This window comes from Cavia porcellus, unplaced genomic scaffold (assembly GCF_034190915.1).
Source record: "Cavia porcellus strain 051 isolate PalLab524CR breed Dunkin Hartley unplaced genomic scaffold, mCavPor4.1 scaffold_28, whole genome shotgun sequence".
NCBI classification, from domain to species: domain Eukaryota; kingdom Metazoa; phylum Chordata; class Mammalia; order Rodentia; family Caviidae; genus Cavia; species Cavia porcellus.
In genome coordinates this window covers 24695319-24767407 of record NW_026947511.1, presented here as the reverse complement: position 1 = coordinate 24767407, position 72089 = coordinate 24695319, and positions in this window count along the sequence as shown.

Here is a 72089-nt window from a genome sequence, read left to right as displayed (position 1 = left end):
AAATAATAGCAGAAATTAATTAAAAAGTAAATATTCAAATGAGAAAATAAAGTACATTTTTAACTTTTTAAAAAGGTTAATAAAACTAAGAACACATTGGCAAGACTGAAACAGAGAAAAATATTATTAATATTAGAAATAGATAAGAAAAGTCATTGCTTCATTTCAGTTCCAGTATAAAATAAAAAAATAGAATATCTGAACAAATTAATTCCAATAACCACTAAATAAAATTGAATAAGATTTTTTAAATATCTGAAAAGTCAAAAATAGGGAAAAAAAAAAATATATATATATATATATATATATATATATATATATATATATAATCTTACCTTAATATAAAATCAAATTTTTCTAAAAGGTTCTTAATAAATTGTCCTGTAACTACTAGACATGTACATGGAAAAAAATCTAGGCATAGAAATTTTAGAAAATTCAACCAAAATTATTGTAAAATGCAAAATATATAAAAGCAGATGACAGAGAAGGAAACATAGATTACCTCAGACACGATGACTTTTTAGATCCATCAAAAGTTTAACCCATAAAAGAAATAAAACACAATATTTCCTTGACATTAAATCTTCAACTGTAAGAAAAACAACATCAAGAGTACAAAAAGGCAATCTCATGGAAAAACAATATTTTCAAAAGATACTTCCTATAAAAAATTTTTTAGAAAGTATAGAAATCATAAAACCATAGTAAGAAGATAATCTGATTAAAAAATGGATCATGCACTTTGGCAGTATCTCGTTTGTTATACAGATGGTTAAAGAAATATGTGAAAAAATTCTCACATCTTATTTCATCACGGAAATGCAAATTAAAACACATATCAGTATACAACTATTAAAATACCAAAAACACGTCACTGAAAACACATAATGCTGGAGACATTTGGGTGCAGTGGGAATCCTCTTTGCTGATGGAAATGCAAAATAGTACAACCACACTGGAAAAAACGTGGCAACTTTTTATAAGTATACTCTTTCCTGATAACCCACAATTGATGTTCCTTGGTATCTCAACAAAGAAGTTGAAAGTTTCATCTATGAAAAACCTGCTTATGTCTTCTTACAGTAGTTTTATTTATCATTGGCATAATATGGAACCAAACCAGATATCTTTCAGCAGGTGCATGAATGCATGAACTTAAATGACTCGAAAATGGAGCATGAGTCAATCCGAAAATAAAGTGAATTATCAAACCACAGAAAGATACGGAGGATGTTAAGTTTGTGTTATTAAGTAAAAGAAGCAAATCTAAAAGGAAAGTTGTAGTTCCAAGTATGTGATATTCTGGAAAATTCAAAACCATGGTGATAGTAAATGATCACTGTTTGCTAGAGGTTGAAAGTCCCGGAGAAAGGGAGCATTAGACAGAATACAGAGGATACTTAGAACAATTAAAATATTCTATATGTAACTATAATGATTGATTCATTTAAGTATACATTTATCACAACCACTAGAAGATATAGCCCCATTGATCTACCTTAATGTGGTATATAGATGCAGCAATTATAATATGCTAATGTGTGTTCATTGACATTAATAAATATATAACTGTGGAAAACTATTGAGGAAATGCATTGAGGCAGAGGATATAAGTCTATTTTCTTCTCAATTTTACTGTTTGTCTAAAGTTTCTCTTTAAAATGAAATAAAGACAAAAGTTGAATGAAGCAATGAAATACCTCAATGACATAACGGAATCATAAACATACCTAGTGAAGGAAATCAGTCATAAAACACCATACATCACATGTTTTAGATTTTATGAAATGTACAGAATTTTCAAACATACACAGATAAAAAGTGGGTTAAACTTGCCTGGGGCTTGATAGGGGCATCAAGATAGAGAAAGAGTAATTGCTAACCATTAAGAGTTTTTTTTTTTTCCCTTGTCCTAAAATTGATTGTGGTGATGGATTTTATAAATCAAACAATATAACAGAAATCAATGAATTGTATAAACTGTATGGCTTTTTAATTATATCTCTGAAAGGCTCTTGTTAAAATGTTTTATAACCTGAAACATTCTAAATATGAAATGTATGTGTGATTAACATTTTCTTCCATCCCACATGTTTCCTTGGGAAATTGAGTTCTCTGAATTCTAAATTAGAATTCCTTGTATTCCAAATTTACAGTATTGCTGTACTGGCCTCAATCCTCAACCCTTCCATAATGTTCCTTTGGGTAATTCATGTAATTCTGGCTAACCTTGCAGTGATTCTAGTTGGGCTTCCTGTTTGTTTTCTGATTTGGTTGTTGCAATGCTCAAAGGTGGAATCAGTGGGAATCCATGTGGTATTTCTGGTAAACGTCATCCAGGATCTCTCTAGAAACAACTTATCCAGATGTCAAAATGTGGCCTTTCCTCTACATAGTTCAAATATTTTGGACTTTCCTTTACAGGGTTCAGACATTGTGGCTCTGTATAATGACTTCAGCAGTGAGAACAACAGTTTGCTCTCTTAGCCCTAGGGTAATTCTTCAAAAACCTCAGTGGAAATAACATAATGTTTTCATTATCAGGATTGTTTATTCAGCATAGATTATCATTATCACTACTATGTATTAAACACGTCTAAAGCCTGAGACAGAAGGATCACAAGTTCAGCCTGAGAAATTCAATGAGTTAGAGAATCTGTACTTATAAAAATGAAAATAAAAAGGACTCTATATGTGGCTTAATGTGCGGGTCCTGATTAAATCCCTAGTACCAGAAAGAAAAAGAAAGAAAGAAAGAAAGAAAGAAAGAAAGAAAGAAAGAAAGAAAGAAAGAAAGAAAGAAAGAAAGAAAGAAAAAGAAAGAAACAAAGAAAGAAAGAGAGGAAGAAAGAGAAAGAAAGAAAGAAAGAAAGAAAGAAAGAAAGAAAGAAAGAAGTAAAAGAGAGAGAGAGAGAGAAAGAAAGAAAGAAAGAGAGAAAGAAAGAAAGAAAGAAAGAAAGAAAGAAAGAAAGAAAGAAAGAAATCTTCATTTACTCATAGGCTGTTGTGGTTTCCAGACAATTGTAAGTTAAGCATACTGTTTCTGCGTAGTATTCTAAAAGTCAAGGAAACTTGAATTATTTGTAATAATTCCATGCATATGGTGATAAAGGGTCTAGAGAAGAAGTTATTGAACTTAGCCTAACTGACCACAGAGCTTCACTTAAAGACCTCTCTGAGAAGAGGAGACACATCAGCTTTGGTGTATCTCTAAACATATAAACTGAAAAGTGGTCTATTAAATCCTACTTATTCTTTTCTATTAAATTTCATTTTTGGCTCTTAAATTCCTTATCTGCCTTATGTGACTTTCCTAAAAAAAATAGCTGTTGGTTTCAACCTTATGTGCAAATTTTTAATTGTTTTGTCTCTGGTCCCAAGATAGGTTGCCCTGCTTGTGTATGATGAAAAGGTCTCCATATATTGCTATCTCCCAACACATAAGGCACTTAAGGTTGATAAAACCTAGAAAAATTTGGGTTAAAAAATGAAAGTATCTGCCTATTTATTAGATGGAGAATTAACTTACACTGAAATAAATTAAAGTTAGTATGTGACTTCATCTTTTTTGTGTAGATGTAATATAACTTAAAATAAGACCCACTTTGGTCAGAAGCAATTTCAGAACTTCGTGACTGATATTCCCTTGGAATATTTTCATATTTCAGGAATGTCACTTCAGATAAACTTAGTTGGCTACAATATTGACACTGCTGAAATCTAATGAATTCTTCATTAAATCAAATTGTATTTGAAATCAGGACACACCTCAGTGTAGCTATATTTTAGATGTATGATGTCTGGACATGTTACCTAGACCTTTAAGCATAATATTCCTAATTTATGAAGATAAAATAGTAAGTACTTCATCAGGTTTACATCAATCAAGTTTCAGTCAAGAAAACAGAAGCCAACTTATATGTTACCAATAAAAAGGTACTGAAATAAAGGATTTAAAAAATCATAGAAAATCTGAAGAATACAAATCAAGCAAATTACTATAATCAATATCAACAGCACAAAAGTGAAGGATATAAAGAGCTCAGCTCAGGGCAAATTCAAGATCTCATATATAGAGTATAAAACAGTTGATCGAATCAAATTTGAGAGTAGAAAACTGATTACCAAACTCCCGGAAGGTAGGGCAGAGGTTAATTAATAAGTACTAAACTAGAGTCAAATAAGAGAAAGAAGTTCTGGGGTTCCATCTAATCATCAGATAGCAGGGTGACTGTAGGCAATGGAATACACTGTGCATTTCAAAAAAAAGCTAGGAGAAAGGATTCTGAATGTTTCCAATAGAAAAAATAATGAGCACTTAAGGAGATAGATATATGGAACCTGATTCAACCATTTTCCAATGCATACATGTATCAAAACATCATCTACTATCTCATAAATTTGTGCAGCTGTTGTCTGTCAACTTTAAAAATTAAAAAGGGAAGCTCCTACAGATGCTCTTAGCTACAGATGCGATGCAGGTTCTTCTTGTTCATCAAGAAGCTGCTTGAGTCTTCCATTTGTGCATGAGCAGTACTCTCTGGAGTATTAACAGTCTTCCCTCTCCTGCTTCTATGTTTCAGGATTTCTAATTTCATCCTTTAGGTAAGCACTATAAGTGGAAGTATATTCAGTAAAGCATACTAGTTCTTGAAGCAGTGGAAAATTTAGAGATGGTGATGATGATGTCCAGTTTTAAATAAGATTGAAATGAAACATGTTTCAAATACAGTGTCACAGACAGTGTATGTTTAATAAACTATGGTTTAGTACTGAGAGGCAAAGTTCTAATGCATTTTATTTTCGCAAAGCAACCTAACCTATAATTATATTTTGTATACTAGAAAGACTTTGAATATTTATCAATAATTTTATGCATCTCTGTATTATGCATCTCTGTATGCAAATTTTGGTGTTATATTAAATAGGTAATTTAGTAATAAAAATTGTAAGTTATAATTTAGTAGTGTCATATGTGTGTGTGTGTGTGTATATATATATATATATTAAAAAAGACATTCTTTAAACATATTGTAGGCACCATTCTTAGATCATAAAATGATCTTTCAACTATTCTGTGCTTTAGCATAAAACTGTATATTAATGGTTACATTTGTGATGTTTGAGAAAAGTTGAAGATACAGCTTTAAATTTGCTGCTCCCGAATTCCTTCAATATTCTTAACAGCCCATTTATTCTACTGTATCATGAGAGTTCCATTAAACCAATACATTAAATTATTTCAGTGAAATGTTTAAACACTTAAAATAAAGGCTGACTTCAACTTTTTTAAATGAATTACAGATAATATTGAAAACTCAGAATCAAGCTGATAGTAGAGTATTTCATAGCACAAATGCTTTAATAAGACTATAATTAGTAAGATATTTGTAATCTTGAATTCAGAGAATCTCTGAAACCCTACATTAAACTCATGGATTATATATTGAGCTCAACTTGTGGGGTGACATACTGAAAGTTGTAAAATCAAATTATATGTTAAGTTAATTTTTGAATAGATTAATATTAACAACTGAAATTATGTAACTGCGCAAATGGTAACTCATTGCAGAGATGCTTGTAAGTTCTGTGCTATCATGAGCATGATGTTATAGTGATGAGGAAACAACCAAAGAAAATTTACTTTATAACTTTAGTACATGAATCCATCAATGATGGAACTAAGCAGTGGACATAAGCAGTCTGATTCTAGAATCAGCCATTCTGAAAAGCATGTTTCTACCATAAAAGGTAATGGAGGCACAAACTCACATAATTCATGTGAATGTAAGGTCATATTTTTAACTTGTTGCCCAATAAGGTTACCACGGTTAGAGAGATATGTATGAAAAGTATTATAGTTTGTTAGTGTCCTAGAAAAATCTTTGCCATCCTACATATACTAGTTTATTTTCCATTTTTCTAACAATTACATGACTGTTGGTACTTTTAAACAAGAAAGGTAAGACTTCTGTTTAGCTCACAGTATTAGAACCTGAAAATTCAGCCAACATTCTGACAGCATGGGTGAATCCCTCCACAACTGCACAGTATCATCGTGGACAGCATCACGAGAAGAACATCAGGGAGAAACAAGGCAAGAAGCCAGGGAGCACGGAGAGGTCGGCCTTAATCTAATGGCAAACCCTCACAAGAACTAACTAGGGTTCCATGAGAACTATTATTCCTTTCCCAGCATTCTGTACCCAATGATCCAATCACCTCCCATAGGACACTATCTATCTTTTAAAGGTCCCCCTACATTCCATAACAGCTAAAGACCAAATTTCTAGCACATGAACCTTAAGGATAACATAGTTCAGCCTTATCTAAATCACTTCACTTACTTTTCTTTGGTAGAATTTAGTATAAACTTTCAGGTATGCTGGTGCTCACCTGTATTCCTAGTACTTGGGAAGTTGTGGCAGCAAGATCATTTGAGTTTGAGACAAGTCTAGGCTACAAAGTGAGTTAAAGACATGTCTGAACTGCATAGTGAAACCGTGTCTCAAAAACACAAAATAAAAATTAATATAAACTTGTCTTACATTGGGTGAGTAGTAAAACAAGGAAAAGTTCAAAATATGAAAGTTGAAAAAAGAAAAAAAAATAGTGAAAATGTCACTTATAGTTAGAGACCCTAATTATTAATGTTTCCAAAAAGGGAGTAAATGATGACTTTAAACTGTTGGTTTACAAATAAGTTGTGGCACTGTACAGCCAGTAGTTAGGTTGCAATGAAATCACTGAGGAACCAGGAGCAAGCTATTGGGCCTTTGAGATCCTCATAACTAGCAAGCTGTGAGCTTACCAGTTTTTCAGCTACCATTTGAAGTATGTTTAATGTAGTTTCCTAGAAATCCAGAGAAAATGCATTGTTGGGCACCTAGGAATGTTACATTTGTGGTCACCATGATGGTGTATTATGGTGGTAGTTCAAATGCTTGTAGCAAACACACTAGAGAAGATGAGCAGCTAGATTGCTAAGTCTGGTGAACTGACTTTGTCATCTGTCATTCCACTCTGCATAATGCCATTATTAAGTAATAAAAGATGATGTGGGCCCATGAGAATTATCAAGCTCTTATGTAACTTTTAGAATACAGGATCTAAAACTTTCAAGAATTCATTGTTTAAATGCCAATGTGTAAGAGAATTTGAAGATCCACTTAAAATGTGATTCATTTTAAAAGTTTATTAATGGAATTGCAATGAAGCTTTAATTATATCTAGACTGCTAATTCATCTCAAAGATTAGTTACTTTATAGATATTAAATCATACCACTTTAGAACTAAGAAAGGCTTTGAGGGAACATCTGGTTCAGTTCTTATTGTTGCATATGAATACTTTATGATACTATAACTTCATGTTTTTATTTACTTTGAAGGTACCTGTGCTCCAAGAACTAAAGAATCAGAGATTCTAAAAAGCAAACAAAAAATAATTCAGAAAACGCATTTTAGCAAAATTTCCTAATTTATGTATGCATATAGTACACTTTGAAAAACACATTCATCACACGTACTTCTCATTTTCCATATAAATGAAGTTTTGAAAATTTAAGAACTATCCTATGACCTTGTAGCTAATTGGAAGAAAAGATATTTTTTTTTTACTTTCCTAAATAGACAGTTAGTTTCCTTTTCATCTATCTGATGTCCTCCTAATAGCATAAAATAATTTTCTTAGAAATACTAAATATGACCTGTAGGTAAAGAGGTCATTCTATTATATATCAAAAACAAATTTACTGAGATAATTATGAAATAATTCCAACTATTCATACCTTATTAAGAAATATGTTATTTCTTTGTTGTGAATGAGTAATTCCCTAATAAATGAACAAAGAGCTCCTTACTTCTGAATTCACAGGAAAAGAGAAGGGAACTTTTCCAGATCAATTGTTTTAATCATCACAATTAACGAGCTCTCTGTAAACTTACTTGTTAGAAGTGTTTTCCTGTTAATTCATGGCTGGACTATATAATACTAAATAGTAAAAAGAAGTGTGCTGGATTAGAAATGGGAATATATGAATACTCATTCTTGCTATGCTGCTTTCTGCTAACTCTGATTTTATGGATATGCTGTGGGAGAGTAACTAGAATTTTTGATGCTGCAAATTCATTTTTCTTTCAATTTTCCACCATCTTTCATGTCCTGTCTAGCTCACAGCAGTCTCCAGTCACTCATCAGTGATTAAGAAGAGGAATTCTCAGAAGACATTGACCTCCATTTTGTATAAATTGACAGAAATACTGCTCTGTGAAAAAGGAAAGTCCTCTGTTCTAGTGTTCTGGGATGGCAAAACAGCTTCAATGAGTGAATTTTTTCTCATATTCATAAGTTTAAAGTTTCAAATTTATTTTTATATACTTTTTGGGGAAGAATTTATTTACATATTTTGATAAAAAACTTGACTTATTTTCAAAAAGTAAATAGAACTACAGATAATTAGAAAGAACTACAGATAATTAAGCAAGAACACTTTTAAATCAGTTTTAGAGTCTGGATATAATCTGAAGAAAATCTGTTTTCAAGTAAAGAAAATAATTTTAATACAATCGCAACAATGAAATATTTAGAAAAATATAACTGTATATATATATATATATATATATATATATATATATATATGGCAACTACTACAGAGAATATTTAGAGAATTAATTTAAAGATTTATTTTAGAAATTTTAGAAATAATTATTTTAAAAGGTAAAATGTGTCATAGTAACAATTGGAGTCTAAGGAAAACTCATTTTCTGGTGTGTTGTTGAACCCTGGGAGATAGTAATGTAGTTAAGAAGGTTGATGTATTGGTCTGATAACTGGCCAGAAGAAGAGGAGCATTTGATTTCTCTGGACTCTTTCTGTACAACTATGTATGCCAGCAGAAAGATTTCTTCCTTCACCCTGGTAATAACAGAAACTTTGTGTAACTTCCTAAGAAAACCTGAGGCATGTGGCTAACTCTGCAAGTCAAATACACAACAATTTTCCAGTAATACCAAGTCACAACATCACATCACGGCTGCTTTCAATAATATCTGTGAGGAGCTAGTTGGTGTACATGGAGGAGGTGCGTACATAATTATTCTGTAGACAGGTTACAATTTACATTTCATTTTATAGAACTGGTATCCAGCGTTAGAGTGCTCGGAAGCACTGCTCCTCTGTTTTTTTAAATGATGTAAAAATCCTAAGACTGAGAAGAAGCAACATGGAATTAGTTCCATGATAGCTGTGTAAAACCAAGAACACTGAAAATATATGACAAATCTCATTTGTAACTAAGTAATCTCTATTTTATATTTTACAATTTGATAACTTCCAAACAAGCTATCATATTACATAGTTTGCATATATCTCTTTTCTGTTTATTCAAGCATATCTGAATGAAAAGGTAAATTTTATCTTTCTTTAGAATGGCCAAAAAACATTATGTGAATTTCTTGAGCTTCCCTGTTCCTTCTGTTTTGTCTACTCAGTTTTGTAGATATAAATTTATAATAAAATGTATTTATTTAATGTGTACCGACCAACGTAGAGGTTGATTTTTTTTTCTGAATTGAAATCCATCTAAGTAGTCAAGAAAATAATACAGTAGTAATAGACACTATTACTTTTATATCTTAAAGTTCCCTTACTCCCAAAGCAAGAAGGTGTATGTAGAGCCGCAGGTGAAAATATATAGAAATTTGCAAGCCACTATGATTGCACTGTCTTCCTTAGGAATGATATGATGTGTATAAACCTATGTTCCATGATTCCATGAGAAAGGTAATTATTATGTAATGCAAACATGCACTAATAACAAAATATATGGAGTAAAATAAGATTTGTGGCAGTTTGGGCAGAGTATCAAATGGGATTGTCTTTGAGATCCACCCCAGAAATTGGTGAAGCACAATTCTGTGTGTGTCTGGGTGAGTCATAACCTTGAATCTATGTTTGAATCCTGGCTCTTTCATCATTAGCACTGTTTGCCTGGTAGACTTCCCAATGCTATGGGCTAAGTGGATTTCTCCATCATGACCTTAAGTCTTTTGAATTTTGCCTTGAATCTAGCAGCCCTGGACTGAAAAACCTAGCCTAAAAACTGAGCTAAATTAAATTTCCCTCGTTAAATTGTGGATACTCTGTCCCAGCAACAAGTATCTGACCAATATAAAAAACTACTGAATCTCTTCACACTAAGGATTCATTTAATAAGCAGGCTGAACGAAATATGATGCTAGTCCTAGTTTAATACCTGCTTTGTTTTGGAAGAGATAAGGTATTGGGAATGCATGAAGGATAACAAATGCTGACACTTTGTGGAAATATTAATGTTCAACCTATAGATTTTCAAAGAGAAAGTATTCATTTGTATCTTTGTAAAAAGAATGGTTAAATAAAATTCAAATTAAGAAATGAACTGTTTTAGCATCTTTTTTCCTAATCTTTTTCTCATTTTTTTAAAAGTACTGTACATGCGGGCTGTATTTTCTATTTCTTTTATATGTTGGATAATGTTTCACAGAGTAGACTCAAGGTTTTAAATATTTATATGTGTTTTATACAAAAAAGCTATCAAACGTAAGATTTTTTCCTCCAGTTATGAGATGAAAACATTTAAACATCTCAATGTCTTGTGCTGTTGTGACTTTGTTAGAATTAGCTGAAGCTAAGAGCCCCATAGATTGAATCATTAGATCTTTTGAAAATCAGTATCATGTGCCAAATTTCAGCAGAATAAACATTTCCATGTTCATGATTCCAGAAATGCTTCAAAAAGATGTGCTATTCAAGAAAATATTTAAATTTATTTTGATAAATATATATTTATATCCCCCAAAGTATAACTGATTAGATGATTATAATACTTCTTTTTCTGTTGTTTTCATCAATGTGACATCTACACTAGGGCATCAAGATTCAGCATTTAGAGATATTAATTATAATTAATATTAAGGTCTAATATTTTGCATTTCTCATGTACACACATGCACTGTCCTTGCATATAAAATTTATTATGCAAGTGTTGTGAACAATTCTATTTGATATTTGCAAATGATATTGATTTACTTCTCACATTATACATAAAGGTACAAAATTTAAAAATTTAAGTGAGATCATACAAAAATCATGAAAATATTTCAAGTAATTATTCTAATTCCAATTTTAGTTTTATTTTTCCTTTTTCCACAAGCTCTAAATAAATTTTATAAATGAAATTAAATTACATAGTACAGTATGTAGCTATACAAAGTTTCTTAATTGATTCCATTGAGTATTTGCCTCATTAAAAACTTGTATTTAGCTTGTGTTGTTTTATGCAAGTTTAATAAATATAAATATTCAGACAATATTTAACATATACATATATAGTACAATTTAAATCACTTTAAATTACAATTTCTTTTTCAAGGCCAATATTTTATTAGTTTTTATACTTGCACAAGTCATGTAAGTTTTAAAGAAAATTAATTATGGCATTCAATAAGACTAACATTATTTAGAACTTACTATTGGGCTATGAATTTAGACCTGAAAATGAATACTGTAACAATAAATGATGCCATTAGCTTTATGAAAAATAAAATAGAAATAAAAAAGACAAATGAAATTCTGACTAAAGGCTGTGATATACTGAGCCTCCATTGGCTTTTAACAGTTCACTATAGAAATTTTTCAAATGTTTTTCTTGTATTGAGGTTTGATACTTACATTTCATAGTCTATGCACATAAGACATTCCTAGAATTCAGAAAATCAAAAATATTTTCTTCAGAAAATAATAATACAATTTATTAAATTAACAATTATTTTTCACATTTAAGTACTGAAAAATGTTACTTATACATTGAATTAATTGTTTTTTTTTAATTTTGTTTAAAGAAAGACTAAACAAACAGAAAACAGAAATACTACATACTTTCAAAGAAAAAATAAACAGTAAGAAATCATTAGTTGAAGATTACATATTGTCCTCTCACAAATAGTTGTTCAAGATACAAAAGTCAAACATACAAAGTGGGAATTCAAATGAGACTGCAAACAGTTCTGTTCAACTTTCCAACAAAAACTTAGTAATATGGTTATCTATCCTACACATTTAAATATACATGCAGCTATCCATATCTTCATTTATCTTGAGATTAAACAAACCAAAACAGGATAAAAATCACTCTGAGCGAAGAATAATAGTATTGCTGGATTTCACATCATGACATTAGAGGATCAGCACTGGATACTGTAGAATCTTTTTTTCTGCAAAGTATTTGTTCATCATGCATTGTAAGATCAGTTCTCATATATTGTTTAAGGTTCTACCATGCATGAGTCTTAACACATATTTCTATCCTTTCTATATTAGAGGAAAAAAAAACAAGCAAGATAAACTAAAACATAGTCCTATAAACACATGAAATGAAAAAGACATATAAAACCATTGTACAAGGAGTTCTACCACGGTTACTGTGTTGTCTCTTGTTATGTTTAATAGTATTGTGTATATTATCAAATGTATAATTGAATATGGCAGTACATAACATTATTAATAAAAACAAAATTTTGTAGGTAGTGTAAAACTTCAAAAACAGGTAATAATCAAAACACAATTGGTACCATAGTGAATCTTGTCATCTTCAGTGTAGTTGCCTATACTCTCAGACTTAATATTATCAATCATAACAGTTTTGAAAAAAATCTGTCGATACCAAACAGCAATCAAACCAACCAGATTTAATGAAGATCAGTCATGATAAAACAGTAAAGTTATACAGGGCTCCAGATTAAGTTAATAGGAAATTAAAGATGATTACTGTACTATATCCTGTTATTTTTGGGATAGCTGTCTGTGCCCTCAGATCTAGCGCAAGTAGACAAACTGGGACAGAATACAATCTATCTAAGCAGAATGCTGTGAGTGATGCGGGTTTTAAATCCTGATATGCTATTAACAATATCCTCTGCTGTCTTTTTAAGACTATCCCTCCCCTTTAACTCCCACAGGGTGCACAGTGCATTTTTGGGTCTCACCAACACCCTCAGTTTTTAAAATAGGGGATACAACTTGGCATTTACCTAAGTGGTTCTGAACCTTCTCCCTCCTGGACTTGATCTCAGGTTGTATTCCTTTACCTATTAAAGCCTGTCTTTCCAACCTATCCACAAATACTGATTGAGTTGCCCCTATTACTCTCTGGTTCCTTGTCATGTAGAGCATTGTTTTCTCATATTTGATTTTCAGTCCATAAACTCTCTTTCAGGTTAATTATATTTCCTATAAAGAGAATCTCAGTAGACTCTACCTCCTGATTACTCTGCCTCTCTCTCTCTCTCTCTCTCTCTCTCTCTCTCTCTCTCTCTCTCTCTCTCTTCTCTCTCTCTCTCTCTCTCTCTCCCCTCTTTTTTTTTTTTTAGTATATCAAGGTCATCTATATTGGAGATTATAGCCAACTTCCTCTGCCTCGTTTCTGCTCTTTTCCTGCCATTAGTTTCTGCTTTTCTTCTTCGTTCCACTTTCTGCTCCATTCATTGAGGCCTCTCTGCCACTGTTCCTGGGATCCTGATACTTTTCTCTCACTCTAGAACATTCTTCAGTATTCTCTGTAGAGTTGCATTGGTGGTCACAAATTCCCCCAGATCTCCCTTGTCATGGGAGGATCTTGTTTCTCCATTAATTTCTAAAGACAGTTTTTCAGGGTACATCAATATGGGCTACAGGTTATTTTATTTCCGGGCTTGGAATACTTTGCTCCAAGCTCTTCTTGATTTGATGGTCTGTGTTAAGAAGTCTGCTGTGATTTTAATGGATCTTCCTTTATAGGTAATCTGTTTTATTCTCTGAAAGCTTTTAATATTCTGTTCTTATATTGAATTTCTGGGATCTTGTTTATTATATGCCTGGGTGTAACTCTGTTTTAGTTGTAAGTGGCTGGAATTCTCTATACCTCATACATCTGAATATCATTTCCTTTTCAAAAACTATGCTTAGGAAGTTTTCCTTAATTATTTCTATGAATAACCTTTGTAGTTCCTTTGTTTGTACCCCTGCTTCTTCATTCACATTCTTTATTCTTAAGTTATAGTTCTCCTTGTCATCTTCTAGCCTTTGTATTGTTACTGCCCGTTTCCTTGTTATGTTTAAATTTTTTTCCTTTCATTATCACACATTACAAACATGTCTTCCAGTTTGTACAATCTCTCCTTAATTTATTTCAAGCAGTTTTGCCAGCTTTCAATGGAGTTTTTAATTTCTTGGTAATCTCTTTGAACCTTCTTCATGTATTCTATGTTTTCTTTATATTCTTCATCAAACATTTCTCTCCTTTTTTTGTACTCCTCCATTCTTCCATCTGTGTCTTCTTGAGAGATTCATAGATTTCTTTTATTAATCTAAATATATCTTGCTTTAGTTGGTTAAATATGTCACTTTTGAACTATCTATGAGGTCCTGAAGATATTGCTTTATACCTACTGGTGCTGTGTCTGATATTGCATGTTTGCTGTCCTCAATCTCCGTTGTATTTACCTTTCCTGGATCAGTGTTCTCAGGGTTGGGGGCTGGGGACTTTTTCTTGTTGCTTCCTCTTCTCATATTTTTGTTTCTTCCATACAGGCATATAGAGGAGGTCCCAGTCCCTTTTCTGGTTGGTTATGGTTCTTCTGAAACATGCTGGCTAGGTGATCCTGCTCACCCCAGTGTGCCATTGAGATGCAAACAGGGGCTGCATATGATGGCCCGACCCCTCTGTGTCAGTCAACTTGCTGAGGCCTTTTCTGCATTAGTGTGTAGGGAATTGGTTTGGGACAACTTATTGGGTCTCACCCAGGGACATGACATAGGCCAAGCATACCCCACCAATATTGTCTGGGAAGGGAACAAATGACTGAAGTCACTGCTGTTCCTTGTTCTTGCCAGTCTTACTTGATTCCAAAATGTCATCCCATTGGAAGGATTTTATTCCTGGCACTCACTGCAGGTCGATGCAGGTCCCTTGCCAACTCCGTTCTCTGTTGGGCTCGCTGACCACCAACTTCAGTGCAACTGCACTTCAGTGCAACAGCAGTTCCAGGGAGTCAAAGCGGCAGAAATTAGGGTGGCTTGATGAGTTGTGGCTACAAGAGTTTGAGCACTACAGCAAGAGCTGAGAATCTTTGCTGCCTTAATAGTAGCCTTGGGACTGCATATTTGACTGGTTCTTTTCACGTTAGTTTCTTCCTGAGTCAAGTGGATCCATCTCCCTCTGCCTAGGACTCCCCATGCTGTGTTATTTTGGCATCTGATTTGCCTTGTCTCAGGGAGCCTCTATATTCTGCTCTTATCTATCTGCCCTCTTTACCGGAAGTCTCTACATTGAGTTAATTATTATCAAATATTTATTATAACTTTAGAATAGGAATCTGGGACAAGATCAAGATATTAGAGTATACATACACTTTTGTTCCCGTCCTCTGAATAATTCAACATGAATTACATAGTGTGCCTTTTGAAAAAAATACCTTTGACATTTTCATATGTTATGTAGAGGTTTAAGAGGAATAAAATGAGAAAGGTGTAAAATTTAATCAAGTAGGTATCTTTTGTTAGTCTAATAATTGGGGAAGGAGTTTTTCCAGTAAAAGGATTTCTCACTTTCTCATTAAGAAGTTACAGTTCTAGCCAAAAGAGACTACATGTTATCAGATTAGCAACTAACCATTTATACAATACATAAAGCATACAGAGCAACTCCTTTCCAGCATTTGAATAGGCCAACTTAGGAGTCAGCCATCATGAGCTATTCTTGGCTGGCCTCTGTTTTCTGAGCAAATCCTTCAGAGTTTATGTGTAGACAGTATATATTAGAGGTCAGGACTGAGAAGAAGAGGCTGTGAAGTGAGAGGTAGCACAGAGTAGTAGAGAAAATTGGGCAGAGCCTATACCAGGAAGAACAGGGAGAATCAAAACCTCCAGGGATCCTTCACTGAAGTTTAGTTGTTTTTTTCTCAAGATGCAAAGATGGGAGATATAATCCAGTGCAGGTGCTCTGTGATTAGAGATATTCAGAACTGATCTGAGTTAAGAGACACATTTCCAGGTCAGTCTATATGGAGAGAATCTGTTTACACAAAACATACTCAGAGGAAAAACAGAAAGGGTCTTAAGAGTCAGAAATGCTTCTTTTCACTCTAAATCCTTAACTCAGCTCCCTCAACCTTGTTTATTAGATAAGTTTACATGTGAGAGGATTACATGTCAGTGCATACCAAGTCCAAAGTAAGTATTTTTTCATTTTATTTATTTATTCACTTATTTGCTGCTGGAAACTTAACCCAGGATTTTCTCTTTCCAAGCTGGTGCTGTGCTGGCTCTGTTATATCATTGCCCCTCATGATTGATTATCTTGAATATATGTATAACTTGATGCAAAGAGCAACACTACTGCATAGTACGTGATAAAGTTTTGTTACACTAGGTATCCTTCACCATCTCAATTTTACTTTATTTCTCTGGAACTCTGACAGACACCTTTAGTCTGTCTGCATAGGTGAAATCATGATGCAGTGCATTCAAGATTCTAGGAAACAAAATTAGAAGACATAAACTGTAGCAAGTACTTCTCATTGATGTCATGAACTCTCTGTGGTAATCTACAGGCTTTGTCCAATAGTACAAGCAAAATAGTGCCGCATGATTAAGATCCCATTGAATCAGAAAGGGATGACAGCCTTGAGAACCTTGGAGACATGTGCCTGACTAAGGCAAAGCAGAGCTTTGTAATCCCATAGAGCTGTAACTTCTGGAAGCAAGCCTAACTTTCCCCAAAGCTAATTCTCCCTTTGTGTATAATCTTACAGTTTAGGGAAGCAAATCTCCTCACACACACAATCGAAACATGTATTCAACGACACAAAGACATTAGTTCTTCTTTTCTTGACCTAAAAGAGTGAAAGCAGTTTGCAAAAGCAACCAATTTACAAGCCCCTCGGGCCCATTGCAAATCTGGTTTCTTAGTGAGCACCCTGAAACTCACTTTTAATTGTGGGCTTTGAGAAAACATAACTGAAAAAAACTGAATTTTATCAATGTCTTCCTTAGGTTTCCTGTGTTGTATAATTCCTACTTGTTTCATTATTGACTCCCGGTACAATTGGAAATCTGGTGCAAATTTTCTCTCCTTGTTTAAGCACAGTTGAGCTAAGGTTCCTCTTTTGTCATGCATCAGGACTCGTTTCCATAGCAGCCTCTTTGGAGAATGAAAAGAGCTTACATGATATACTCTTACATAGGTGAAATATGAAGAATAAAGTATTAAGGTTCATTTGCACAGGAATAAGGATTGCTTGGATATACTTTTGGTGAAGTTAGGGAATTTTCTTTACGGAACAAGGTGGTAAGTTATTTAACAAAAACATTTACCAAAATGGGTTAGCCTTTACTTCCTTGCGAGCATTGCAGTCTTTGGAAGGCAGCTTTTTAGGAGTCCACAAAGGTGCAGAGAATCCAGTCCAAGTTTTTACATTCATATTTGCAGTTCCTTTATATCCTCTACAACTGCTTCCACCCTACATTCCACGTCCAGAGTGCAGAAGAGAAGTCTATCACTTCCATCCTTGATTTGTGTATTAAAGTACTCACTTCTTAATCTTAAAACCAAGAGTATCACTATGAGAAGCAAGCAGGGCTAGTTAGTTTATCATTAACCTACAAGAAATATATGTGATTTTAAAAATCTATGATTTTTAGACCCTGGGTTTGGAGTCTTCATTACACTGACTCTAAAATGTGGCTCAGGAAAAAGCAATGCTAATGGCCACTTCACACTTTTCACAATTCCCCTATAATATACTTTACATGAAACACTTGCTGTCCACCAAATTGGACTTTGAGCATTGTTACCTACATCTGTGGTTAAAGTTTTAACCATGAGTGCTGTGCTCTCTAACAAGATTCTCTAGACTTAATTAATTTCTCCTCAGATCACTGTACCTATAAATTCTTAATAAGTACTAATTTTCACAGACAGAAAAACTTGGCATGACAATATTTATGCCCACTATTTTGTTCCATAGCTTTTGTTTGAATGCATCTGTGTCTTTACATTTAGTTTGTTTCTTATGGACATATATAGTAGGAATCTGTTTTCCAATCCTTTCTCATTGCTTCCTTGAATTGGAAATTTTAGACATCAATATTTGGTATAAAGATCTATGTGACTGAACTTGAATCTAGTACTTTGTTATGTTCTCTTTGCCCCATTTGTTTTGTTATTCCACTATTTCTCTTTCATTGTCTATGTTGACTGCATAGACAATTAAAGATGAAACAAAATTTTAGTTTACCATTTTTATAAATTACTATAAACTTACAAGCTTCATATAATAAAATTGCTTCTTACACTTCCACAGGTCAAAAGTCCCAATACTCTAGCTGTCAGATTCTGCACTCTTTTCATCTTTCCTAGTGTTTTATAAATTTCAGTATTTCTTTGATCACTGTTTCCATTTTTATATTGCTTTATCATCTTCTGTATATGACATCACATCATTTCTCTAATTTTAATTCTTATGCTTCCTCTTTCTTTCTCTTAACATGGCCCTTATGATTAAATTTAGCACACCCACATAATCCAAGGAAATCCTTCTATCTCAATACTTAATTTATTTGTAAAGTCAATTTGGCCATGAAAAAAGCATATTCATGGATGTAAATTAGGATGTGGACTTTATTATGGCATGAATGTTATTCTGATTACCATCCAAAAAACACTCAAATAACTATAAAATCAATAAGTAATTGAAGTGGATTAATTCCAAAATGCCATCTGATTCACTTAGGAAATAGATAAAGTGAACTGTTTTAACTATCCAAAAGAAGTTTGATTTTTAGTAGAAATGCTTCAAATTAAAGACATTTTAAATTCAGATGGTTCAATAGTAAAAAGCTTTCACACATTTCATGATGAATATAACACTTCTTTCACAATAACATTTTGAAAAAAGAGATTGCTTCCTAACAAATTTTATGAGGTCAAAATTATATCAGTATCAGTCACCACAAAAATATGAGAATGGAAAATTACAAAATAATGATAATAAAGGATGCACAAGATTTTTATCATAGTACTAATATGTTTATTCTAACAGTATAGAAAAGGAATAATCTTGAATATGGTATCTATGATATAATTCAACATTTTTACAGTAGAAATCACAAGATCATCTCAATAATTGTAGAAGCACTTGAAAAATTCAATACTCATTCGTGATAAAAATTTTCAGCATACTTTAAATAGAAAGGAACAATTTTTAACAGTAAAGAGGGTATTAATAAAATCTTTGAAATTATGATGATTCTTTCTAATTATAATACTCCCTTATATTGTAAAAAAATCATTATACTCAACACCATATCCATAGATTTAACCTGCTGAATAAGGGAAAGATGTGAAAAAATGATGAAATTACATTAGAAAGACATATATAAGCTGTTTAAATTAACTGATTTTACTTAGTACATACAAGCATCAAAAATTATACCAAAAGAGTTCAAAGAAATTATGTGACAGTATTTCCAGTTTTCATGCTAAAGATAATATGCAAAAACTAGCTGCAAACTGCAGTACCACAATGGGCAGATGGGAGCCTTGGCAACTACTCCCCGCCAACCAGAGAAGCTCAGCAGCTGGCGGGACTGTCAGTGACCTTTCCCTACCCAGAGGACCTCAGCAGGCAGGTATCAGCATGAGTGAGTTCTCTCACTGTCTAGACGATCTTTGAGGGTCAGTGGGAGCCTCAATGAACCCTCCCTCCACTTGAAGGACATTAGCAAGCTGATGAGAGCACAGATGAGGCTATCTTTCACACAGAGAGCATGGCGGTGTGCTAACAACAGTGCTGATGATGTCTCACCAACTTGGAGGAACCTTCCTGGGCCTGCAAGACCCCAAATGACACAGTTGGGTCCCAAATGGGCTACACACCATGGACATTTGGGACTGATGACTTCCAAAAGTTTGAAGTCACAGTAACAGTGTGAGATAAAGATTTGTTCACATAAATACACATATGCTAGCCAGGAAGAATATAGGACTCATTCAACCAGCCCCACAGGAGAAATTCAGGCGATTGTTCTCTCACTTACACTGTGGGACTTAGCAATTGGGTGAACATCAGTCACAGAGTAAGACCCTAAGATATACACAATAGACAGACAAGACTAATTTGCTTGAAAAGATCAAAATACAAACCAAGAGATGAAAATGAAAAACAAAAGTGCAATCTAAAATCCCCAGTCAATATGATACAAGTACAGGGGACATTAACATAGGAGACATCTGATATTTCTGAAAACATTGCAAGTAAAGTAAAGAAACAAACTCAGGAGGTTATAGAAGAAATCAGATCAGGAAATACTCTGTCAGGTAAAAAAGAAATGACAACTATAATGAAGGAATTGCTCAGCATAGCTTGAGAAGCCATAGATTAAAAAAAAATACAAAACATAAGAAAATGACAGAAATCTTAAATGAACAAGATTTTCATATATGAAAGAGAATCAGTGCATGAAACAAATTGAAAGAGATAGACAGGAGATTAAAAATTCTATTGTGAACTGGCAAAACTGCTTGAACAAAACTAAAGATAGACTTTCAGACTTTAAAGACAGGATCATGGTTAGAAATCAAAAAAGAAAAGATTACTTAAAAATAACAAACATCTCCAAGATGATACAAAGAAAAGCAATATAAGAATAATAGGTGTCAATGACAATGCCTAGGAGTCAATGCTAATCATAGTTAAAAAATATTGTCTGCAGAAGTAATAGAAAATGTCCTAAGCACGGACCATAGTCTGACATAAAGATAAGTGAGACACACAGAACTCCAAATAGCCATAACCAAAATAAACCTACAACCAGGTATAGAATAATCAAGATCCCAGAAATTCAGCACAAAAACATAATATTAACAGCCGATAGAGAAAAGAAACAGATAACATAGCAAGGAAAACCCATTAAAACTTCTCAATACAAAATCTCAAGTCAAAAAGAGACGTATTTCAAGCCCTGAAAGAACACAATTTCCACCCAGATTAATGTACACTAAAACTATCTTTTAAAATTAATGGAGAAATAAGATACTTCCAAGATAAAAACAACTGAAGAAATTCATGTCCACCAAATCAACACTAGAAAGAGTATGAAAGATATTCTGTAAAGAGATAAATATGATCAAAATTCCCAGAACAACAGCAAAAATAAAACACCAGACAGGGCAAGAAGTTAAACAAAAGGGGAAAAGCCAAAAATAGAAAAATAGCATAATAAAGATATATCCACACATATCAGTTATAACCATCAATGTAAGTGGCCTCAATTCACCAATTAAAAGAAACAGATTGAAAGAGTGTATCAAGAAACAAGTTCTGGCAACACAGTGTATACAAGAAACATATTTTACTCAAAAAAATACTCACAGACTAAAAGTCAAAGGATGGAAAACAATATTCTACAAAACAAGAACCCAGAGAAAAGCGGAGGTAGACAGTCATTTGCAAACAATGTAAACTTCAAACCAAAAATGATCAAAAAGATGAAGCAAGTCACTACATACTTTTTAGCAAAAAAGTACATATGCACTAAATATGAGCGCACACAAATACATAAGTTAAATATTAATAAACACGGAAAATAAAAAATGCGATAGCACAATTTAATGGGCAAACTTGATATCCCACTGGCACAAAGAAATAAAACAACTAGATAAAAAATCAGCAAAGAAATAATAGAACTGGGGCTGGGGATTTTGCTCAGTTGCATAAGCGCCTGCCTTGCAAGCACGCGGTTGTGAGTTCGATCCCTGATAATGATAAAAAAAAAAAAAAAAAAAGAAAGAAAGAAATAATAGAACTGCGTCAAATATGTGAACATTCAGACATTTACAGTTTTCAAACAGCATCAGAATACTCATTATTTTCAACTGCACACGGATGTTCTTTAAGATAGATCATATACTCACACATAGTACATGATTAAGTAAATTCAAAGGAAGTGAAAGTATCATATGCATATTATCTGACCATAGTCCACTTAAAATTGAAAATTAATGCAGAAAAACAGCAAAAAAGACACAAACACAAGTAAATTAAATAATACCCTCCTGAAAAACTAATAGGTCACAGATAAAATGAAAGAAGAAATTAAACAATATTTACAATGAAATGAAAATGCAGATACGAGATCATGAAGCTTATGCTATACAATGAAAAGAGTACTAAGAGGGAAATACATAGCAGTAAATTTTCACAGCAAGAAAACAGAAAAAAAAAAAATAAACAACCTTATGATGTAGCTCAAGCTTCTATAAAATGTAAAGCAAGTCAAGACCAAAGCTCACATAAAGGAGAAAATTATAAAGATTAGAGAAGAAATTAAAACAATACAAAGAATTAATGAATTGAAGAGCTGGTTCTTTGAAAGAATAAACAAAATTGATAAACATCTAGCCAACCTAGAGAAAAGGGAAAGTAAACCTCAAATTCATGCAATAAAAAGTGAAAAGTATAAAATTACTATAGATTCTGGGGAAATTCAGAAGATCAACACTACCTTCTATGAAAACCTTTACTCACAAATGGTGGAAAACACAGAACAAATGGACAGATTCCTAGACACATATGATTTACTAAAGTTAAATCAAGAAGATATAAAAACTGAGTAACCCAATATCAGTTACTGAAATTGAAAACATAAACACTTACCAACCCATGTTCAGGTCCACATGGATTCTTGACTGAATTCTACAAGAAATTTTGAGAAGATTTAACTCCAAAATTCCTCAAAATCTTTAATGAAACTGAAAGGGAAGAAATAGTCCCTAACTTGTTTCTGAAGGCAAATATTACTCTGATAGTGAAATCAGAGAAAGACTCAACCAAAAAAGAACTACAGAGTTATCTAATAAAGATAAATGCAAAAATTCACAATAAAAAATAGGAAACATAATACAGAAAATCATCAAGACAATTATATACCATCACCAGGTGGGATTCATCCCAGAATGAAAGAATGTTCAACACACATAAATCAGCAAATGTAATACAGTGTATCAAAAATGCCAAAGACAAAAATCACATTATCATCCATATGGATGCAGAAAAACCTTTTGATAAAGTCCAGCACACATTCACAGTAAAATCCTACAGAAAATCATAATAGATGTTCTCTACCTCAATCTAATAAAAGCCATTTATGACAAACTAACAGACAACATCATACTAACTGGACAAAAACTGAAAGCTTGTACTCACTTTGGCACCACATATGCTAAAATTGAAACAATACAGAGATTAGCAAACAGTGAAAGCTTTCATTCTAAAATCAGGAACAAAACAAGAATGTTCACTATCTCCACTCATATTCAATATAGTTTTGGAAACATTAGGCAGAGCATTTAGACAAGACAGAAAAATAAAAAGAATAAAGATAAAAAACAAAGATGTTAAATTATCATTACTTGCAGATGACATAATACTCTACCTAAAAGACCCCCCAAAATCACCAAAAGATTACTACAGTTAACAAGCAAATTCAGAAGCCTCACTGAACACAAAATAAACACTAAGAAATCAATAGCAGTCTTGTAAACAAACAACAAACTCACTGAGATAGAAATTATATGAATAACAACTTTCATAATAGCATATCAAAGAGGAAATACTTAGGAACCAATCTAACAAAGGATGTCAAATATCTGTATATTGAAAAATACAGTACTCTTAAAAAGGAGATTGAATAAGGAATCAAAAAATGAGAAAATCCTTTGCTTTTGCATAAGAAGAACCAAAATTCTGAAAATGATATTTCCAAATATTTTATGGGTTTAATTCAATCCTGATCAAAATAGCAGTAGCATACCTCATAGGTCTAGAGAAAACATTCCTAAAATTCATTTAGACTCTGAAGAGACACAGAATTGAAAAGTCAATTCTGAACAACAAAGGTAAGATAGGAGGAATCAAAATCCTAACTTGAGATTATATTACAAAGCTTCTGTGATCAAATCAACATAACATTGGGAAGAAAACAAAACAGACCAGAGGATCTGTGGAACAATTTATAAGATATAGATACAACTACGAACAGTAATTCACCTTATTTTTGACAAAATTCAAACATGCTTACTGAAAGATGGATAACCTCTGTAATTAATGGTAGTATAATATTAGTGTGTACAAGATGAAGGCTAAGACTAGACTCATTTGTATTACAATGAAGTACACTTAAGATCTAAATAGCAAAGCAGAAACAAAAATCTACTGGAAGACAAGGTAGGTAGAAATCTTAAATACACAAGGGTAGGAAAATGTTCATGAACAAAATGCAACTGTATGGGAAGTACTTCAAAGAATCAACAACTGGATCTCATCTTATTAAAGATTTTGTACACCAAAAGAAAGGACCAACAAAATGAAAAGAAAACTCATAGAATGGGAAAATATTTTAGCCAACAGTATCTGAGACAAAGGACTTGTATCTATAATATATAAAGTATTAAAAAAAAAATCAGGATCCCCAAATTCAAAGATCCAATCCAAAAATGGGCACCTGGACAAATACGAACTTCTCAGATGAAGAAATACAAATGGCAAATAAATACACCAAAAAGTTGAACATTACTTGTCATTTGAGAAATGCAAATTAAAACAGCACTGAAATTTCATCTCATTCATAAAGAAATCAACCAATAATAATTGCTGGTGGAGCAGTGGCTAAAAAGGAATACTTCTCTACTATTGGTGAGAGTAGACTGGTACAGTCACTGTGGAAATCAGTCTGAAGATTCCTCAAAAATCTAGGATTAGAGGTCCCATTCATTCCAGTTATTCCTCCTCTTAGTGTTTTCCCAGAAGGATTAAAAACGTACCATACCAATATGTGCACCAATGTTTATAGCAGGCAACAACCCAAATGCCATTCAGTTACAGAAAAGATAAAACTCTTGTGGTAATTTTATACAATGCAGTATTATTCAGCTATGAAGAAGGGTAAAATTGAGGCTTTTGTAAGTAAATGGGTGAAACCTGAGAGACCATACTCATAAGTGAAATAAATCACCCTCATATGACTAAATATTATATTTTCTCCCTAATATAAAAAGCTTAACAAGTAAGTAAGTCCCAAAATGCACAATAGATCTTGTGAACATGCAAGGGAAAAATTGCTTTAAAAGAAAGAACTAGGCTAGAGAAAAAGAGAAAAGAAGGAAGACAAAAAATTACATGTATACCATATATATATATATATATATATATATATGCATATAAGTATTTATATGCATATAGAATAATACATATATATTTTAAATGCTATATAAAGATTATATATATATGTGTGTATATACACACAAATGTTAGATAATATACAACTAATCTCTATTATTTCATCTAAAAGAGCAGTTTGTGCTTTCATTCTTTGATTATTCGATCTTTACTTTCATGCCTCTATTTTATAATCTGAGCAACTGCTTTGAAAATTATAATATGCAATATATAAATCAGTGTTATTCTATTATTTTGTTTTAAAATTCGGTATAATCATTTAAAATTTTTTTCAAGATTAAAATATTTTTTGAGAGAAAGATAGCTTCTATCTGAAAGACAGAAGGGATCTTGAGTGGGTTGCTCTGTATCATCATCTTTTTCTTTTTTATTTTAAAATAAAAATAAAAACATGCATTCTAAAATGACAAAAAACTAGAATTAGTGAAGTTTTCTTAATTATTATTTTTAAAGGGAAGGATGAATACCTGAAATAAATTTAAATGAAAGACTTTTTTGAAAAGATTCCTTGGAACACAGAAGCACTAACAAAGGTTCATAATTTTTGACTTGTTCGGTAATACTGTTTAAAAATTCCAGCCACATTTCTAATTTAAAAAAATAAATATATTAATGGATGTGATTATCTAATTTAGTTACATTACATATAGTACTAGGAAAAAATGCTTTTTTTTTTTTTTTTTTTTTTTTTTTTTTCTTTTCTTTTGTTTGGCACTGGGAATCAAACTCACAACCTTGTACTTGCCAGTCAGGTGCTTGTTCCACTGAGCTAAATCTCCAGCATAAGACTTTTATTTTAAATAAATGTTTCAATTCATATGGCCAGATAAAACAATTAAAAACTAAGTATAAGGGACTCAATACATTTTTAGAGGCTTATATTTAAAGCTCTTCTGACTGTGCTTGAACTGGCATAGCCGGGATAGCCCGCCAACTTCAACTCACTGGAGAGGCGTTCACACCGAGGGCAAACCGAATTGAGAGCAGAGCTGTTGAGGAACGCTGCACTGACCTGTGGTGGAGTGAGCGGAATAAAATTTCTTCCTTAGAGAAGGGGGAGCTCCAACAGACTACGTTCTGGGACCCAGCAGATAGGCTAGAACAAGGAGCAGCGTGACTTCAGCCGGTAGGCTACTGCCTTCTCAAGCAGGATTGGTGGGATGCACTCAGCCTGGCTAATGCTGGACTAAGATCCAATAGGCTAGCCCAAATCAAGTCCCTAGGACTGGCAGTACACCCTAACACAGTGAAGCCTTCAGCAGGCTGACTGACATGGAGGAGTGGGCCCATCATAGGCTTGCCTGGTCTGTGTCTCCCTAGTACACTGCAGTGGGCGGGACCACCTAGTCAGCAGGATTCAAACAAACTGTAACCAACAAAGACAGAAACTGAGACTCCTAGGTATACTTGTATGGAAGGAACAAAAAGTACGGGAACAAGAAAGGGTCCTCAGCCCCCAATCCTGAGAACACTGATCCATGAAAGGTAAATACAAAGGAGAATGAGGACAGCAAACATGCAGTGTCAGACAAAGCACCAATAGACATAAAATGGTATCTTTGGAACCTCATAGATAAGTTCAAAAGTGAAGTGTTTAACCAAATAAAGCAAGATATAAGGAGAATAGTTAAAGAAATGCTAAGCACCTCACAAGAAAAAAGATGGAAGAATGGAAGAACAAAAAAAGGGGGAGAATTATTTGATGGAGAAAATAGAGAAAACAGAATACATGAAGCAGGTTCAAAGAGATTATCAGGAAATTAAAAACTCCATTGAAAGCTGGTAAAACTGCTTGAAAGAAACTAAGGATAGACTAACTGAACTGGAGGATAGGTTTGCAATGTGGGAACATGAAAGGAAAAATTTCTTAAACATTTGTAACAATACAAAGGCTACAAGATGACAAGAGGATATATAACTTAAGAATAAAGAATGTGAATGAAGAAGCAAGGTACAAACAAAGGAAATGCAAAGGCTATTCACAGAAATAATTAAGGAAAACTTCCCAAACATAGGAAAAGGAAAAGATACTAACGTATGAGGCAAACAGAACTCCAGCCACCTACAACAAAAACAGAACTACATCCAAGCATATAATAATCAATATTCCAGAAGTCCAATATAAGAACAGAATATTAAAAGCTGTCAGAGACAATAAACAGATCACTTAAAAGGGAAAGGCCATCAGAATTATGTCAGACTTCTCGGCACAAACCATTAAATTGAGAAGAGCATGGGGCGAAATAACCCAAGCCTTGAAAGAAAATAACCTCCAGCCACGGTTGATCTATCCTGCACAATTGTCCCTAGAAATTAATGGAGAAACAAGATGCTTCCAAGATAAAGAGGAACTGGAGGAATTTGCAGCCACCAACCCAACTCTACAGAGAATACTACAAGGCATTCTAAAGAGAGAGAAAAGTGCCAAGATTTCAGGAACAGTGGCAGAGAGGCCCCAATGAATGGAACAAAAAGTGAAATGAAGAAGACAAACAGACAACTAATGACGGAAAAAGAGCACAACAGAAATAAGGCAGAGAAGGTCGGATATAATTTCTAATATAGATGGCCTACATGCACAAACTTAAGGGAAAAAAGAGAGAATCACATGCAGAGTGAATCAAGAGGTAGGGTCCATGGAGATGCTGTTTATAGGGATTATTATTAACCTGAAGAAGGGTAAGTGGACCAAAATCAAATATGAGAAAACAGAATTCAATGTGATAGGGAACCAGAGAGTAATAGGGGCAAAATAGACCAGTATTTTGGATAGGTTGAAAAGACAGGCTTTAATAAGTGAAGAAATACAACTAGAGATCATGTCCAGGAGTGAGAAATTTCAGAAACACTTAGGTAAATAGCAGGTTGCCTCCCTAATATAAAACTGAGAAGGTTAAGGAGACCCAAAACTACAAGTACGTCCTGGGGGAATGAAAGGAAAGGAACGGTCTTAAAAAAAAAAAAAAAAAAAAAAAAAGACAGCAGAAGATATTGCTAATACTGTATCAGGTATTAAAACCCATATTACTCGCACCACTCTGCTTGGATGGAACTTGTTCCTTCCCAATTTGTATATAAGCCCTGGATTTGACGTCACAGACAGCTGTCCTGAAGATATCAGGATATAGTACAGTGATCATCTTTAACTTCCTATTAACTTAATCCAGATCCCTGTATGACTTATACTGTTGCATCATGAGTGATCTTAGTTAAATCTGACTTGTTTTATTGCTGCTTATTACTGACAGATTTTATTCAAAACTGATCGGTTGATGGTATCAAGTCAGAGAATATACACAGCTATACTGAAAATGACAATAATTCACTACGATACCCATTCTGATTTGACTACTACCTGTTTTTCTAGCTCAACACTATCTACAGAGTATTAATTCTGTAATGAACTGATATGTTCAATTATACTTTATCTGATAATAAAGCCAGTACTGTTAATGATAACAAGAGATAGCCAGTAACTATAATAGAACTCCTTGTACAGCAGTTTTACATGTCTTTTTGGTTTTATGGAATATGTTTGTATTCCATAAAATCTTTAGTTTTTAGGAATATGTTTTGTTCTGTCCTATTCTGTTCTGTTTCTCCCTCTAATATAGAAAGGACAGAAATACATGTTAAGACTCATGCTTGCATAAAACCTATAAACAGTTTATGAAAACTGATCTTACGGGGCTGGGGATTTAGCTCAGCGGCATAAGGGCCTGCCTTGCAAGCAGGCAGTCCTGAGTTCGATTCCCGGTACCGATAAAAAGGAAAAAGACCAAAAAAAAAAAAAAAAAAAAAAGAAAACTGATCTTACAACACATGGTGAACAAATACTTTGAAGGAAAAAAAAGGCACTGCAGTACCGAGTGTTGATTCTGAAATGTCATGATGTGAAATCCATTAAGCTTTGTTTAGAATGATTTTAATCTGCTATGTTTTGTTTGGTCTCACCATAAATGAAGATATGGATAAATGCGTACATGTCTAAGTGTATAGGATTGATAGCCATATTACTTAGTTTTTGTTGGATAGTTGAACAGAACTGTTTGCAGCCTTGCTGGTTGAATTCCCATTTATATGCTCCACTTTCGTATTTTGAACAATTATTTGTGGGGGGACAATATGTAAACATTAACTACTGATTTATTACTGTTGATCTTTTTTCTTTGAAAGTGTGTATTGTTTCTGCCCATTTTCTGTTTTATTTTGTCTTTCTTTAAATAAAAAAATAAAGCTCTTCTACGCAAGGCAGAATAGATTGAGTAAAAAAATCATTTTTCTCTAATACATATTTTTGCACTAAAATTCAGGTCATATTTACTTATCACTGACTTGTGATATGAGTGTTTAACCTATAAAGTTTTCTCTTTCTATTAAATGCTAAACCAAGATGACAGCATGAGTTTACACTTGATCAAATCAGAATTACTTTACATTCTCTAAATATACTTAGCTCTGCAACAAACTTAAAGAGTTAAAATAGACTCTTTCCAACCAAAGACACTATATTTATTACCGTTTTTAAAAGACTTTGTTATTAAAAGGTTTTATATTTTGGGAGGTACTTCTTATAAATATCTTTCTGATAATAGACAATCATGTAGGCTAATGAACAGTAAGAATATAAGTGCTTAAAAGGAAATAAAACTAGGATGGGGAAATGAGAGAAGAAAGCAAAGAAAATATATGTACATAGGTACATATATACAATGTATGTGTTTATATACAAGATATGTATATACAAGTTAATATATACATATATGTATGTACAGAATAGATAGCTATACTACTAATCCTTGTTAGTTCATTCAAAAGAACAGTTTGTGCTTTCATTGACTGATTGTTTCATCATTTTTCTGCCTAAATCTTGTAACCTGAACAACTACTTCAAAGAGAACATTATGCAATATATTAATTAGTGCTAATGTCTTACTTTTTTTGGAAATTCTATATCACTTCTGTCCTTTTTCTGTTTTGGTTTTTTAAAATAAAAATAGAAAACAAATACATGTGTCACTTGAAGCCAACTTTATCAGCTTATCAAATATAAATGTGTGAAATTCCTTAATTTTACTTTTTGAAGATAAGCATTCCAGGGCTGGGGATTTAGCTCAGTGGCATATGCACCTGCCAGGCAAATTCGAGGTCATGATTTCCTGGTGCCACAAAAAAAAAAAAAAAACAAAACAAAACAAAAAAAAAAACATAAGCATTTCCATTTTAGAAAAATAATTAATGTCCTATAATTATAGCATGAAAAATGTTATCATTCATTCTAGACAAAGTGAGTTTTAGGAATGTCAATACAGTGTACCAAGAGATATGAATTACCCAGGAGTATATTTTAGAGTTTAAATCCAATATCAAAGATATTTGAGATGTACACTTATCTTATGATAGAATTACCAGGTGCTACATAATTCAAACACTTAAATTTATAGAAAAAATTTTAACACAAAAAGATATCACACTGTATCAAATGACACAGAGCATTTTATTTGATGTGATTTAAATCTGATTATTTAGTTTCAAATACAGAAAATACATATAATGTTTCTAAACTAGATATTAGTTGTATTTTGCTAAGTGATATACATATCTTCCTGCACTTAAAGTTCTGTGAAGAACTCAAGCATGGTAAGACATTCAGATGAGTCTTTCTGGGTTTGGTCCATTGCTCTGAGGAAAAGTTAATTCTATATTTTTTGGCTATTTGTGGTTATTCAGCAATCACTGGGTGGCTTCATACAAGGCAAACTGTATTGTCTTTTGATCTTTCATTGGATTATCTTTTCTACCTTTGCCAGAAATAGAAATATGGTTGAGATGCTCACTTCCTTTTCTGACTTCATATTTTTGCATCATTTTTTAGGTCACTTACATACCCGTGTCTCAAATGTTATCAATAAAATTCAGACATATCAATGTCTTTTTAAATTGAGAGAATTAATCTTCATTTCAAAATTTTTTCATTGTGCTGGGGATATTAGCTCAGTGGCACAATGCCTGTCAGGCAAGTGTGAGGTCCTGAGTTCAATTCTCAGTACTTAAAAAAAAATCAAATTCGCTTTTCCTGTGAGACAGCAGCAGCCTTGCAGGACCTGAGAGGAGAAACTAGAAGCCAGTGTGCACTCCTAGTGGCAGCCATACAGGGCCCAGGAAGAAAAACACAGAGGGTAATTCTCAGTTTCCATGACCCAGCCAGTACATGGGCTTGGAGACCACAGCCCTTCCACTTGTAAGCAACCAACTGATTCACAGGAACTCAGGTTGAGTGCATAGCAACAGAGATACAAAAATAAACTAGTGCTTGTGTTGTTTTATTGACTTTGCATCTACTTAGAGGATAAAAATATGCAATATAGCAATTATAGGGGATTTTCTTCTGTCTTATTTTTGAAATCCAATATTGTTCTCACTGTTTTGTTTCTTTCCACTTTATTGTTTTGTTTTTATTCAAAGTTTTGTTTTGATAGGTTTTATTCTGTTCTGTTTTTTTTGATGCTATTATATTTGATAGGCAGCAATTTTGAAGATAACAAGAGGCATGGTAGCCATTGTTGATTTCTTATTATCATGTTTTGAAGACCTGTATCACTTTCACAGTTTTTTATTTGATTGGCTTTATTTTGCTTGGTTTTATTCTCTTTAAAATAACTTTTAAAAAAAAATTCCAGCCATACTAAATGATTTCTTCATTTTGTTCATCATACTAATGTTCTGCCAAGCTTGTATCTTTCTCATTTTTGTGCTGGTGAACAAATTACCTGATGCTCACAACTTTAAAGAGGAGAAGTTTACTTTGCATAGACCTATAGTCCATAGTTAGATAACTCCTAAAGAACAAGTAGCATGACAGGTGTGTTTAGGAACATAACACACAGCTACAAACTTCATATTCAAAATCTTTGAATTCTCCATCCATCTCTGCTATGAAAGAACTGTGAGACCTATAACTGACCTGGTGACCTACAATATATATCTTTGTTCCTGTTTTTAAAATAAGAAGTCAAGCTATCTTACATCCCACTTGCCTTTAATTTGAAAACTTCCTATAATTATTTTTCATTGATTAAATATTAAAGTCCAATTTTCCCATTTAAATAAAATATTTTAGCAACTTATCTAAAAATTAGAATCAATAATGTAACAAAAGAGTCTGTCCAAAGAATCTCCTCCAACAGGCCAAAAAAATAAGGTGGTTTATTATAGTCACAAAGAAAGCTGCAACCCTTTTCAGTTGGGTGGAAGCCACCAAATAAACTGATCTTATTCAGGCATAGCTGGTGCTGACTCAGGCCTTAATACAGCTAGCAAGTATCAATGCTCATATAACTTATGATTTAGATCTAGTGCAACCATTAAATTCCTTTAAAGTGATGACTAGGAGCCTTTTCAAGAGGCCAGTGCAGTTCATTCCTGGAAGAGCTTACAAAGCAAAAGTTAATGTCCTTTACTTTACATTCCCATTAAAACTCATTTTCAGTTCTATACATAGTTATATCAAATCTCTGATTCATTATTACTGTTTGGTAATGTCAAACTAGGAATTTCCCTGTTGCTATTTACTTTAAGATCAAAAGCCTATGAGGAAAGTCTTTGTGCATTCAATACAAACTCTCTAAACTTCTAATTATAATTCATTCACAATTTGTTTTAAGATGCCAGGTTTTGGAGATGCTGAAATATAGTTGAAATAGTTATTGAGGAATAAAGGAGAAGCACCTGTTACCAAGTAAAATAAACAATATTCACCAATATTACTGCTGAATTTTTCAAACTACAAAAAAAAAAAAAAAAACAGGACTCATTACCCTATGATACTGTTATTGCATCAAATGAGAGAACTATGCCAGAATTGAGTAAATGAAAATTACTATTGACCTGTTCTCTATTGTTATCTTTGGTTAAATCCCTTAAAGTTCTTACTCTTTGGTTGCTTTCATTGTTTACTCATATAATTGTTCTAAGAATCCACCAAGATAGTAGAATATAGAGTTTATGTGCCCTGGAAGTTTCATCATTAAGTATCAACTCTGTTCTGAGAGACATAAAAATCAGAAGATCTGAAATCAGAATCTGAATTTCTGATTTCCTTAGAAAAACCTAGGGGCCACAAGAACTTTTGTCTGCATAGTACACTCTGTTGGAGCTGCATGACCGAGTCAACATTTGGGTATATACTTTACATCCCAGTTACTGGGTTTTGGGGTTCTGGAATCTCCTCCTCGAGGTGATTTATTTCCATCTTGAATAAAGAACTGAAGAAACAAGCAAAAACAGTGACAAAGCTTCAGATTTATTCAAAGTAGGAAAAATTAAACAAGAAGGATAATGGAGAAACTGGCTCTGCAGAGCAAGTTGTGACCAAGAAAATATAAAATAAAAATTTAAAAAATAGGAAAAAAGAACCCTGCACTTATAATATATAGGACGGCCTTATGTGGGATGGCACATTAGCCAGTTTTTCTTGATTTTATCTCTTTATTCATTCTACCCAGCTTGAGTTCTCCCAAGAAGGCTACAAATTGGATCCTAGAATTGTTTTGCAAATGTGCCCTGAGATCATGTAATAAACAGGTCATGCTGACTCTTAGCCAGCTTTTCCATACCAGGGTCCCTGTCTTGATACTACCAACAATCTGTTGACTTCATCTTTATTCTGCTGGATCCTTACATGTTTGTTCATAGGATGCCCAGCAGAGCAATTCTTAAGAGTGTATCAGGTTATATGCATTTTAAAATATATTAAAATATCCCTTCACATATTTATTTTACTTTCAAAATATCCAAGTTATATCAAGCTAGTGATAATATGGTATGGTACTAATTCCTTACTTTTTTATTCAAGCTCTTTTATTTGAAAAATATCAAAAAGCATATAGTAGAATTGATTTTAGTAAACTACCATCAAATAAACTAAAATTAGATGTTCAACATATCATCCAAAAGGTCAATATCTTCAAAATACATCAGGAAGTTTTTAGTAATCAAATCTTTTTTTTTTTTTTAATTTTACAAGAGAAACCTTACATAGATGATTGAAAACACTTTGAGTTGTTGTACCATGTGTATTTGGTCTTCTTTTTTTCATTTAATTCAATCCCAGGGACAAATTTCACTTGCCCATGACAAGTATCTTTTTAATGTGTTGCTGACTTTTGTTTGCTGATATTTTAATCAAGGACTTTTGCACCTATGTTCAACAGGGATATTGGGTTGCATGATTTTACTTATTTTTATTTTGTGATGTCTCTGACCAGCTTCATAATGCCAATCTCATTCAATTTCTTGAAACAGTTTCAGAAGGTCTGGTCTTAATTTTTCTTTAAGTGACAGAAATCAACCAAAAAAAACATTCCACATAGGGCTTTTGTTGTTGTTCTATGTGTTTTGATTGTGTTTTTTGTCTTTATTTTCTGAGTCTTTTAAGGGTTTCTATTTCTTTTGGTTTTGTTTTTGTAGAGTGCATGTTTCTAAAAATATGTGCATTTCTTCTAGATTATATAATTGGGATATAATTATTTAAAAAAATTCTTATTAATATTTAGATTAATTACTTTAAAATGTTGTTGTTCTATTCTGACATTACTTAATTAAAATTTCTCTTTTTTCTTAATCTAGCTAGTTTTACTAATTTTAGATTTCATAAAAAATTAACTTGAGTCTAAAAATGTAGCTCAGTGCCAGTTTTTGCTTATCGTGCATGAAGTCCGTGATACAATCCCCAGAACAACAACATCGAAAAAGCCTACAGTTCACTGATATTTTTTTCCTACTTGCTTTTTTTTCTTTTTTCTGCTACTTTCTGTTTCTAGTGTATGCTTACATTTATTCCCACTGAAATGATCATCATTTCCCTCAATCTGTAAAACATTGGGCCTGTGTTACTTTTTATCTAGTTCTTTGAAGTGTGATGATTTGTTTATGTCTGATCTTTCTTCTTTTTTCATGCTTGTATTTTCTGCTATAAGCTTTTTTCTTACAACTGATTTTGCTGCATCCTCTAAGTTTTGGTAAGTCGTGTTTTTCTCTTTAATTTTTCTCAAGGTATTTTAAAAGAAAAACAAATAAAAGATTATCTTTAAATGGCATTTAAATGCCACAAGTTACCTATTAAATCTTTGCTATACAAATATCAGTTTCTGGAATAGTAAGATCACCCTCAGATTGATGCATATTACTCCAGCAAGAATTTAGGACACATCTCAAACAAGCGACTGGCATTTGTATTTAAAAAGATTTCCTGATCTTTCCTAGGTATATGAATTAAATATTAACATAGATGTATGCTCTATTCCTACATAAAGTATTATATATTTAAAGATTTTAATAACAAGAAAATTTTGAAAAAATTTCTTAATGTGTTTCAATGTTGCTTCAAAAAGCAATGTAAAGATGAAGCAAATTTTGAAGAAGGAGATGGTAGAATATAATATATAAATAGTTCTAGTAATTTAAGACATTGATAGTTATTCCGAAGATCTAAGAACTTAGTCTTTTAAAATGAAGTAGTAGGGAGTATTGTCAAATGATGATTAAGCAATTCTATTTTAGAAGTAAATATTAGGTATAATTGTTTACTGAAATAATGTGCTGTATGTGTAACTATACCATGCATTTATTAGAAGATAATAACTATATACTAAGAGGTTTCAAATTATATCCAAAACATACTATTTAAAATTAATTATACAATAGTTATACTAACATGCAACAAAGGACTTTATTCTACAGAAAATACAATGCCATAAAAAAAACCTGTGGACTATGCCAGGGCATATATTCAGTGATTAGGGAAAAATAGTTGTTCTCAACCTTAATTTTAAAACTTTATAATTTTAAACTTAAAACACATATGAAGCATACCAGTATGTCAATCCAATATAAATGTTAAATTCTATTCCAAGTATGTTTCTATCATACTGTATTCAGTGCAAGGCATGACATGTTTTCACATTGTATATGATGAACAAAATCATATATTGCATTATTTATTATTGCTTTATTAAGGCTCCACAAAGTTGATAGAAAATTTCCATTTTTTAGAATATATCTTACCCTTTTTGACAGAAGTAGCACAAAATAATAACATATCAAACTGTCCATAAATTTTCTGTAGATCCCATACTTTTCACAGAAACAAAAGATGGGTCTGACTGAGTTCCATTATAAACGCATCATATCTGAAAAAAAATAAAACTTGATCAAAAGCCACAGTTTAAACTATATATAAGCATATGTTCATGTCAGAGATATGTGCATGTTTGCATGAGTAAGTGAGAGATAAACTGTACTACATCATAGTGTGTGCTTGGTACAAAGAAGAAATAAGCTCAATAAATCCCTAGTTGATTAAAGAACAGCTTATTGTCTTCAGCTGGGCTATTTACAAAATTATACACCCTGTCACTTCTTTTAAAGCCACTGACATAAATATAAATTTTTGCATTCATGTTAAGACTTAAGTTTTTCCTTTATGAATGGTGAAATAAGTTGAAGTTTCATAATGGCAATGTAATGATTCATAAATTAGATTTCAGGGAAATATATAACAAATGAAATACTAAAATATTCTGGGCACACTGGCAGGAGACGATTTTATGAATTTAATTTATTTAATAATTTTCAGTGAGTTTTAAATCTATATCTGGTTTAAAATGTCTCAAAGCCAGAAAGCTTCTCAGGACTATGAAGCAGTCACTTTGACCACAGTGATAAACAACATTTAAAATAGATGAGAGCTAGATATATCAATCACTCAATTTGGTTGAATTTATAAAAGAGATGATACATAGAACTTATCCAAAATTTAATAAAATATTATTGTCATATATTGTGGAAGTTTACTAGATCAGAGCTTTACCAAAATTAATGATAGTATAAAGTGAAATTTAATCCAATAAATATTTATTATGTATGGAAGAGTTAGTAGATTACATGGTGTGAATTACAAAGAAATTAACATGACAGAGATGCAGTAATGGAGAGGGGCATAAAATCTCCAACACTCTAATTTTTGCTGTTCTATAAATTTAACCTAAGAATATTTTGGAGTGCATCAGTGCCACTTGTAGTAGGCTACAATTTGTTCACTTTTTCTACCTCATTTGTCCATTCTACGAAAAGTTACAATAATGCAAAATTAATATCTAAATGCAATTTAAATGCATATGAATTTATCTGTCATTTATTTCCTGTAAAAGTAATTTCGTTGTGAGACAGAATTTTTTCTTTCAAATAATGGCATAGGTACAACAATTACTATATATGAATATATTTTTAAAAGCTTCTATTTAATAAGGGCATGGATAGTATTCAATTCCTATCATTATTATTTCTGTGAGAAAATTAATGTAAAATAATTGTATGCACTAATTTACGCTAATATGCAGTAAACCTAATAATGCTTATGAAATAGCACCCTTAAGACAGAATGATTAATACAAAATTGATTCCTACATAGTTACACATTAAATAAACAAGGTTCTCTATTTTTCCAATATTTCACAACAATCTTGGATTGGTACAGTTGCACCAAAAATAAAGTTCTTTACATATTCTTTTTCAAAAATATTATTTTTATTTTCAGATTTTAGCACAATTTCACTTCTGAATAATGGAATAAGAACATTCTAACATTGGTTATTTTTAGGTCAGTCACAGCTGTTTTAAACTAGTGCATTTGGTGGAAAGATTCTACTCATTATATGGAAACTGGAAAGCAGAGAGTAAGAGAGAAAAAGGAAGGAGCCATGGCCTAGGATCCCCCTCAAAGTCCCAGCCCTACTGATTTCACTTTTTCCAAAGAGGTTCCACCTCTGATACATTCCATCCCCTTCCAAAGTGCTAAAGGCCGGAGACCAATATTTTAACCCTTGAGCCTTTGGAGAACATTTTAGACCCAAACCTTTGAAAAGAGTAACAGTGTGACAATATTAGTGAACAACTTTTGAAAAACAGACAGTGACGATAATTAGAAATGGAAACCCCTAAAATAAGTATTAAATCATAACAAATAACTGAAAATGTGAACAAAGATAAAATGGTTACTTACTATCAGTGATCTTTCTGCTTTTCACTGATTCTTCATTTGCTATTTGTTTATTAGACAAACAATGTTTAATTTGGGGAGAAGGAGGATTCAGGGAAAATTAAAACAATGACAATCAAATGTATATTAATGTATCAGCTATAACAATTTAGCTAGATTGAACTGAGCATTTCCTTTCCATTTTTTTCCTGTCTCTGAATTCAGATGTTGTAGCAAAAATGTAGGAATAATAAATGTTAGGTAAACAAATGAAGCATTACTTAAAAACAACAATAAAAGAAATCAGCATGCACCCCACAAATTGCTGACTCCTGTTCTAGAGTTATTAAATGTAATCAATGTAATCAGAATTTACAACACACTTATCTGTGAGTTTTTCTGTTAGATTGTTATCATATCATATAAATTATCAAGTAAGAAAGCTGTCATAAATTTTATAGAATATATTGAAAAATATTTGATAAAAAAGTATATAAGTCATAAATAAATACATGTAAGGAAAAACAAAATCTAAACTTTTGTTATGCTAGAAAACGGCCTAGAAATTATTTAGAAAATGACCTCAGTCAGAAAAATGTTGCTTTAATTAGTTAGTACATTAACAATAAGGGTCATAGGTTCATGACTAAACTATTATTATTCCTGTCCTTTGCAAAATTTTCCATTTATAAATCTTGCTTAAGTCTTCTTTTTTAAAGCAAATGAAAAAAAAAAAAAGATTTAACTCCATTGCCTCCAAAGACTTTAATGGAATCTATATATCTATTTTTCCATAGTCTGCTTAGAAATATATATTTACTGATTATATTTACAACTGCAAAAATATGTTTTGATTCTCCCTTAGTTTCCTAGAAGAAAAAGAGAGATGGTATAAACTGAATTTACTAACTGTGATTATTTCTAAACAAGTTTGACAAAACTTTCATGCTTTGTTTTTTATTCATAAAATTAACTTCTGGACATATTCTCACTTTGTTCTTAAAGACCAAATGAAACATACAACGAATCAAATCTTTGGTGCTCAATTGCTATGCTTTGATCAGAGAAATTGTTTCATTTGAGAAGAGTTAAACTCTAAAAAACTTTAGTGTACCACTTCAATTTGGGGAAAAGAAATTTCTTTAACTTTCAACTAAAAGTAATGTCTGCCAAGAATATCTTGAAATAGAATTATTATAAAATCTGAATTTATATCACAATTGAAAATATATTTTATTAATATTAAAAATATTTTGAAATACTACAACATTTGGAATATTTGATTGACATCACATTAAGGTATTACAAGAATAGAATTTTAAGTGAATAAAATGCATATTTCTGAAAGACCTCATGCAAATCATTGAAAATGTGTATTTAAGAACATTAATTTGTGAAAGTGTAACTATTGGTAATTTGTATTGCTATCAAATATTTACTCCTCCTTCATTTGAAAGGATCCTACCTATTGTGTGCTATTTATACCTTTTAAAACAAGACTGTATCTCTGCACACAGTTTAAATAGGCGTGTTCATATGATTCTTTGGTCAATAATCTATGACTATATATAGCTCATATATAATATGTAAAAATAAACATTGAGGTTCATTGCATATTTATCTTTTTCTTTGTAGTTTACAAATGGTGCATGATTACCATGTACTACATCTAGACAGGTTGACATACCATATGGGTGAAAAACAAATTTTCTAGCTGATAATGCAGTGGAATGTGAGATTGTTTATTAGGAGAGCATAACACAAAGAAAAAAACTCAATGATTCGTCTCTCAGTTCTTATGTAAGGTGCTGCAGTGGCACAGGTTACTGCAATGACACAATTAAAGAAGTCAGATTCCTAGCTGTGTTAGTGATAGTTGCCACTAACTCATGTGCTTAGCTCTATTTGTTTCTCCTAGGGTTTTGTCTGAATTAGATAGAAAATTATGTGGCAAACTCTCATTTTTAATGTGCTAATTGAGAAGTCACACTTTTTCTTCTTTCTCTATTTTACTTATGCCAACCACATTTTTTCTTTCAACACACGAAATATGTTCTAACTTCAGAGTTTTTATTTTTGTTTGTTTTTGCTGTATTATGAAATAACACCTACTTGAACCCATTCTGTACTCTATGTCTCCTTACTCAATTTTCCTTTTTTCATTATTATCAATTTTCAACTTCTATATTAAATTGTTTGTCTTTCATTGTCCTGAAATGTGCGCCTTGGGAATCATTTTTTCTCTATTTTGTTCACAATTATGTCATTAACATCAAGATACTGTTTGAATATATTATTATACCCATTCAATTTTTAAATTTATAATTATTTTAAAAGTACACAATGTATCATTCTTCATGGGAAGTTGGTATACATACATTTCAATTCTTTTCTAAATGCATTTTTCTCCCTGAGATTCCATATAGTGAAATACTAGAAATAATATTATCTAAAACTATGCTTGAAATTATTGTTCCAAATTTATATCATTGCAGTTACGTCTGTTCATTTCTTTGTTTTCCTCTACAGTGGACATCTTTTGAATGCATTTATCAGTATATAATTTTCTTTCCAAACAAAATCTACTATAATTTTCATACCACAAAGGTGGTAAGAAATAGATATTATCAAAAAATAAATAGAACTAAGAATCATAAGAAAACTAGACACTTTTAATGAATAAGCTTGAAAAATTACTTGATCTCAAGATAATAATATAACTGCTAGATACTATCAGCAACAAGTTTGCAGAAAATTTTATTTTGTACAATAGTTTTATTTAATATAAGTAAATAGCTTATCATTTTAGCATTAAGTGATTTGTGGGCACATATTTGTGTTCACGTATGAATTACATGGTTATACCCAGGTGTAAATCAGAGATAGAAGGGAAAAAATGAGTCAAAGAAACTTAGGTGGGTTAACTAGTTATGATTTAACAAATTAAATTAAAGAATAAATATTAATGGGTTACATAGGTGTATCTATGAGACAATTTAAAAGGAGGAAAGCTGGATAAAACAGATATTTTAATAGAAAGTATTTGTGTGGAGGTTCCCCTGAAAAAAAATTTACCATTAAAGAAATTACTAAAAATTTAAGATAACGTTTTTGAAATAATGGACACTAAAACCGGTAATAAAGATTAATAGTAGAATGCTTCCTTTATATATCAAGGCTCTGGGTCCTTCAACTTCAAAACAAACATACACACTCATACACAAAATTTAAAGTGCTATGTGGAGAAGAAAAATGATCAAGCAAGAAATTTACAGAACTAGAGTTTCAGTTTTTGATATTTTAAATTTGCAGCACAAAGCTTGAGTTCAGGGTAGTGGTATGGTTTACATCTAGATGTCTTATAGGTATGACTTTTATTAAGTGATTGGATTATAGGTCATTCTAGTTGACTTACTGTTAGGAGGGGACACCAATCTGGAAGAGGCAGGCCACTGTGGGGGTGATGGTTAAATATCTCATCCCTGTTCCTCCTCATTACCTCTCGCTCCTAGACCTCACCATGTGAGCAACCATTCCCCTGCTATAGTCCTCTGCCATGCTGTACTGCCTTCATGCCGCTGTGGACTGAAACCTCTACAAACCAATGCAAAATAAATTTCTCCTCCTTAGAGCTGTGAGTGTCTGGTTTTGTGTTATATCTAGTAAGTGACTAAGACAGGAGTCAATGCTAGGTTACAGATTTGTTTATTAGTGGAAGACGTTTCTATGAAGAAATAGAAAAGGCTCCTGGAGAACTTGTGTTTCATGGAGGAAAAGAAAACAATTAAGAGTTCAAAGTACCAACCAATGAGAATTTAGCAATTAGAATATCTTAAGAAAAAAAAGAGTACTCATGTGTTAAAACTCTGAAATAGTATAATAAATGTTAGATGGAAATAGAATGGAAGGATCTGTCTCTACTTTAAAAATTTTGATATTTGTTTAAAATGTGGACAATAGGAGATAGGGTGCAAAAAAACAAATCTCAAGCAAAACCCTTAGATTCGTAACTTAGTATCTACTATAGAATAAGTAGCTTAGTCTTTCTATAACCTAGAAGATATTCAATAAATTTAGACAGATTTAAGAGTAGCAGCAGCATCTCTTGCCAGGAATATCTAGCTATCTGATCTGACTACTATCATGAAATATTCTCATTTGAAAGTTAAACATCAGTGTGAAGCCACCTTTTCTCTAACGCAGTATTAAAAACAAATGGCCATATGTCATCATGAGGTACTGCTTCTTACTTATTTCATCTTACAAGTCATAGTCAATCTGACTTAAAATAAAGCAAGGAAATAAAGTTAATGGATAAAAGGGGACTGCAATCCAGATCCTTGAAATGAATATGAAGAAGAAGAATGGAGTGACGGGTAGGAAAGTGACCAAAAACTGAGAGGACACAAAAGCAAATCTTACTGGTTTTACAACGTCAAGTGTGAGTTTCATTTCTCACACTTGAAGCAGCCACTTATACAGATTTCAATATGTGTTAGGATTCATGGCAATGACTTTAAACATCTTTATTAACCCATTCAACTAAGATATCAGGTAAGATATTCTTACCAAAATATTATTGATAACAAAAACAAGAATGAGTTTTTTGCATAACTAATAAATATTAGAAAAAAAGCATCCAAATTGAACTTGTTTAAATTTCCATATACCTTACCAAGGATATTGCTGGGTTAATTTCATTTGCTATAAATGTCAAGGAGAAGTCTTTCAAATGAGACTCTTTGGAAATATATCCAAGCCATAAAATTATTGCACAGGTTTCTCTTCATCCTTCTCTCTTTTATATTATCTTTTACTTATTTAAGGTGAATACACAACACATTTCCATTAAATGCACATTCTTGCTATTAAACTTTTTTTCTCTGTAATACAGTTTCTTGATTTTATCAAGAAAGCAGGCAGAAAAGAAATTTAACACAGAAATTATGGTTATAAATTCATTTTAAACATATGGCTAATTTAAAAGTATGTAATATTTTCTGTAACAAACTTTAAGTGAAATACTACACAAGGATTATTTTAAAGATATTTTAAATCAGCATATGATATGAGTAAAAAATATTTACATGTAAATCGTCTGATTTCCTGTGGCAATAAATTATCATAAGTGCATGCACACACCTTTAACTAACTGACTATTGGATGTGGATTAGGAAAACTGAATAACTACTGCTTCTGAACACTTCCTGAAACATACATTTCTATGACGTTTTACTGAGGAAAAATACTTCCTTGAAGGCATACGCTTTTATAAACCCAACAAAACCGTTTCTTCTAAGATACTACCTCCATTTTCTATATTTGTGGTCAGTGTTCCTGGAGGCATCTGGTGTATTTTTTTATCTGACATCTAGGTGAACAAAGTAATTTCTAGTATTTTCAATTTCAAGGTTTACTTTACAACTTGGAAGTAAACTTTATGAATTTATAACATTTGGACAACTTATTTTTTTTTCCCAAATGACTCCTGAAAAGTAACTATGCAGTATCTCACTTGCCATCTGAATGAGGTATAATCTCGTCTCTCAAGGCTGGCATACGTTCACCTCAGTCTGTATTGTGGGTTTTTGAACAAATGCCTCTGATTAATATAAATAGATGCATAATCACAAACTACACTGCAGAGATGAAAGAAAGAACATGAATTTTCTCAGATTGCATACACAATATGTTGCATCATCTCTTATTCTTCTCCTTTCAAATTTTATGAACTTACTTATTGATAACAAAGGGAAATATAAGTAAGTTTGGTAATACAGCTGAGACAGTTTCATTTAGAATCTTTTACAGTGTGGTACTTGTTAATAGTGACATGTTCTCTTTAAAAATTTTCTTTTTCAACAATGATTTGAATGACACAATTGTATTAAAACTGTGTTTTCTTTTACACACTCAAGTAGAAAAGAAACTAACAACAGTGAAACCAAAGATACAACAAGGGTAGCTGACTTGTGTGTCAAAGACCAATTGTGCATCTTTATTATTTAATGGATTCTCTTTTTCCTGATAGAAATCACTAAAGTTAATGTCATTAATTGGAATACTTAAATGGTAAAGAACAGCTTGTGCACATCTATGATTTCATAATTGTAAAAGCCAAAGTAAAACTTTGTAAATCTTCATGTCTTTTATCATATGAGTCACTGAAATTTAAAATAATGATTTTCCTACATTTCAGCTAAGCTTGTGATTGTATATAAGGATGCCAATCAAAATATATATCTAATATTAATATTAATACTGGACCATACATTTTATATTGTTAATTTATTTCATGATTTTTATTTTTATTACTCATTTTTATTGGCATATGCTTGAAGTACATAATGATTACTTACTTTGTGGAGAGTTAGTACATGTACATAACGCATGTTAATTTTTTTTTGTTCCCTAACCTTCCCATCCCTCTCTTCCCCAACTATTGGTCCCTTTCACATTTATAAAAACTCTAGTCCATTTTGTCTTTTATTTCTTTTTCTTTTTCCACACTTTCTCCGTCCATCTTTTGTTTCCCTTCCATTTGAGCAAGATTTACTTCCTATTACCAACCTTCCATTCTGCTCTTTATTTATATTTTGAGTTCTTACATAACAGAAACCATACAATATTTAAAATTGTGTCTGACTTATTCCACTTTATTACATTCTGAATTGCTTATTGGTGTGAATTCATGTACAAACACATTTTTAATTTAAAGTTCAAGATTATTTTTTATTTTGTTCACAAACATTTGTAACCTCTGCTCTCTTCTGTTTATAGCTCAGCATCTCAGAGCCTACCTGGCAATCACAAGGTCATGAGTTTGATTCTTAGTATCAAAATATATATACACACAATGAAACTCTGGTACCACCCACAGACATGTGTACTTTCAAACCCCATCAGCTACAAGTCTACATGATGTCTATAGATTTGGAGCACTTCAAGGACATTTCCTGTTGAGTGTATTTTCTCCTATGTTCGTGGAATACTTTTCCCTTCCTTGAAAATCTTATATTGTTTTTCCTTAAGATGACATTTGTGTCTATTTAATTACCTCCATGTAAAATCCTTCCCTCCAAAATTTGTTCTTATCTATAGTTATTTTTTCTTGTTGCTATTGTTTTTTTTTTTAAATGCGACATATAGAAGTTAAGAAGAATTTAAACTACATACTTAAAGAAAATAGTGTGCAACCCTCTAGAAATAAGTATTGTAGTCTGAACCAAAAAATATTGCAGTTATTTTTGTAGCCACTATTTTGAAGTATTTCCTACATTTTTCATTCTCTTTGTATACAATTCATGAGTTCTTTAATAACTTTTTGCTTTAATATATGTGTTTTTGTTTTTAACATTGGCTTCCTTGGGTTTACCTACGTCAGTATAATTTAGTGGTTAGAAAATTTCCTTATTGCCCTTGCCTGAATATTTTTCCATCTTTTGTGAATGTGACCTTAGTGCATCAGAAAATTTATGATAACTTTAGTTTTTACTTCACCTTTGGACAAGGTCTCAAGGTCAGCCAGAGGAAGTTACTGTGGCTTTTATTTGCCAGCTATATCCTAGAAGTCTATAGAATCTTGTACCCATATGCAGTTTTCCAGGTATTCAGAAATATGTTTAAGCTTTTTGCAGTCTCCTGTAGACATCTCATTTTTTACTACCATCATGTATTCCTTTAACCGGGTATTGGACTTTTTGGGAAGCTCTAATGTTACAAGTTAAGGGCTATTGTTTTTAATACTAATGTGAAAATAGGGGTCTTATTTTTTTTAAAATCTTACTAAGACAAGCTCAAAATCAAACTGCCACAACACACTGAAAACGGAATTCAGACACAATATTGACTGTGATAAGAGCAGGGTTAATAACTGCACTGCAAAAGAGGTAAGTATTTCCTACTGATTCAAGACTTGTTATTTTAGAACTACAATGCTGTGCTGAAGAATGATAATGCTGTGCAATCGTCCCAAAGGAAGCGTTATAAATGCCTATCTTATAAATGTTCAGTAATTTTTCTTGTAAGTATGATTTTTCATTTTATTCTATTTCTTTCCATAATATCTGGAATTCGGAAGCTCTACACTTAGTTGTTCATCAGAATTTTCTTCACTGTTCCTGGAGAACATCTCACTCGAATCCTCATGCTGGCATTCTGAAAGTGAATATCCTCAGTTTACTTGTAAACATTACTGTTCAATATTAGTAGGAATCTAATCATAAACTATGATTAAAGGGAAAATATATTTTCTGATTTTTTATCTACAATGTTTGCAGGTTTTGTTCATGTTACAAGAGTAGCAGGTTATACTTATTATATAATATGGCCAGGATTATGAATCTTAACAGTAAAAGCAGCTGTTAAAATATCAAACAATAAGAAAAGAATAAGAGAAGACGTAAGTACTTAGTAAAGGATCATTTGAACTTAGTAAATGTGACAAAGTAAATCTTCCTCAGAATGCAATATGAAGTTTCCTCTTCACTAAAATTGAGGTTTGAGACATTCTCTGGAAATTATTTTTACCTTGAACTTATGTACAGATTAATATATAATTATACTTGTATGCAGTTATGTACGCTTAAATGTGGTGAATTATACATAGCTCTGCTCTCATATTGTGATTTCAATCTTTAACATTATTTTTATAATGCATTTAGGTAAACAATATTTGCATTTGTGTAAACAGAAATAAATTTTTGAGTCTATTTCCTTAATCAGTGGCAGATAAACACCAAATAGAGGGACTCCAAATTATTCACTGTAATTCTAATAAGGCACACCATGAAATTTCATTCCTGTGGGTTAATAGTTTTGAGATCATTATACAAAATTCCATAATTACATTCCTTATTGGACCCATTTAAACATGATTTAGTCACAAATCATGTAGGATCAAATTTTTGCTAGTTTGTGTGAGTGTACTGGCTTACAAAATAAAAGCACAAATACAAAATGATATAATCCAAATATGATTAGTACAGACTGTGTACATCTTGTCACTGACTCTTAAAACCAAGGGCACAATAACACTCAATAATAATTTCAGTTATAGCAATAGAGACAATTATCCAATACTGGATATTTCTTCCTATGTTATATAACAATTATTATCAGATATCTGAACTTTTTTGCTAAATGTCTTTGAACTCTATGATCAGATGGTAAGCTATATAGTAGTGAAATACAAATAAACTGATATAAAGAAATGAACCTCTGCAACACTAAAATAAAGTCGTCATATATAAATATATGTTTTTCTAATTTGTATTTTATGGTTATGTATCTAAGCATAGAAGTAAAATTATGCAATAGAAGCATGATAGAGAATATTTCCGGTTTGTATTTTTTTCCCCAGGGCTTACATTAGCCTTTCATTCGTGTACTAAACAGCAGACAATTAGATAAGCTTTCATGAGTTGAAAGTTCCCATCTTTTATTTCTTTTTCAACACTAAACACGAAATCAGTTTTTAAAAATTGCTGCCCTAGACTTACTATATGAAGCATGCTGGATATATTTGTACAAATTTTCATCTTAAAATTCCTAATTATGTAATCATGATCATAATATGTTTGCTTAGTTATAGTGAATGACTGATGAATTTTGTCTGCCCTGCATTCAGCTGCTATTTGCATTTGTGATTTTCTCATTGTTGGTACCCCCAGTGGAAATAGGGTAATTACCTTTCTGATCGTTCCTGTGAGCACCAGGGGTATGCACTCCAGTAATCAATATACTTCCACAAAAACTGGGAACCCTTGTAGGCATGCAAATATAAAGAATACATAAACTAAGACAGTAGCAATGTTCTATAACTAAAGATATTCTGTAAAAGGGAAATTATTTAGCATAAACTAGTCTAGCTAAGACACTTGTCGAGTTTCCTGGTTTTTGATCCTCAGTCATAGCACTCCAAGCTACTCCAGGTGTCTTTCCCTCCTTCCTTCCCTCCTTTCTTTCTTTCTTTCTTTCTTTCTTTCTTTCTTTCTTTCTTTATTTCTTCCTTTCTTTCTTCCCTCCTTTCTTCCCTCCTTTCTTTCTTTCTTTCTTTCTTTCTTTCTTTCTTTCTTTCTTTCTTTCTTTCTTTCTTTCTTTTCCTTGTTTGTTGTTCTTGTTTGAGATATAGTCTCACCAGGTAGCTTAAACTGGCCTTTAACTCACTGAGATCCTAGCTCAGCCACTTGAGAGCTAGGATTACAGACATTCACTGCCACACCTGGCTTTAAATTCCTTGTTTCTAATGTATTAATTTTATGCCTAACTTTGTCAGTGTCATATCCTGCTGATAAAAAATAATGTTTTCTTTTATGCAGGGAAAAAAAAAACTATAAGCTAGATGCTGGTGGTGGATTTGATAGCTTTCCTGTAATAATACCTAGGATAATAATCTTGTGAAGAAAAGGGTATATTTTAGAGATTTTGGTTTCTGATGAGTTGATTCATTTCATTGGGCTGACTGTGGCAGAGCATGGCAGGATTGTATGACAAAGCAAACCTGTTCACTTCATAGACAGAATGAGAAAGAGATCAGAAAGAGACCGGAGACCCACAATCCCTTAATAACATAACCCCAACAACCCAAAGACTTCCACCAGACCTAACTTTGTAAAGTATCTACCATTCCTCAGTAAGGCCACGCTGGAGACTAAGCCTCTGACTTACATGCCTTTGGTAACATTCAAGATCCAAACCATAGTGATGAGGGAAAAAGAAAATAAACTAAAATACAGTATTTTAGTTTAATATAACTTCCAGGCAAATAGTTTTCAAAAATAATTTCACCATTATAGTAGTGACTTAAGTATCTTCATTAATATGTCAAAAGACAATTTAACCATTATGCCACCTAATAAATTACTTATATTCTCCAGATAAAATAAAAAATGTATCCTCTACTTGAAGAAAAAATATTCAGATGCATATTTGGCAACATTTCATTCATTCCCTCGTAGGTAAGATAATCATACCATTTATTTTCCAAAGTGGCATACTTTAAAGAAATATTAAAATTTTCCAGACATGATAATGAGCAAACAATTGTCAACTAGAACACATAGAAAACTTAACATAGGTAGCAATTTTTGTATCCGTCTCAGTTTACTAATAATACACAAAATATGTATTATATTACTGAGTAAATCCACAAGAAAATAAAACCACTCATCTATTTTACTAGTAAACTTAGCACAGACATGTCCCTCTTATTTTCGCCCCTCTAATTTATGATTTTTTAAACTCAGAGGTTCCTCAAAAATAATTTTCTGTGCTGCAGGTGTGGGACAAAGGTAGGCATCTCCACTCCCTGTTAAATCATCCCAGAGAGTTTCAGCTTTTCAAAGGAACACAACAGTTCTTGAGTCACAGAAATCTTTTTAATTTGTAATACAATCAAGCAGTTTTCTTCCATCATGAATTTGAAAACTGTAGGTTACTATTTTGTTCTTTCTTAAATCTATGTCTATCATTCAACTAAGGCAGAATATGAGGGTCAGTTAATAGGGATTCTCATATGTTTTAAACAGTATTGTTGATAAAAGCGTTATCTTTCTTTGTTATAAAATATAATGACAACTGCATTAGAGAAAACAGGGTGATAAAAAGCTAAAATATATTATCTAATAGTGAAATGTGTTGTACTAAAAGTAAATCAAAATTCAAAATAACTTTATATTATAAATAAAAGTTAAACAGTTCAATTAAACTGTAGGCAAAGAATTTAAATAGACTTTTTCTAAAGAAGACATATGTATGTATGATATGCAAATGGAAGATGCTCCACATTATTGCTTTCTGGAAGTAAGTCAAAAATGTGTAAAATGCTTGCACATTTTTTTCTTTATTTTCTAGTATTTATATTATGTCTCACTGCTTTCCCTTCCTTTAGTTGTTTCCTTTTCCCAAGGAAGTGGTATTTCTCAGTTTCTGTTGAATTTCCAATATCTGACATTTTCAATAACTGCATCAATTTATTAATCCTGATCAGTCTTATGTTGTTTAATCTTTTAAAAGTCATAATTTTTTCTGTAAATATAGTAAAATCAAGATATCATAAGGAATTTTTTTCTATGCTAATTTTTACAATAGGTGAAAAGTTAATTCTTCAAAATTTCAGCTCTCTTTCTTTCAGGAGATTGTATTTATACATATCCTACTCAAATGCTAATAATTGACTTTAATTGTTCTTTTTCAATTTTTTCTTCTCCATAAACTACAAGGTCCTATTCAAACAATATATACACTAAGTCCTTTTTCTGTTATCTATTATCTATTCTGCCCTGGATTTTTTTTTTTTTCTTTAGACAGCAGGAATTATCCCTTATGATGATGGTTTTAAATCAAATTTGGTTTCTATTGTTTCTCCTCCTCATCTTCATTTTTCTCCACCGAGCTTTGCTTACCACAAAACCAACACAGAGTGGAGGGTTAGAGATTACACGCTATCACATGGCTTTTTTTGTCTCTCAGGCTATTTGACTTGGCATATTTATGATCAAATCATGTACAAGATTTTTGGGTTTTATTTTTTCATCTTGTTTCTCTGTATTTTTAGAGAATTTAAATAGTGATAGGACTCTACAGTGATCCTTGGAAGCTTTGATATAATAGCATTTCATATTAGAAAACTTTAAAATGGAAAATATTTAAAGTAAATAATTATTCGAGAAGATAATTGAAATGGGAATTAAATAATACTTGTAGTCAAGACAAGCAGTGATATTTCTGTAATTGTTGTGTAATCACAAATTATTATAAGCATTTTCTGAATACTGCAAGAAAACTATAAAACCTACAAAATACTACTGATATTTCCTTGTTTTTGAAGATATTTAACAGAGATCGTTAGAGGACACTATTATGTCTAATATCTTTATGACAAAAGCATTAGATTTTTTATAATATGCCAAACAATTAAACCTAACATTAAAATATCCCATACTTACTGAATTTTCTTACAACTAAATCCATCCATAATAAATTAACTATAGGTTGCAAAGGAAGTGAATTAAAACTGATACTGACATTTATCTACATTCTGGAAAAGTAAAAAGCTACAAACCAATAATGGCTATTTGGAAATGACATGGCTTATTTGCCAACTTAAAGAACCTCAATTCCAATGGAAGAAATGAAATTCTACTGGCTTTATCCTTTAAGGCGCCTATTAAAGTAATCAAACATTGAAAATTCAATCCCATCCCATGAGAGTGCCATTCAATGCAGTTTGGAAAACACTCCAGGAAAAGAGAAAATGAGAAGAATGGAAATAAGACATGTTCAGCAGAAACAGAGATTGATGAATTATTTACCCTGGAAACACCAGTCGCTTGCTTATTATTTGAAATTTATGACTACATACCTCTGTTATTTTCTAAACTTGTAGAGAAATTTCTTTCAGGCACCTAGATTTAAATCATTTAAATCAATTACTAACTACTGAAGACCTGCATTATGTTACATGTATAGAAGGGAGGTGAATATCAATAATGTATTGTTCATTTTCTTACAAAAATATTTTAAGTATTATCATCACGAGTCCTATCTTTAAAAGTGTATATTTTAGGGTCTAGATTTATGTATGAGATAGCATAAAAAATGGGTACCTTATTCAAGATTAATATATCATGGAAACACAAAAGAATGTTAGAGTAATACTAGTGATGTTATCTTCATAGAGAACTGTACTTGAAATGTACACTTAAGGTGGAGTAAATTTTTAACTAATAGGTCTTAAGCATGTATTTTTTCCAAAAGAATGTACAAGGTGACTATCAGGTATATTAGAAAATGCTCAAAATCGTTAATCATTAGGGAAACACAAATCAAAACGACAGTGAAACATTACCTCACACTATCTAGGATGGCTGTATGCAAAAATTCAAAGGATGTAAAGAAAATGAAACCTTTGTGCACTTTTGGGAGGAATGTAAATTAGAATAGCCATTATAGAATGCAGTATGGAAATTCTCCAATACAGTCAAAATAGAATTGCCAGTGATTTAGCAACTCTACTACCAAGTATACATCCAGAGGAATGAAATCACCATGTAGAAGATAAATATTTACATTTTATTTTCCTTGTAGCATTATTTACAGTATGCCATCCAATAAAACCTAATTTTCCATAATGAAATGAATGAATTTTTTAAAAATATGGTTTACATACATGATGGAATAATATTCTGCCATGAAAATAAATATTGCCATTTGGAGAAACATGGGTGAATTTTGAGGACATTAAGTCAAGTGAAATAAACCAAAGAAAGAAAGATAAATGCTGTAGGATATTGATTATATGTAGAACAAAAAAAGCCACATCTAATTTATATAACCAGTAGTAAACTGATAGCTTCCAGGAACTGAGAGTGCTAGAAAATATGGTGTGTACATAGGGTACAAACTTTCAGTTAGAAGATTAATAAGAACAGGGGATTTAAAATAAACCCCGGTGACTATAGTTGGGAGAAACATATTGTACACCTGAAATTTTTTGCAGTAATTCTGATCTATTCTTATCAAAACAGAAAAGAATAAGTATGTGAAGTGATGGATAAATTAATTAACCTGATTACAGCTATACTTTTATAATATAAACATGTCAAAAACCTCACTTTGTGTTCTCTAAATATCTATAATTTTATTGTCAATCTATATCAATAAACCCGAATAGGAGGAAAAGAGAAAAATACCCTAATATCATTATATTTTTCTTTACGTTGTTCAATCCCATTGTTTATTATTTCAATATTAGTTTTAATTCTACTATTTCTTAAAGTGATAATTATAATTCATAAATTATCACTCGTCTACTTCATAAAAGAGTTTACATTGTAGTCTCATAAAGTTGAAAATATGAAATACAGTTGAATCATAACCCGTAAAACCTCTTATAAAATCTTACTACAGATAGCCATATACTATGAATAACAAAGGAAGAATATTAATCCTTAATACTTGGATAAAAACATAATTATGTCTGTGTTCATGTATGTAATTCCTTATGACCTTCACTCTCAGTTATTTTTTAATTATTCAAGAGAATGAACCCAGATCCTTTGTACTGAGCTACAAACACATTCCTTTTGTATTTGTAGTTTGAGATTGTACAGTAATGTTTTTTTTGTTTTGTTTTTGTTTTTTTTAATAGACTGAGTCCTCAAACTGAAGCCCCAAACCCACATACTTATTTCAAAGTACTAACACCGCAATTAGACCTGAATACAAAGGTTTTAGTCTGAAAAAACAACTCATACATTAACATATTTTGTCTTAAAAGAGAAACACAATAGCATATACGCCATCAATTTGCTACTAAATTTAGAGTCTTGCTAAATTTCCCATGCTAGGCTTGACTTGGGCTCTTTCTGCCTCAGCATCCAGAATTAAGGACATATGCCATCATGCCTAGCCAATTCATATTTTCTAACAATATATGTGAGAATACTTACAAAAGATGATATAAATTAATAATAAAGAAAATGGTAAATTTTTAAAAGTATGAAATCTGTTAAAGATTTCACATAGCAAGGAGTGTTAGCATCAACAAATTCCCCAGAATGACTAGTTTTGTTTGGCTAGAGTGATAAAAGCCTCTAGTAAATTGAAAAAGATTTCAATGTGTGGTTATGCAGGTTTGTTTGTCACACTAATGAATTTGAATTATGATTTTAGCTGTGCAAATGACATTGGCTTATTAGATTTTACCTTTTCCTCAAATTTTTCTGTATATGTACTTATTCATTAAATGATCTGGCTAATTTGTATTGAGCAACTTAAACGCCAACCACTGCCCTAGGTGTACAAGTATAATTAGTAAGCTAGTTGGCATCTATAATGCCAGGGATGCTACCTCTGAGGTAGAGAAGAAATTGTTAATGTTAAATAAATTTTAAGATTAAAAAAGATAAGAGAAGAGAAAAGAATGAAAACATACTAACTGAACAGTGGCTGAGTGAATGGCTTGACTATATTTATTGACTATATTTATGATGCAGGTGCTTTTTCTGGCCTCCATTTGTCCCTTCCCCTGCAGCGGAGTGGGTAGGATTATCATGTGCTGTCATCATCTCTCCTAATCCACCTGCTGATCCTTGAGCTTAACCTCCTGGGCATTTCTTTTGGTGCTACTGTAACTTATTAAGCCCTTGTGCAAAGACAGAACTGTAGGGAAAAGAAAGAACTTAACTTCCCTAAAATAGAAGAAAAAAAAATGAATGGATAAGTGACATAATTTCTCCATTTTGTTCCATAGCGCATTCTAATGTTCCCTCAGGACAGGGGCAAGTCAAAGAAGGTTTAAATATTTTTTCTAATATCGATGATCAACATAATAACCTACTTTTAATGAAGTCACCTTTTCCATTTCTTACTCTCTCTATTGCATCACTCTTGTACTTAGACGTCACTCCCTTTCATTGCCTGCACCAAAAATAAATAGAACGGTTTGTGAGGCACCTGTTAGCTTAGCTGTTGAGTCTAAAATTACATAGAGAAAAAAGCAAGGTTAAAAGTCCTGAGGCAAGAATGAGCATGGATGTCTTTGAGAATAAATATAGCATTGCAATAGAAATACACTTAACGATGATGACATAATTGATGTCTGTATAAAATCATACATTATTGCTGACTATAAAATCATACAGTATAATTGTATACTGTGTAAGTTACTGGTTTATTATGGTTGATATACTATGTCAACTTGAGAAGTTTAGAAGTTTAACAGAGACTCAGCAAGGAATCAGTGTTCTTACTTTATAAAAATCCTCATCCTGTGCAAAAGAGGGCAAAGAGATTTTGTGAATGCTACACCTGCTCTGAATGGAGAGGGGTGCCTAGCTACAATGTAAAGGAGGAGAAGAGGCTTGTTCTCTCCCTTTTCCTCTGGCTGCTTCTTTTTGCTCTGGCTGCTGCCTTGAAATGTTGCCCTAGTGCCATGTCACCCTGCCTTGGAACCAGCTGATTATACACTGAAACCTTCAAAAAATGTAAGCTAAATAAACCTTTCCTTGCTTCACTTTGGGCATCAGGTATTTTATTTTTTTCTCAGAAACAAGAGAGTACTAAGCAAGACACTTATTATAATAAGTGTTGTCTATGAATTATTGGGTTTGCTAAAAATTTAAACTTCATCAAAAAAGAACTTTTTTTCAGATTAGTTTCCTTCTGTCTCTGGTCCAGGTAAGACTTTAGGTCATCCTATGGAAAAACTCACCATGAAGAGGTGAAATTTTAAAAACCTTAATTGGTGCTTGTCATAGCACCTAAACCCTGAACTCAGATTTTACCGCACCTTTTTACTTAGTTTCTAATATGTTTGGACAAGAAATCTTCATTGTCTCTCCATGAATCTTTACTTTGAATTTTTGTTTTACATTCCCAGTGACTATTTCTACAATATGATATGACACAATTCTTGTTTCAAAGCCCATAATTTTAGAAAAAGGCAATTTCCAGGATCTATGATTTCAAGAAGCTTGCTAAAATGTAGATATGCTATACCTGACTTGACTGTGTTTTGTATCTTTTTTTTTCCCCTCATGGTACAGGGGAGCAAACTCACAATGTCATGTTTGCCAGGCAGGTGCTTATGCTGCTGAGCTAAATCTCCAGCCCTTGACTGTACAAATAATAAACAAGTATAATATCTTAGTAAAAGTGACTTTAATTCCAAAGCAAAAATATATTGAAACAAAAAAATTTTTATTTTTGATGGCATTTGTGGAAAGATATCAAGATGAGGGAAACTGGAAAGGAAATTCGGGCAGGAAAGGAAATTGGGGCAGGGAGGACTAAGCTAGCAGTCTTAAATGGCAATTACAGCCCTAAAACAGAAGCTGGGCATGTGAAAAAGACCACTGAGTACTCAAAAAGTGGTATCCAGGTCACTTTCTATGATTTTCATAGTCATAAATGCTTTCCTTGGATGTGAGTATGATGTATAATGCAGATCCAACCTCTAAAATACTTTTACATCTCTAATTTCTTTTTTGTGGGCTTACTGTGTTGATGAAAATCACTCCATAGAAGTACTGAATGTTGACGGCTTTAATATCCTGGAGACAGAGGATATCACATTGACAGTGACAGTGAGAAAGTTATTACAAATTTATGATTAAAAATGCAAGAGTAAGTATATCACACTATAAAAATTCAAATGAAACTTTAACCTTTGTATTATAGTAATACAATGTGAATTTTATTCTTAGCATCAAGACCTCTCTTATAATTCTGACAAAATAGTTATGAATTCATTTTTGCTCAAGATAAAAAATATACAAGGAGAAAATATATTTGTTTTGTAAGTGAACATGTTCTAAAGACAGAGTAGTTTTCCTGACTATGAAATTCTTATTTCAGGAGTCTAAATTCAGATTGCACAATCAAAAATGGTATGCTATGCCTCACACAACAGTTTTAGCAACAAAATTCCAACAATATTTTATTTTTTTCGTATTTCATTTTTATCTGTTCTAAATTCCACTGAAAATATTTTACCATTCTTTACTATTTAGCTACCGAGTGAACAGTGCTATCTCTTTGTCTAACTCTCCTTTTGATATTACCCCAACTGTCTCTCTTAATTTTCATTAAGAACAGATTACTACAGGAACATATTACTACAGACATTTCTCATTTAACAATTGAATTTTGCTCCTGTGACCAGGTCATTAAACAAATTGGTTGCTAAATGAAGAATTGTGTATCATATGTACACTACAATATTCAGAACAGAGAAATTGTCAAAGAAAATTCCAAATTGATGAGTTTGCTTTTATCTGAATAACTCCTACATACATTACTATAATGTATGACAGAAAGTAAACTATAGTGCTATACTTTACAGTAAAATTAGCAAAAATTTCACTACTATATAAATGAAGCATACTGTATCAAGAATGATATTGAAGTTCTATGAGGAAAATACACAGAACTGTATAAGAATATGGTTTATAAGGAGGTACAGGAGGAGAAAAAGGAGGTAGAGGAAAAGGAAGGATGGGAAAAGAGAAAAGAAAAAATCAGAAAAGAGGGAAAAACTGAATGAGAAGCTTTAGAAAATGGGGACAAAAGGCAGGGTTCAAGAGAGGGAAGAGGATGGGAAAAAAACAAATTGTACCACGTCTAAGCACGAATTCTCCATGATTAATGTGATCATTATGTATCTCTAAAATGTAGCAATTTAATCTGATTGGAAAAAAGAAAAAATCCAAGTAAGTCTTTATATAGAGGAGTATCTCTATTCAGTAAAGGAAAATTCCTTAGATATAAGAAAAAGTACAGTAATAAAAGTGGCATAAAGACAGAGGCAAGAAATAGCATGGGTTATGAATATGAATATTGTATTTATAAAATATTGGCTTCATACTAGATATTTGTCATTTAGATCTGTCATTAATACCTATTATTCTGTTTTGCATTATCAAAATACAATTTTCCCCGTGTTATAGAATCATTGTGAAAATCAAATACACAATATTTTGCATAGAACTGATTTGCAAAATAATATACAGCCTAAATAACTCTTCATGAAAGATTTTTCCCCAAAGACTGAGAAATTATCTAAATTCAACTTAATAATGTTAACAGTTCTGCTTTATGCATGATACTTTAAGAGTTAAATATTTTGCTTCCTCTAATGCTTCATGTTTGCTTATTACCTGTATATGAATATAAATTGAGAAAGAAAATCTCTCATGCAAGGATTGCTCAAAATATAATATTTAAAATTTTTTTAAAAATGAAGACAAGTTGCCACAAATCTCACTCAGAATAGCTTCCCTTTCTTCAAATCATTTTTGTCACTTTCTGAAGTTGTTATTGAAGTCCTTTTATTACTGTATTTATATTCATCATTTATATGTATATAATATGTGTTATACACATAGAAAGACAGATAGATAGATAGATAGATAGATAGATAGATAGATAGATAGATAGAATGAATGCTGCTGCAAATGCCATTCATTGGAAACGGAGATTTCTAAAAACGTTATAGTGGATCTTCACTTACCTCATTTACTGGATCTAGCATTGTGCAAGTTTTAGCTCTTCCTCAATCAAAATGACCATGAAAGGTAAATATTTTCCATCAGTTCAGGACACTGAGACATGCATGACATGCATAACAACAACATTCACAAAGAGGGCTTCAGACTTCCAAAACTGTTTCAGAAAGGAAGACGTGTGTTTGGAGTGAAATAAATTGGCAAATATCCTTCACTGCAATAAAGTTTTAAGAACTTGAACATTTGCCATATTTTTCAATCATGACTTATAGTTTCTGAGAGATTATTAATTTATTACTGTTTGTAAGTGGTGTACAAGCTATGTGTGTTACTTCTCATTATTTGCCATGAACTCTCATTCTAATACTTAGGAAAAAATGAGCATAAAATATTTATATTGAATTCCTTTGTATTTGCACTACTTTCAAATCATTATATACAAGCAAATCATAGCCTAACATTGTGTATGCCATGTCACACAAATCAGGCAATGTTTATTAGACCTAGTGTAGTTGTTTCTGCATCAACTAGAATGAATTAATCAGCCAGAATTTATCTCCAATTACAAACCTCTTCTACTGACTGGCTGACTGTATTTGTATAGAAACTTTACATGTATAATATCTGAAGTAAATATTTATCTTTGTCATATTTAAATTTCTTAATGTCAAGAATATAAAGAACATTACATCATCCTGAGACTGAGAGATCCATATATTTTGGGAAAACGACCTTAGTAATTATCACAATCTTTTAAATCAAAATTAGGCATGCCCAACCCTAGTCCAAATGACGATAATATGCATATATTTTTAATACAGTTTGCTGGTAAGACTTGTCAAGATGTTTTCTGTGTTCCATATATATAATAAGAATGAAATACTTATATAATTTCTTCAAAATCTGCAAAACTCTGCCATATTTTTTTAGCATCTAACTCTGAGTATTGGTTGGTCCCATGAACTGAGAATCTGCTCATTTAGAAAAAAACATAAGATCATCAGTATGAAAATTTTGTTCTCGCTATTTTTTCTATTATTAGGGCATAAAGCATGTGACTTTTTGAATAAAGTTACCAATTTTATATCTAATTATAATTCACCTAAATTGAAATAATTATGAACAAAGTGAAAATATTTACTATTTTGTGTTTGTCTTGAAGTATTCAAAATGTATCTTAAATGATTTCTCTAAAATTAAAATACCTCAAGCACATTAAAGAAGATATAAACACTTTTCTACTGGTAAACTTTTAAAAAGTGTGATGAATAATTTTTATTGTATTTTCCATTTTAAGTTAAACTCCTTTGATATCTTATCCATGCAATGTATCTGTATACACTTAAACTGTTACCACTGATTATTCAGGGACATTAAAAAAGTGTAGCTGACCCAAATTTATTCGTGTTTTATTATAGGAACATCTGCCGTCTCATCACTTATAAGAATCTTCATCCTGAAAGTATAGCTCTTTCTTTTGTTTCAAGTGTTTAGCTTACATGATCCTGTAAGAATATTTCTAAAATTTATGAATTTATCATACATGCAAATGTTTATACTGCTTCTTCCAGGTTGTCAGTAATTTTTTTTTTTTTTGGTGTTTTCCAGAAGTATATGGAAGGAGCCCAACATTTCATTAGGCTCATTTCATTTTCTACAAAAACTTGTACTCTTCTGTGGCATTTTTAATTCTAAATTTGATTTTTTGTAATCTTCCAGATTTTGAGGCAACACTTACGTGAATACGTTCCTTAAAATTCTTAGTTTTTGAGTTGAAAAATGATCAAATACTTGGTGAAATTCTGAAATTCATACTCTTAGAAAATAAAAAGTAGAATAATGAACAGAACCTATGGTAGCAATAGTAATGAATCTATGTACAAGAAACAGTGAAGTCTTATTTAAAGCATTCATTCATTCAAAAGCATGCTCTGAGTTTACAATATATTTCTATTAGTAAAACAGCAAGTATTTTCAGTATTTCAAACGCTTTGAATACACTTTTGTAGGATCTTGGAATTTTGAAAACCTCTTTTATTTCTGACTTGTCTCACTCCATCACATTAACATACACAAATATGCATGCATGTATGCATAAGTATATGTATTTATGAATAGATACATATGACATATAGTGTACTTTCAGCATAAGAAAATGTTTATCAAATAGACAATTTCACTTTGAACTTCATCAAAATATTTAAATAAATACATTTTTAATGTTATTTTTTCCAAAATTCAAAATGAGATGCATGCAGTTATTCTGTACTTGGGGAGTTACATTTAGTGAGTTCTCAGCATTCTATCAGCCTCAGTTTCTCAATTTTGTTTATTGCAACTTCTGCATTCTAGGTGTGACATTCTCTAAGCATGTCTTTGTTATACCTGTTTTATGACCAATAATGATCATGGTCATAGGTGACCTCAATTAATGGAGATTTTTTTAATACAAAAATAAACTGTAGTACATTAAACTGTTAATTCAAGTCTCATAAAATTCAGATGCTAAGTACAATGGAGATCACAAAAGTGAAAACCAAAAACAACTAAAAGAAAAAGCAAAACGATGTTAAACTGATGCACATAGTGCACTAATATGCATATATTTAAAATAAAAATTCAGAGAATGAAAAGAATCACTTTCAAAGTGAAGTAGAGATTATCTCTCATATTGTTATTTAGTTTGAAGTGAATAAAGTAGGAACCACCTAGGGTATGCTAGAGGAAAAACAATATAATATGTGTATGATATAGAAAAGATTTACAAAATGTGCTATACTGGGCACCTACAAAAGGGGTGTCCATGGCCTGGATAGCAGAGGATCCAGTTAAAAGTTGCAAGTCTGGAGCTCAAATTAGAACCCCTTGTGGGCTGATACGGGGAAGCTGCTGCTGGGTCTGTGTGGGAAGACAGAAGCCCAAAGGCAAAGGTGAAGGCTGGATCGAAAGCAAAAAGCAAGAATTTCTTCTTCTTTCCCGTTTTATTCCTCTCAGACTACAAGAATATTTTGGTGCCACTGACTCCAAGGATGGCTCTTCCTTTTTTTTTTTTTTTTTTTTTTTTTTTTTTTAGTAATTCAGTCCTCCACACACACTTAGAGCTGTACTAACTAATCTGCTAGGCCCTTATTATTCAACTTGGCATCACAATTAACTGTCACACCACTTGTGGTAGAAACGCTTTTGGAGTGATGAATAAATTTCATGAAATGTAGTGAATTAAATTATGTTGATAGTGTCTGCCTGCATAGAGTGTCCTTATTCATTGTCCAACTGGGTATGACACTAAATAACAAACACAAAAATAAAATTCAACTTTTGGATGGAAAGGAAAAAATCAAATCATTGAAGAATAGCATTTCTAGCAACATGATAGAAAATCTGAGGAAAAAATCTCCCATAAAGAGTGCTTAAAATATTTAGGTAGAGAAGAAAAGAAATTGCAGTACTTGGTTGAGTTGTCAGAAAAAAAAAATCTTTAGAGTCACAAAATTAAAATATGTATAATATATATATATAAATCTTTAAAATCTCACCTATCTCTAATGGTCTTCTTAATAGGTACCCATGGAGGATGAGTACAAATTCAGAGTCAAAGTAGGTGAAGGGCTAGACAGAGACTTGGCTTCTGACACCTGGAAGCTAAAAGATAACGCCAAATAATTGAAGTAGGATAAACTTTTATTTATGAAACTTTGGCAACCTTCTTTGCCTTGGTTTCCTCTATGTATGGGATAAGAACACTGCAAAAAACACAGGAAGGTCAAGATTCTGCATGGAATTAGAATTAAGAATTAGACATCTCCAGTCATATATTAATTTGAGGCAAACTTGAATAAGTTTTATCCTGAAAACAAGAAATAAAAGATTAAGTTGTGGTTTTTCCTTGACAGTTTAAGTTCCCTTTGGCACTTCACAGAAGAAAAGGCGGGTCTTCCTGGCAAAAAAGAATACAGCACTAAACTCAACTTTTTACTTTAGAGAAAGAGATCAAATACATAACAAACCACAGTTATCTGGGTCCATATCTAATAAAAATAACAAACCACAAAATAAGACACTAATGACTGAACTGACAGTTCATAACTAGAACTGTCAGAAATATTATATAGGTCTATTTTCATAACTAAGAAAATATAATGTCATTAAACGTCAGTGACTTACTAAATTTCATCAGATATTCTGTAAAAGATAAAAAGTTTAGAAGCTAACCAAACAATTTTCAGTAAAAAAGAATGAAAACAGACCTAGATGCCCCAGGTTAATAACAGATACAGCAGCTGTGATACTGTACCTTGGGAAATGCAGCAGGTATTATCTAAGGACATTGTTATTTCAGAGAAGAAAGAAGCATAGCAAGAAGTGATTCTGAAGGCTTTGCACTTTCATTCATATTTAATTAGCAAAAGCAAGCAGTATGTTATATCTGATCTTAAAAAGTTAAGCAATAAAATTCCGTAAAATGGCAAAGTGAAGGACAACACAATTTGTGAACATTCCCAATGTTTCTACTACAGTATATATACAGAAAATTAGAGAACACACTCAACTTTTTAAAAGAAGAAATAAATATCAATATACAGAACACTACTCCATTTAAAGACAAAACAATTTAGTATAAAAACTAGAAAGTTGAAACTGAAGGTTCTTTCTTGATTATATAGGAAGTTGAAATACACAACAGCTACAATAAATAATAAATATTGAACTTCACAATTATCAAAACCATTCCACCAAAAAGAGCAAAAATATAACATGTTACCTGCTAGTATTTCTATATAAGTTTTTTTCCCAAAGAATCTGGACAGTAGAATAAAATGAAAGAAATTAATAACATACTACCATTCACTTGCTAAAATAATAAAATGTCATAAACATGAGTTGCTAAAATTAAACTTTGAAAATTCCCATGTAATACACAATACATAAAATACATGACTTATACATTAATGACACTGTTAGGATCATTGTTTATTTTCTTGAAAAAGGTATTTTATAGTGGTAAAACATACTATGAATATATAAAATGTAGCATTTGACAATTTATGAATTTTACAATTCAGTAGTTTTAAGGTTTTCACGTTGTTAAGTGACCATCAAATGCTGTCTAGAACTTACATCCCTTCCCTATGTGGAACTCCACACTCACTGAGCAATCCCTCCACACGCCCTCCTCCAGACAACCTCAGACCAACACTAGTCTACCTTCCCTCATTTAAAATTCAAGTATTTTAGGTATCTCATATAAGTAAAGTCACACAACTTTTATCTTTTTGACTGCCTTATTTTCCTTTCCAGAATGTGTTCAAGATTTATTTTATAACACATCAGTAATTTCCTTCCTTGTCCAGCTTAATGCTGCTCCATTTCACATATACACAGTAGTGTCCTGCTCCTTGCACAAATCAGTTATTTTTCTACCTTTAGGTACTGCAAATAACACTGCTATACACAGTGATAAATAAGATTGAGTTCATGTTTTCATATTTTTCCATTATATTTCCTGGGGCAGAATTTCGAGATATAATTATGTGGTCATACATACTTGCTCTTTTTAGTAATGGCAAAATATTGATTTTTAAACTTACATTTTGCAAAGCTACACTATTAATTCTTATAAATTTAGGTGCGGTGCTTACATCTTCTATTGAAGACCTTAGAGATAGTTTAAATAAATGAATAGATATACAATGTTTATAGATAGACAGATTCAAAATTAAAAATGTATCAATTATTCCCACAATAAGCAAAAGGGCCAATAGCATCTCAATTAAAATAATAATGTCACCTGTCATCATTCTTTAGAATCTAGAAAAGCTATTTTGAAAAGCATACATGAAATATAAAGAAAAAACAGGCAAGATACTCCTGATGTAGAAAATAATCAGATGAAATGGCCTCCCATATCATATTTGTTATAATGCTGCATTAGCTAAACTGATGAAATAGGAATGTGCATAAGATATGAATGGAAACCTAGTAAATATTCCAATGGTAAAAATCTATTAAAACAAAGCACATTACATTCTTCCGCACTTTTATTTCATGACTCTTACCACTGCCTGAAGCAATATTGGAAGTGTTCTTTCATACCTTTATTTGATCTGTCATGGCTGGTTTGCTGTTCTGAACAAATTTAAAAACTTTTACTTTCATGGTTGTTTTGATTTTGGGGAAGAGCCATAACTTGCCTGGTGTCAGATGTAGTGACTAGTGAGGACGACAACACATGGCATCCATCGCCTGGATGACTCTCAGAAGGCACACTTATCATATTCTTTATCATACATGGTAAAAACATTTATGAAAGAGACATTTAAGAACTGCTTCAGAAAGCATCAAAATGATGGCATATGTGTGAGAAAAGTGGGGGAAATGTTTTGAGAGGAACTAGGAGTAATATGCCTTTACTGTAATAAATATTTTAGTTAAACCTTCACTAGATATTTTGATCACATCTTAAAAATAGAATAACAAATAATAAGCTAAGAAATAAACTCATACAGAGATTTTAAATATTATCAAAACAGCATTACTAAGCTGTTGTAAAAAATTTAACTTACTATTAGTCAGGACAACAACATATATCTTCCAGATATTTACGAAGCTGAGACAAAAAAAAAAAAAAAAAAAAAAAAAAAAAAAAAAAAAATGGCGAATTCTAGGCCAACCTGGGCCGTATAGCAAGACTCTGTCTCACAAAAAGAAAATAATTCCTACATGTGTAGCCCAAATATACTACTCTCTTCAGTTAAATCCTCAGTACAGCAAGAAAAAAAAGATTGAAAGGCTAATATTTAACAAGTATTCCTGAGATATTTAATTTTACATGTAATTTATGTGTTTATACGCATAGTAGGATGTTATATCTACCTCAGTTCATAGAAAATACTGTGTATTTTTATTTTTTAAGAATATACTGATTGCCATGGTGGTTATACTCATTTACACTCCCCTCAGTGATGTAGAAATGCTCATAATACACAATCTTGTCATAGGTGTTTTGTGATTCCTCCATAATAAGCATTTTTGCTAAAGTAACACAGAATGTCAATGCTGTTGATTTTCATTTCTCTAGTAGTTAAGGATGTCTGACACTCCTCATGTGTTTATTGACCATTTGCACTTCTTTTATTGAGTGGTGACTATTTACTTCAATTACCCATTTTTTGACAGGTTTTATTTTTGGGAATGAGACTTATTGTCTGTTTCTTCTGGTAGTTCTTAAATTCTTGAAAATAAGAGAGAACAAGTTAAGCATATTAATAACAACATTATATGCTTGCTAGTGGGCACACAATAAATGCTAATTAAAATGGTGAGGAACTAATAACCAATTTTCTCTGCAAGTTAATCTTTATTTCTTATCTCCTCCCAAACTCCTTCATAGTCTCTTGGTTCTTTTCAAGATCTTGATATATTCCTGTTGCTTACTTCTCTAGGTATCCATGTACTTTCTGTTTTATAAAAATAAAATTTTTCAACAAATTACTAATGGCTCATTTTATTTTCACTAATATTATTGTAACTCCTACAGAATCTTCCTAATTCAATTATGCAAACACGAAAACCTTTAAATCTCTCCCAATTTCTAGTTCTATATCCCTAAACACGAATCTGTCAGTATTCATTCTATATTTTTTTCTATTTAATCTTTAGCATATCCAAAATATATTTTCCATCTCATCTCCTCCTTTATATTGCTTATTTTTGTTAACTAAAGCATGGATTTCCAACTATCCAAGGCTGTGTGTGTGTGTGTGTGTGTGTGTGTGTGTGTGTGTATTCAGGCAAATAATTTTACTCATTATTATCATAGAGAAATCAATAATGTATGGAAAATAATGAGATGAAAGGTAAATATCTGGATGTTTTGAATTAAAAGAAGATTGTTAATCATGTATGTATACAATTAGTCAAGAAACTGGTCTTATTTCTCAGTTGGGGAGGATACATGGCACAATAATGTGTGAAACCAAGTAAAATTTACAATGCTATGGTATTACTTCTAACATTCAGTTCAGTGCAGGGAAAATATATGATTGAGCTCTGTGTGCACATATGCATATGTCTGTGTTCAGTATCATGAATGACTCAGTAAAATATCAGAATGTTATCATCCTGGGTACAGGCAATGACCTAGTGAGTCAGAGCTCAGGAGGCAAGAAAGCAGGGGTAATATTAAGCAGTTCTATCTGAATATATCATGCAATTCCTAACAGGGAGAGATATGTATACATTTAAACTGTATTTTTGCATCCGAAATAAACAGAGTTGTCAAGTCTCTGCGTTGTCTATAAGATAACTTCAGCCATGTTCCCCATTATAAAGAGTTATGAAGAGGAAATTTACGCCACTGAAGTACATTGAAGACAAACATCATTTTAGCTTCTTCAATAAAAACCAGGATTATTATGGAACATTGTTGTTACGGTAAAGGGTGAAACTGAGTTTGTAAAATATCTTACAAAAATAAAGTCTAGTATATGTTTATTTTAAGAGTAGTCTTTAATTTACTTTGGTTTTTGCTTTCCTTTTCTTTTTATTAATTCTGTGTGAATGGAAACTATTTGGCTCTTGGTAAAAATCTGCATGTCAGACCTATAATTCTGTGTGTCTACTTTTTATATGATGATCAAATTCTTAACAAACCCAAAGTTGCTAAAGAACCATCCACCAAAATCTTTATTTCATAATTTTACTTTTGCCTTTGTTTTATTCTCACAAACTCTAATGAAGTTGAGTGGTACTATAAAACACCAGAATACATTGCTGGCATGTTTTCTGGAGCTTCCAAATTTTTCTTTCTCTTTTCTACTTGGATCTGTAAATGACCATCTCATAAACATTCTCAAGTATTTCCTCCATGATACCTTCAAAGAAAACTTTTTCTTTTAATAAATGGTCATTAATCAGTTAATTATTTACTTAGTGAGATGTTAATACTAAGAGAGTTGATAATATGTTGAAAACAATTGTTTAAGTTAATTTCTATCTGTATACTACTCAAAAACCTTTAATGGAAATTTAAGAACACTTTGTATGTAGGCTCACCTTGTCTCAACTTACAAAAACTTTTTTTCAAAGGGATGAAGCTTCATCTTGTTTGCATGTTTCATTAAACAATAGGTTCAATTTATCTTATTGTAAATGCATTTTAGAATTCAAAGAAATGTATATCTGTTTTCATTAAATCTTAGAGTCACTTTCTCTTAATGCAGAACTTAAGATATTCGGATATACAATCTTATTATTCCTTTCTGGACTCTATATGTTTCAATTTTGTTCCTATATTTGGCATTTTTTTTTAAAAAATGAGATACATGTCTATCTTCTTTTCTCTTTGTTTTCTTATTGGTATTGAATTTTTTCCATAGCCTTTGCCAAACTGCAAGTTCTTTTTTTACTTGTTTTAAAAGCAAACATATAGTGCTGGCAAATCTTATGTGTTTACCTATATATGAGCTCAGGTAAGACATGATATATGACTTCCGAATATATACTACATATATCAATTTGATGAGTACACTGAATTTTAATTATGGGGATCAGGGATTTATCTCAGTGGTGCAGCACCTACCTGTCAAAGGTCATACCTTTAGTTCAATTCCCAATACACTCACAAAAAATAAATATAAAAATTTTGAGTTCTATCCCCTCTACTACAAAAATTTTTTAAAGTTCAATTATAAAACTAACCTTTCCACTGCCTTGCGTTGGGACACTCTAGGAATTTAGAAATTATTTATGATATTTTATTTTTGTTTTATATTTAGCGATTAGTATTCTATTGTAATATAGTCAATTTTGTAAAGTATTTTCAGTATTAAATGCCATGATTTTACATTTTTCTCTCATTAAAATTCTTTATGTTGCCTTGTATCTTGTTACATATGAGTTTATTTACCAAAACATTTTCAGTTGGTATATTCTTCATGAGATCTTATTTCTTTGTGTATCCTTTGTTGCTTTAATACACAAACACATTTGTTCATATGTACAAAATCTTTACTTGCTGTTGTGACTTTTCTCACAATCTTTTCCTTAACTTTCTATAGAAAATATTTCATGCTGGTATTTAATGTGATAGAAAAACTCTAGAGCTGTGGGGGTGAACACCACACAATAACCTATCTATCCATCTATCTATATATGTTACATGTATAATGTATAATTAACATGCAGGTATCTCTTCAAGTCAGAGATTTTACTTCCTTTCAATGTGTGAGTTGTGAACAAAAACTTTGGTGAATTCTGCTGCTATGTCCCATTCAAAAGAAAGGCAGGGATATTCCATTCCAGAAGAAACATATCAAACCTTAGAAACAATGCTTGACAAATTTCAGCCTCTTATGTGCAGTCTGTAGTTGTGAGTTACCTCAAGATCTTACCACTTCAGACTCTGCCTTTGGAAGAAGAAGCAAGATCAACATGAAAATACAGATTTTAAATGAATTCAGGGCATAGAGGCAACCACAACATCACAATGAAAGACACTCATGAAAGTAGAATTACAAAACAGTTTCAGAAAGTGTCAAGAATGATAAGTGCATTCAAAACGAGTGTGATTATCATGAGATTAACAGTAATGCATCTTTTAATGAAATAAAAATTTTAAATCAAACTTCATCATGAATGCTTGATTATGATTGGTATATTCAAAATGAGGAATTCTCATTCAGATGTTGTTCTACTATTAATTATATATTAGCCAAGCACACAGCTATAATTCTAGCTCTAGAGAGACTGAGGCAGGAGGGTCATTGCTAACTTGAGGCCACATTGTGCTGCAAAGCGAGTTCAAGTCCAATCTGAATTATATAGTAAAACCTCACCTCAAAAAATTATGTAAAAAGCTTCAATATAGTTTTCCATAATGATACTATGAATTTATAGCTCTAACGTCAGTGTATGTATTTCTTTTTCTACAGTAAGTGTTCTTTTATGCCAATAACTGTTATTTTAAATCTTTTTTGATAGTAGTCATTCTTACTGGAGTAAGATGATATCTCATTTTGGTTTTAATTTGTATTTCACTGATGGTTAATGATATTAAGCTACTTTTCTTGTGTCTGTTGTCAATTTGTATGCTCTTTTGGAAAAATTTCTATTTAGTACATTGGCTCATTTTGAAATTGAGTTACTTTTTCACTGTTGAGTTATATGAGTTCTTTACATATTTCAGATTATGTTCTGTAAGATTATGGTCTACAAATTACAAATTCTTATTGTAAAATATTTTACTCCTCATATTTGATTTTATGAACTGAATTAATTTTAACAAAAACTAATTTATTATATTTTAAATCAAGTAGGCCAAAATAGACCTCTGAAATAGAAATATTTGTATGTGTTAGATAGGCTCTAAAATAATCCAGTAAAGAAAATTAAATTTTTCCAAGTGTAGAACTACACTAACCTTTTGATTTGACACTATTATTTTATCAACAAGAATGATATAACAGTATACTATAATTGCCATTGGAACATATTTATTTATTTGCCAATGAGCTTAAAAATACTATCTTACTTATAATGAATACTGTGCTATTTGTTAAAACAACTTTTTGAATGCTTGTCATAATGTATTTATGGTACATATCTCTTCCTTCCTTAAAGTTATAAATATACAAATATCCTAACACAATAGAAATTTTATTTAAAGTGTGTGAGAAAGATTTGTCATAGAAAGAAATAAAATTCATCAAAATCTAGTGTTAATTAACAAATTATAAAAAGCTCAGAGTTTGAGATAAGATAAATTTTATGCTAAATATTCAGAGATACAGCTCTCAAATGATATAAATATGCCTTTGGTAATGTAACTAGTGAGTCACAGAGGTTATATATAATGTGTTTAAAGATATGAGGTATGGAATAACCGAGCTGAGATTTAAATTCAGGCAATCTGGCCCTACTATAATATATCTAAATATAAAAAGAAAAAAATTCAGCAGCAATTATAACAATAAAAACACATATGGTAATTTGATGTTTGAAAAATTTTGTGTGTCTTAAACTATTTATATGTAATTTAAGTAAATAGCTAGGTACGATTTGATATTAAGTTTAAAATGTATTGAAAAACAAATTGAAAAAAGAAAAAAACAAGCACATATATTATTTGAAGCTTTAGTGTTACATAAGAATGCTCAATTATAGTACAATAAAACTATGATTTTAGGAGTAGGGTCTATTTTAGAACCAAAAAAAAAAAAAAAAAAAAAAAAAAAAGAAAAAAAGAAAGAAAGAAAAATTGCAGAATCATTAGTAGAACTTATAATAAATTAATTTAAACAGTTCTTTTTAAATTTTATTGTTTTAATTGTCTCTATGGCCAAAAAACAAAATAGAAAAAAATGAGAACTATAACAGCACAACATCACAGGAGCAACAGAAAACATAATTTCTCTGTAGCTCTTCATTTAGATATAGCGGACCTTTAGTATTTAACGAATTGTTATTAGACATATTTCTTCCTTTGTTGTATCAATCTGGTATGTGGCTTCAAATTGTACCTCCAAAACAACCCTGTCATAAACAGGCAAACAGAACATACCAACTATAAATCAGAATGCTATAATTGAAGAGACAGAACAAGATCTCTTGATGATGTCTCTCCATAGACAGAACAAATTTAACAGATATTTATATGTCATCCTCCCAGTATATGAGCTAAGAAAATCATACAAGAGATCACTATACCTCCTTTCAGTACAACAAAATTAAAATACTCTGAAGAAGACAGAAAGGAAAAAGTCACCCCACTTTCCCCCCTTTTCTCTGACTCCCAGAATCCCAGCATGGTGATGTCTTCCACTAGAACAGGAGAACTAAATCACAGTGTGGTTCTAGATTTAAAGCATAGCATCACCTGCCAGGGTGAAACCCAGTGCTGAGCAATGTTCCATGACCCCAACTGCCAGTCTGTGGACTAAACGGCTGTAAGTGCGTTAGGCCAAGTGACAAACAGGTTTCTTTACCACTCCTTCTGTAGTATATGTAAGAGGAAGTCTCTACCAGTTGGGGATTAAGGAATAGAAGCAAGTACATGGTTTTTGCCTCAGAATCTAATACCAGTCCCAACACACCAACTAAGACTGAAAGTCCTATACACAGGCTAGATCTCAGAGGTTCAACATTTATACCAGCTTTGACACTAAAGAGAGAACAACTTACCTGAAAGATAGGCTTAAGTTTTGTTGGCATCAGGACTGTGGTGAGCCTGGAGTACACTTGCACTCTTCTTCAGACTCTGCAGGACCCTGCAGTTTTAAGTATTAGGTGTTACCCAAGTTAGCAAGTTAGCACCGCCTTGGAGTTCAAGGGTCAATACTTACTACCCATGGCTGAATCACAGCTCTTACCAAACCAGCGCTCACAGATAGGGTTCTAGGACTATCTTGGCACCACAGTGTTCTGTGCCCCATTTGGACAGACTCATTTCAATCTGCATCACTGCTGACTACAATATGGGTCTCATTCCCTCCCTGAGATTATACTAGTCCTTTTGGCCATGAAAATCATGCATGACTCAGCGCACATTGTGTTGCCAAAAGCCTGCATTTACCAGTACTACTCCAAAGTTTTGCCAAAGAATAGTCACTAAAAATAAAAAAGTAGAAAGTATCATCATTTTTATACCTTAAAAAAAAAAAAAAAGATGGCAAGAATTGCAAGACTTCCCAGGAAGTTAATAGTGAGCTCTTAAAAATCTAATACTGGTAGA